Here is a 60,948-nt window from a genome sequence, read left to right on the forward strand (position 1 = left end):
CATTGAGCTTATAGCTTTCATAAGCCACAAGATGTCTTTGCATTAGTACACCTCCAATACCAAAGTCTGAAATGTCTGTGTGCACCTTGTATGGCTTGGTGTGGTCTAGTAGTGCTAGAACTGATTCTACGCACATAGCCTTTTTAAGTGTGTTGAATGCTTGTTGACTTCGTGTGCTCCACTTCCAAGTGATACCTTTTCTTAACATGTCGGTGAGTGGTGCGGTGATCGAAGAGTGTGTTCTCATGAATCTTTTATAATAGTTTGCAAGACTTAAGAATGAACATAGTTCTGTTACCTTTGTGGGTGAATCCCACTCAAGTATGGCCTTAATTTTATCCATATCCATTCGAATAGTACCACCTCAAAAAATGTGTCCCAAGAAAGGGATTTCTTTCATTCTAAAAGAACATTTTTCTTTCTTCACAAGCAGCTCATGTTCTCTTAGTGTTTCCATTACTAGCCTAATGTGTTCTACATGCTTCTCTAACATCTTTAGAGTAAATAACTATGTCGTCCAAGTAAACAACCACAAACTTATCTGTTGGTCCCAAATAAATGTGCTAGAGGGGGGGTGAATAGCACTTTTGTCTCTTATTAAACTTGATTTCGAATTAGGGGCAAATTGAAGGTCAATGATGAGAAATTTGAAGCAAGATGAAGGAACGACTTAAAAAAGAATGAAAATAAAAAATAAAACAGAGGAGAAAATACTCAAAGATTTATAGTTGTTCGGTCAAATACCTACATCCATTACCTTGATTGTTCAACCAAGGATTTTCCAAACCAGATCACTAAAAACAGTGGAATTCCCAAGCTTCCACCAAGCTTTTACAATGACATTTCATAGGCTCAGCCACAACCTTTAACAATGATTTTTCACAGGATCAACCAAAACCCAAAATGGCTTTTCAAAGGCTCAACTACAACCTTTAACAATAGTTTTTAACGGGATTAACCAAAACCCAAGACTAACTTTTCTAAGGCTAAGTTAGAACCTACCATAACAACCAAGCTTGATCAACCCCGTAAAGTGCCTTGCACACTCTAAGTAATCAAGAAATGAAGAAAAGAGGAAGTACAATTGATCACCTTGCTAATCTAAGATGTACAAAGCTAAGCTCAAACACTTTTTCAAAGGATAGGAGTGAAACACAAGTGAAAAGAGAAGGTTTTTGGTCTTCTAAGCTCAAAATCACTTTGGATAACTTCTCTATCTTGTTTTTGACTATTGAAGAGGCTTTAAATACTTACAAAATCAATTCTGGCCGTTGAAGACAGAAACTAGCCGTTATTTTGTCTTCTAGTGCTTAATTCAAATTTTCTGGCAAAATGATCTTAGTTGACTAACTGCACTTTTAGTTGACTAAGTCGTTTTTGTCTTCTGATCTCAATTTCTGGCAGTGAGCACTTAGTCGACTAACTTCCTTCTTAGTCGATTAAGTTGTTTCTGTCTTGAAGTCCAGATTTCTGACAGTAGGCTCTTAGTCGACTAACTTACTTCTTGGTCGACTAAGTTTTTTCTGTTTTTGAACTAGCCATCTTCATTTTTGAGTTATTAATTTATTATTGACATACATTTTATCCTGCACACTCAAGTAGTAGAGTTAGATATAAATGAATGGAAATGTTTTATTATCATCAAAAACTTATGGAGCCAACATTCTTTTTTTTTTTATGATGACAAAACATTCCTTAATTAATAGCACAGTGTCTATTAGCTCTTTTTGTTCTGCACAAGATGAAGAATTTCTCCCCCTGAGTGTGTGCTCTCCTTTAATGTATGCATGATCTTTTCAAGTTATTTTGTTATCCAACTTAGCAGGTCAGTTAATTTTTTATCTATTTCTTAATGAAAATAATAAGCATTGATTTAGACATTTGACAGAGCATATTCATGAATTGTCTTACGAGCTTGCAGAGCTGCCAGTTATAAGTAACAAGATATTATCAATATTATTACCATCTATACCATCATTAGTATATTATCAACAAACCATATCCATTCTAGAATCAAATGTCATTAACAAGCCAACAAAGATAACATAAAAGCATAACAAAAGTAAGTCATTAGCATCCAAATCCTAACCATCAGCAATTATCACAGTAGAATGTCAAATCCTAACCATCAACAATTATCACAGCAGAATGTCATAAGTAACTAAGCATCACGCACATAAATTAAACATGATGACCTATCAAACTCTATTTAACTTAGTCTTCCTTAATAAGTGCATCAAGATTTCCTTTAATCTTTAAATCAAACTTTAATGAATGAGAATCATAAGCACTCATAGACCTAAGTCATACAAGCTTATAGATATAATTCAATAACTTCAAGAGTCAAGCTTGTGTCTATGTAAGAACAAATGTATAGGAGTTAAATCATTTCAAGAAATTGTCAAGGATTACTCAAATAATGTTCAAGCTTTTTTGATCATTTTGTCATAATCAAAACTATAATAATTTTAAAGCTAACATTATCAAGCAATGGTTGAAGTACCTTGTTCATTAAGGTGCAGAATGTTGCTAGTGCGTTTGTTAGGCCGAATGACAAGATGAGGAATTTGTACAATCTATAATTGTCACACATGTTGTCTTTGTTGGGTGAAGGCTAATCATGTCTCATATACAAATAAAAACGTAGCGAAAATACAATTAACAAATTGAATTACAGCTCACCCTTTTAAGATCTCTTCCTTGCCAAATTGAGTACAAAATTAAATTAATAAATAATATATATGATCATATCACTTTACCTAAATAATAAAGGTTAATGAATCTTTTGTTAAACCACCAAAACAGCCTTTAAAAAGCTAAACCACCTTAGCCTGATTGTTGCAAACCAAAGTTGTCCAAGGAATCCTTGTGCAACCTCTAATGGTAATCCACACCAATGAATTATAAAATCCTTCTTTAAAAATTGAGAATGTTATGCCTTGACAATGTGCTAGAAAATATGACATTCATAAACTCAAAATCCACACAAAAATTTGGTACTGAACACACAAAATAAATCAAGTAAATGAAAAATTATTATTTCTTCACACAAGGGGAGGCAAGGCAAAATGAATTTCAAGTGTGTTGTTTTTCTAAATTTTCAGCCATTCACTTAATTTTTGTTTAGAGGCTATAGCAAGGTATTTATACATTGGATTAATTTTAAACCCTAATTACAGAGCTATAATGTAATTGTCAATTAATCCAATAATTTAATTAAATAATTTAATTAAGTCCTGAAGAAGCCCAGTTAACTTAATTGTTTATCTTAATCAATAAGGCCCAATAACTTAATTAAACAGTTTAATTAATTAAGTCCAATAACTTAATTAAACAGTTTAATTAATTAAGCCCAATAACTTAATTAAACAATTTTAATCAATTAGGCCCAATGACTTAATTAAAGAATTTAATAAATTAAGTCCAACAACTTATTAAACAATTTTAATCAACTATCTGAAAAACTCATACCTTTTAATTTGATTAAGTCCAACTTAATCACCTTTCCCATTTTATTTTTAACATTCATTTTATGTGTGTGACTCATTATGCTTCTAACATGTTGGAAATGAACGTAATATATAATTCTTAAGTTAAACTATGAATTAGATAAATTTAAACTACTTTAAATTTATCATTAATCAAGTCAACTATGTCACCACTCGGAACTCCCATCAAACCCGTGACAACCGCCGCGACGTCCCGATAGAATTCATTACCCAGAATGTCAATTGAAACCTCGCAAGGCTTAACATCAGTTTTTTTTGCTTCCCCTGTGAGTATTAGTCACTAAAATTATGTTTTGAGAGATTATAAACTATTTTCAAATCAAAATAATAGAAAAATAATTTTTTTTCTCACAGGGGCATTTTGGTCATGTTTTCCTCAAAAATCTCGAAATCCGCTAAAAATGTAATATGCGAGTACAAAACACATAATTCATAATCAAAAATAAGTTTAAACATCTAAAACCTTCATTTAAAATGAAATTATGATTATTTGGATATAATAAAAAAAATAAAAGAAATATTCAATAAAATATTCTATTTTCTTAAAAAATAATATTTTTAGAGTTATACGTAAATAATTTTTTTATAGCAGCGTAAAAGCAAAATAAATTCATACATACTGTAATACAGTAAGTTAGAGTATTTCATTTAATTTACAATAACTAATAGGCCCCCCAAATAACTAAAAGTAAAGAAGACTGTGAACCTACAGTTTGGAGGATACAAATCCAATGATAGCCTCGATAAAATCAGCTATCTATAGCTTATTCTGAGCCTAAAATGGGTGGAAAGGAGGGTGGTGAGATTATACAATCCCACTGAGTAAATAAATACCATATAAAATATCTAAAACCGAGTAAATGGAGACAGATAAAATAGTTTAACATACTGTAATTCATCACCTTTCACTTGTTTCAACCAAATAAAATCAATTCATATAAATCGAGTAATCAACATGGCTTATGAGTATCTTAAAACTTTGGCTCGTGCCAAAATCATTCTCATACCCAGTATATCAAGGATACCTTGATCGAGGGCTATCCCAACAGAGTCCACCAAAACTGTTAAAAAGTTATGTACGCATAAATCATGTTTTTATTTTAAAAACATAGCCGTTCCTTGGCGTTGGCTGAGTTCACCCTCACATGGTGGTTTGGCATGAAGTGAACTCTAAAAGTTATACCTCGGGAGTTACCCTACTCGCCCCTCCAACCGAGGTAAAATATAATGGGATTTCGTGCCCCTCTAATAGGCTGGTCCACAGAAAACCCGTCCACTGCAGCAAATTAAACCCACCATACAATAAAATTTGCAATAACATGACAGGGCAACTATTTTATTTTATTTTACAGTCTTTCAGGGTAAATCAACAATTTATACATTTCCAACACGTTTATCAAATCAACCATTCATGCTAATATTACCGTAAGCCAATCAATTAGAATCATGAATTTACAACACACAAAAACAGTCTCCAATTACTCTATTTTCAAACCATCATTCAATTTTAAAACAATTTTATGAAATCATTTCATTAAATCACATTTTGTTTATAAAACCAAAAAATTAATCATTTAATTCATTTCCATAAAATTCACAAAATCGAATAAAACATACTTTAGATAATTAAGACGATAATAAGGTTACTCACAATTTCAGAAGTCGAATTCCAAGTACTCCTATTCTTGATCCTCGAGTACTATCTCTTTACTTTTGCCAGAATGCTCACCACCTAGACATAATGCATAACAAGCCATTTACTACATTGTGCTAAATTGTTATAAAACCAATTCAGGCTTTATACTAATATATGAAATGGGATGCAAATTGTTTAGATTATTGTCTAAACATGGTGTTCTACACAAATTCAATTGTGTACCTAAATTAAACGGATTGGCCTAATTTGATCTATCATTCGATTAATTGGCCAATATATCCAATTCAACTCCAAATAATTTTATTTTTCTCCCAATACTCCAAATCATCAAACACAAATTAAATAACTTGAAATATGACAAAATCATCCTCACATTTTCTCTTGGAAAATTCGGCCATGGTGGGTGCATCAACACTATAATTTTTCCTACTTGATTCTCACACCATAAATCACTAATTCCTAACCAAATCACTTGAAATAAAATCAAAATCATCCTCAATATTCCACATAGAGAATTCGGCCAATGATGGGTGATGGGAGAAAATGAATTTTTCTTGTTGGCTTTTCATGCTACACATCACTAACTAACTAAAAACACTAAAATATCTTAAAATCTAACCAAATCAAGCATCAAAACCTCTCTTTAAGTGTTCAGCCAGCAAGATACCCATCATGAAATCATGTGATTCAACCATGGAAAATGCAAAAGAATGCATGGGAAAGGTAGATCACAAGTCAAAATCAAGAAATTTTACCTTTGATTGCTTGATTACTTGAAATCCACCAATTTTCTCTTGAATTTTCACCCTAGGGTTCTTGTTCTTCCTTTTTCTTCCTTTTTTCTTGCTTTGGCCGGCCATATGAAGAGAAATAGGCGGATTTTGTGCTAATTTATAAGGAAAATAATAAATGGATGAGATTTTGACACATGTCACCATTCCATTGGTCCATGTGTCATACTTAGCCATTAAGCAATCTCTCTCCACCACTTAAATTTCTTCAATTATCCATGATAATATTGGGTAAAATCCATGTGCTGGATAAGTGTTGGGTGGTGTAAAATTACAATTTTGCCCCCGAGGTGGCAAAATGATTATTTTACCCCTATGCTCGAAAAAATGTCGAAATTAAAATTTTTCACTTCTCAAACTCAAATTATGTTCTAAATAGTCAATCTTGATCAAAGACTTCTTCCAACATTCCAATTTTAACCTCGGGTGGCAAAATGACCATTTTGCCCCTAAGTCATGAAAATTTCAATTTGACTCCAAATCGGTTCTCGAATTTTGAATCACCATTTTAAGTCATTCTGGGGTTTTAAAATTCTCAATTTCATCTTAAAATCTCTATTTGGTCTAGTTCGAGGCTTAATTCAACTTAATTATACCATTTGGTACATTACTGTTCTTTAACGATTTTCGAGATACCCAAGTAAGTAAACATGTATTCTTATGTAAGAATGGCATAATAAACATATTGTAGAGCTGGGTTTGATGGCACTACCACCCTTAAAATAAAATTTTGACCTCAAAATTTCATTTATTGAACTCAGAGAAAAGTGAAGGTATTATTTTCTCATCTAATCCTCGACTTCTTATGTCCTCCCCTTTATAGGGAATTTCAATTTGTTCACCTCATTTACCTCAAATTCAACTCGAGTACTTTGCTTATGTCTATTATTATTCTTTAAAATCAGATCAATAGTAACCTTTACATTTATGATCTCTTATATCGAAACACCAAGTATGCTTTTATTATTGTCATTATACTTGAACCATAACTTTATCTCAATCATACCAATTTCGATCGCATTTTATACTTATTTAGGTATACCAATCACTATCTTATTACTTCATTCCATATCAAATTTCTTGACTTTCATTCATTCATTCCATCTTCATACAATATTGTGTAGTTTACAGTGTCATTAACATGCCATACTCGTTCCTGCACATATCCTCAGTGTTAGGGAAGATTAATGGCTTCAATTATTTCCACATACTTCATGTTTACCTTGCATTTAGGAAATTTCAATCTTCTTAATCCTATTAATCCATCTCATATGGCTTAATCGCAATATAGATTACATTCCTTTAACTATTTCCCAAAAATTCCTTAGGTCGCCATAAATCGACTTCTGATATGATTCTAGATCATTACATTATCTATACAACTCATCAAATATATTGAGTTCAGATCTTGAACCACTAAAACCATTTTTCATTTTAGTTGGGTACATCACTAACTCCACACATACGTATACATGCACATTCAAATGTCCATATTCCTCATTATGTATACGGGTCTCTGTTTTCAAATGCCTTCAGACTAATTTCTCTTTGTTCATTCCCATCCACAACCAAGATTCAATAGAATAATCTTCATAATTCATACAAATTCTTATCATGCATGTGCATAGTTCCACATAATTTACATACTTATACTCTCTTTTTATCATTTCCAATTATATGCTTAAGTTTCCTTATACTATATATCATTGCATCACAATGTCATCTCCATTGAATTATAATCTATTATGTGTGTATGCTTTATAATCCCATTGATACTTCAAAGATTTATCTTAACTTGATCATTGCATCTTATGCAATACCACAATTCCTAAGAGTCATCCTTTTTCCTCGATTATCCTTCATGCCTCTACATTACCTTGTATCCTTCTTGCATTCCGATATTGATTTGTCACTTAAAACTCACACTCATTTGAATCATGTATGCCTTAAGCATTTTCGAATTCTAATTTCCATAATATATTAGGAAAGTTTCATTATCTGACTTCATTATCAAGGTTAACTTCAATCATCCTTTGTTCCACTCTTTCATACGAATATAACATCATTCTCCCTTAACCAATTTACAAATTGTACTTGAAATTGCAAGACTTGAAACTAGATTCTCCTCAAGTACTTTTCAATGTCAATACTAATATCACTCTCAACTTACAGCTTCCTTTTTATAACCACATAACTTAGTGCTTGCTTTCAAGAGATCCAGGGAAGAACTTCTCTTGAGTATTTCCTTGGGGATATCTACCTTAAACTTATGTCTCACAACAGGTGATCACTTAACCCAAGACTTAGCCGTTTGGCTCCTTAACAAGATTCAAAGTCACGCATCTTATGCTCATCATGTATAACTTATAATTCTTTCTCAAAGGCGTTTAAACATTCTTGAAACACTTAATCACTTATTTTCTCTTTTATACACCAAGTATATCATTTCCATAAAGGCATGCCCAACTACTCATGCTTCAATTTATCTCCAAGGGTTTCTAGCATACCATGTAGTTTACTTGTGTTATCACTAATCCTTTCCTTTCAACAAAGTCAAGACAAGATTTGTAAATTCTCGTAACAATATTCTATATAAACTCATTTGCTATATCATTATTGAAATCTTCATTCACACTTTCATCACTTGGTATTGACATCTCTTATCAATATCTCATACATTCATTTAACTTTTCCCTCACTTCCTCTTTAACCGTTTACAAGGTTTACTTTATTTCTTAAGATTTGACTTTAGTCAACATATTATTCATCTTAACACTCCACATGTTAATTTATTTTTATGTAGCCATCTCAAAAACTCTCTAACTTTTCTTTCTCTTACATGCCAATATATAAGGCAATAAAGAAACTCTGCAATTTCACTCATCATCTTTATCTTAATACCTCCCCAATGCACTTAAGACTCCAAACAACAAAGCTTAGCATCAAAACCAATGACCATTTTCCAACTCGTGAGTCCAATCTTTATGCCGCTCACAGTTTACTCGTGCTTTCTAGCCATAAAGGGCTCTTAACCAATTACATTTATAAAGTAGATAATTCACTTAATTATTACATCTCGTCCTTGCAGTTATAAGATCAAGATGTCTCAAATTTAGGATGCAGAAGTTCCCTCCTAGAGCATATCCAAAAATCCACATATTTCAAGTCCCACCTTAGGTCATCTTTCCCATATGGTGTAATGAATTCGCAATATATACATCATCATACACATAATTACTTATTATTTATGGTATCCCTCTATTTTCATTATCCATTACTGATCATCTTCCTTGTCTTATAACTCTAATAGTTTATTAACTTCCAGTACAAAGACCACGAAAATAGTTTGTCTTTCACTACATTTATACTCACAATCCTTATTAATCAATAATTTATCTTTTTCAAGTTCCTTTATTTATCTCTAATGGACCATATTTTATATTGTATTAGATTATCTTCCTATAATGTTATGGCATCATTTTATACTTCCTTCACCCTCAAGCTTACAATCTTTGACTTTATCACATTAATCGCTCAAAATGTCATCTAGAGCCTCATTGATTTCTTCCATATCCTTTCGAATTGTAACTACAGTTAAGATTCCCATATACCTCCAGTCACTTAAACAACTACTTTATAATACATTCTAGTTACACACTTTAAATGCCAAACTATTAACTTCTTTGTACAGATAACTATTATCTCCTTTACTCTACATCTACCTAGAGTTAAAGTAGTACAAAATCCTACGAAAATATTACATGTTATTAGGATCATCATCTTAATCTGATCTTATCGAAAGATTCTACTCCCAGTCCTTCTTAAGATCCTCTTTCGGGTTCTCCTCCTCCTGAGATTTTCTCCTTTGTTCCTCAATCCAAGCTTGTTGTATTCTCCTACATTCCTCATAACTCACAGGTGCAGCATTTCTTCCACAACCGGGAGGAAAATGTCGTACAACGTTCACCTTCCTAAGGGGATAATTTGCAACAGTTACTTTCTCCTTATTCTTTTCCTGTTGTTCCTTTACATTCATCCCACAGCTTGGAGGATAATGTCGAACAATTGACACACCTTTCCTAGGATGAATACCTTCCCTTGCAATTGCCTTCCTCGTCCATTCTCTATGGTATTCTTTAGGTTGTTTCAAAAGGAAATCTTTTACAGTTTTCGGAGTATCGGAGCTGCTCTCACTTTCAAAATACTCGCTACTCTCAAAGCTTTCCTTATTACTATTAGCACTTTCTGAACTACTTGATTCGGGTTGCCATCGGCTCCTATCAGTAGAATCTAATGATCCCTCACTAGCACTATGAATGGTATCAAGACTACTGTCTCTTTTAGACATGGTGTGTGTCACCAGCGTACCTCAAAACCTATACGCAACCAAGTAGTAATTACTTAATCATTTACACATCACCAAGGCAGGTAGGTTTCTATATGCAATTACATGCATTCTATTCAACCTAACCTAACTTAACTTAACTTAACTTGACTTAACTTAACTTAACTTAACTTGGGCCACACTGACACTGTAAATTTTAAAACAACTTTAAACCCAAAAGCTCTAATTTTTAAAACCAAAAGCTTTGATACCAATAGAATAGTCACGACTCGGAACTCCCATCGATCCCGTGACAACAGTCGCGACGTCTCGATAGATATTCATTACCCGAAATGTCAATCGAAACCTCGCAAGGCTTAATATCAGTTTTTCTCACTTCCCCTGTAGTATTAGTCACTAAAATTATGTTTTGAGAGATTATAAACTATTTCCAAATCAAAATAATAGAAAAATAATTTTTTTCTCACAGGGGCATTTTGGTCTTTTTTCCCTCAAAAATCTCGAAATCTACTAAAAATGTAGTATGCGAGTACAAAACACATAATTCATAATCAAAAATAAGTTTAAACATCTAAAACCTTCATTTAAAATGAAATTATGATTATTTGGATATAATAAAAAAAATAAAAAAAATATTCAATAAAATATTCTATTTTCTTATAAAACAATATTTTTAGAGTTATACGTAAATAATTTTTTTGTAGCAGCGTAAAAGCAAAATAAATTCATACATACTGTAATACAGTAAGCCAGAGTATTTAATTTAATTTACAATAACTAGTGGGCCCCCGAATAACTAAAAGTAAGGAAGACTGTGAACCTACAGTTTGGAGGATGCAAATCCAATGGTAGTCTCGATGAAATCAGCTATCTACAGCCTATTTTGAGCTTGAAATGGGTGGAAAGGAGGGTGGTGAGATTATATAATCCCAGTGAGTAAACAAATACCATCTAAAATATCTAAAACCGAGTAAATGCAGACAGATAAAATAGTTTAACATACTGTAATTCATCACCTTTCAACTTGTTTCAACCATATAAAATCAATTCATATAAATCGAGTAATCAACATGGCTTATGAGTATCTTAAATCTTTGGCTCGTGCCAAAATCATTCTCATACCCAGTTATCAGGGATACCTTGATCGAGGGCTATCCCAACCGAGTCCGCCAAGGCTGTTAAAAAGTTATGTACACATAAATCATGTTTTTATTTTAAAAACATAGCCATTCCTTGACATTGGCTGAGTTCACCCTCACGTGGTGGTTTGGCGTGAAGTGAACTCTAAAAGTTATACCTCGGGAGTTACCCTACTCACCTCTCCAACCGAGGTAAAATATAACGAGATTCCGTGCGCCTCTAATAGGCTGGTCCATAGAAAACCTGCCCACTGCAGCAAGTTAAGCTCACCATACAATAAAATTTGCAATAGCATGACATGACAAATATTTTATTTTATTTTATTTTATTTTACAGCCTTTCAAGGCAAATCAACAATTTTTACATTTCCAATACATTTATCAAATCAACCATTCATGCTAATATTACCATAAGCCAATCAATTAGAATCAGGAATTTACAACACACAAAAACAGTCTCCAATTACTCTATTTTCAAACCATCATTCAATTTTAAAACAATTTTATGAACTCATTTCATTAAATCACATTTTGTTTATAAAACTGAAAAATTAATCATTTAATTCATTTTTCATAAAATTCACAAAATCGAATAAAACATACTTTAGATAATTAAGACGATAATAAGGTTACTCATTATTTCAGGAGTCGAATTCCAAGTACTCCGATTCTTGATCCTTGGGTACTATCTCTTTATTTTTGCCAGAATGCTCACCACCTAGACATAATGCACAATAAGCCATTTACTACATTGTGCTAAATTGTTATAAAATCAATTCAGGCTTTATACTAATGTATGAAATGGGATGCAAATTGTTTGGATTATTGTCTAAACATGGTGTTCTACACAAATTCAATTGTGTACCTAAATTAAACAGTATTGGCCTAATTCAATCTATCACTCGATTAATTGGCCAATACGTCCAATTCAACTCCAAATAATTTCATTTTTCTCCCAATACTCCAAATCATCAAACACAAAGTAAATAACTTGAAATAAGGCAAAATCATCCTCACATTTTCTCTTGGAAAATTCGGCCATGGTGGGTGCATCAACACTATAATTTTTCCTACTTGATTCTCACACCATAAATCACTAATTCCTAACCAAATCACTTGAAATAAAATCAAAATCATCATCAGTATTCCACATAGAGAATTCGGCCAATGATGGGTGATGGGAGAAAATGAATTTTTCTTGTTGGCTTTTCATGCCACACATCACTAACTAACTAAAAACACTAAAATATCTTAAAATCTAACCAAATCAAGCATCAAAACCTCTCTTTAAGTGTTCAGCCAGCAAGATACCCATCATGAAATCATGTGATTCAACCATGGAAAATGCAAAAGAATGCATGGGAAAGGTAAATCACAAGTCAAAATCAAGAAATTTTACCTTTGATTGCTTGATTACTTGAAATCCACTAATTTTCTCTCGAATTTTTACCCTAGGGTTCTTGTTCTTCCTTTTTCTTCCTTTGTTCTTGCTTTGGCCGGCCATATGAAGAGAAATAGGCTGATTTTGTGCTAATTTATAAGGACAATAATAAATGGATGAGATTTTGACACATGTCACCATTCCATTGGTCCATGTGTCATACTTAGCCATTAAGCAATCTCTCTCCACCACTTAAATTTTCTCAATTATCCATGATAATATTGGGTAAAATCCATGTGCTGACAAGTGTTGGGTGGTGTAAAATTTCAATTTTGCCCCTGGGGTGGCAAAATGACTATTTTACCCCTATGCTCGAAAAAATGTCAAAATTAAAATTTTTCACTTCTCAAACTCAAATTATGTTCTAAATAGTCAATCTTGATCAAAGACTTCTTCCAACATTCCAATTTTAACCTCGAGTGGCAAAATGACCATTTTGCCCTTAGGTCATGAAAATTTCAATTTGACTCCAAATCGTTCCTCAAACTCCGAATCACCATTTTAAGTCATTCTGGGGTTTTAAAATTCTCAATTTCATCTTAAAATCTCTATTTGGTCTAGTTCGAGGTTTAATTCAACTTAATTGAACCATTTGGTACATTGCTGTCCTTTAACGATTTTTGAGGTACCTAAGTAAGCAAACATGCATTCTTATGTAAGAATGTCATAATAAACATATTGTAGAGCTGGGCTTGACAAACTACATAGAGTTCGTAAACCAAGATTGAAATCTAGCAATCCATCATAGCCACCTAAATGTTAGGAAAGTCAAAATGGTTTGACTTAACCTTTCAGTAATCAACCTTCAGTGTAATTCATTCCTTCATCATATATCACTGAGATGATAAGAGTATGGTGTAGTGTATACTCTTATTGATTTCCATATTCCTTTTTGAAATTTGATCTTTAGCTTTATAGAGACTTATGAAACTCTTTTCATAATCTCGAAGTTGCCTTGGCCAAGGACTTTAATAAGCTAATATCAACCAAGAATTGTTAGGATAAGTCCCCTGAATCACTTGGGGTGATGATTCCTATCTTGACCACTCATTTGCCTTCACATGCTTTACGTTATACCCAAAAGCATCTTGTTTTGGCATCCTTGGTTAGGCATCCATAGGGATGAAATCAAAGCATAGCACTCCACATATTAGACAACTTGATGTCTCAAGTCTATAGAGTATTTATACAACTAACACATAAGAAATATTGCATAAACACTTGAGTGAAATACCAAATGCACTTTTCATGATAGGTCATGTTTAGTGAACTTGCTCTCTTAGGCAAGCACCTTCATTCTAGTTCTAAGTATCTCTATACTTCAACTTATGAAATCCGTTGCTTATTTCCCAAGTAAGGAACACAAAAGGTACCAGTCTCTAGGTATTATTGATGTCTAGTCTGAAAGATACATCGATCAGGAACATTTAGAGATTATGCTTTGATGCGTAGGGATCTCATAACTATAGACCATTACAGTTCATTTGCAACACATATTAATCACATAGACTTCAATTAAATTGGACTTATAACCCATTGTAATTAACATCTTATTAATGAAGGACAACCTCTAATCATTCAACATGAATGATATTATTGCATGATTGGAATCAAGCCTTAACCAATATGAATTCGCTGTAGGGCTCATCCCAACAGTCATGGGCACATCATTTTTTTGTTATGTGCACCTAGTAGTATCTAGAGCACAAATCTAGCTTGGTGAACCATCTGGCTCTACTTAATGAAACAAGTCCACTATGAGTGGTATAAGATACTTGTTCTTTATCATGAGCTTATTCAAAATTTGGTAGTCGATGCATAAATAAAAGAGTCCATCGTGCTTGCACTGGAAAAAGACTAGGGCACCATATGGTGACTTTGATGACTTAATGAACCCTACATCAAAGAGCTCACCTAGCTGCTTATTGAGTTCGACTAGCTCGGGTGGCAACATGTGATACAATGCGCGTGCTGGTGGTCATGTGTCAAGCACTAAGTCTATATGATGGTCGATTCCCTTTGTAATGGTAATTTATTTGGTAAACTAGCAAGCATCACATCCCCAAAGTTTCCAACACCTTTAATACCATTATTGGTGCCTTTGCGTGTGTAGTCACCTGGTTCTCTTCCTTGAGAATGGTGGTAAGGTTTCTACGTTGTGCTTTGCACTTTTTGCCAATTACATTGCAGAAAGTAGTTTCGACTCAGATCCTCGTTGATGTCGAAATGTTACTACAAATTGTGCCTTTGGGCTGAGTATGACAATACAATTCGTGTAAGGTATGAGTAGTTCATTGATCCGATTTAAGAATCGCATAGTATAACACATTCATAGTCATCCATAGGAATAACTTCAACAAGTTTCTTACCTTGCCATGTGCCTTGTTGTACCTCCACTTTCTTGTTTCCTAAAGTCAAAACTCTTTTCGAATTCACAATTTTGTTGTAACTTACTCTCAGGTTAGGTTGTACTCCATAACGTTTGGCAGCACTTTCTGACATGAATAAATTTGAGGCTCCCATATCGACTAATACCTCTATATTTTGTTTTTTAATCTTAATGTTGGTAAACATGAGACCTCATCTTCGATTGAATCTCTTTCGTTGGATTGCACCTAAGACTACTGATCCAAACTTTTTGGATTCATAATCATGCTCATTGTTGTCATGCGCAATGGCCATAAGTTTCGCATTTTGTGCACATTCGAGGACCTAGTGTGGTCCCTCACAAAGAAAACACGATCTTGGTAGATTTTTCTCACCCTTAGATGCAACCTTCATGGCAATTGGCTTTTTGTAATCACTACTCTTACCCTTAAAATGCTTGTCTTGATCTTTAGTGTTTTTCCCCTTCTTCTTGGCCTTCGGAGATAATGATTTATTGTCAAATTTTTGAAACTCCACTAAAGACTTGGCTGTGCTCATGGCTGCAATGATGTTTTTCACACCTTGCCTCTAAAGTTCGAGTTTCGCCCATGGTTTGAGTCCATCCATAAAATAAGAAAAGCACTTCTTTGTCACAAAAGTCGTTGATTTGCAATAAGAGTTTAGAGAATTGTTTGACATACTCCCTAAACTCCTCGTGTTGAGATAGTTTCCTAAGTTTTTAAGCGCTTCGTCATCTGCATACTCAAGATAAAATTGATTTCAAAATTCTTTCTAAAATTCCTCCCAAGTGTTGATGCTTGCTCTCTCGAGCTTTTCATCGCATCTTCACCTCCACCACCATAAAGCGATGTCAGTCAAATACAAAGTGGCCATATTGACCTTAAGGGCATTGTTTGTAATGCCCATGTTGGTCCCGTTGGAGTGCTAGAGAGAGGGTAAATAGCATAAAAAATTTACAACTTTCACCAAGCTTTTACAAGGTGAGCTTCTAACCCAAGATCTAATCCTCTACAATAAGCTTTAGAGTGCTTCTCACACTCTATTTTCCCAAGAAAGAGAAGAAAAAGAAGTACAACTATGACACTTTACAAATCTGAAAGGTTTACGATAAAACCCAAACACTTTTTCTGAATTTAGAATGAAGGACAAGTGTTTTTAGTGAAGGATATTTGGTTTTTTGCTTAAAATTGCTCTTTTTTCTTCTAAATCTCTTTTTTTCTTTACCATTGAAGCTTCTTTTTATACTTAGGGAGTCAGATTTTTTTGTTAGGAGTAGTTTCTAGCCATTGGAGACAACTCTAATGCCATTCTAGCCATTATTTTGTCTTCTAGCACTTAAATTCAAATGGGCTGACAGAGTTTGGCTAACTGGTTATAGATAGTTCGAACCGATTATAGTTTTTCTATCTTGCACTATCTTACTGTTGTGCCCTTTACTCTAATCGATTATAGGAGACTCTAACTGACTAAGAGATCTTTATCTTTAAGCTTCTCTACTTCAACAGACTTCCTTTAACTAGTTAACTTTTCCCTTAACTGATTAGAGCTTCACATTCTTTAGCCTTAACCGATTACCACAAGCTCTAATCAATTAAAAATTCTTCAAATTTGCACTTCTTCATTTTGGCTCTATTTAATGGTCAACTATCTTTTCAAACTTGATTTTGGCACTTGAGAGTACTCGGTCCTTATGCTCTAACCGATTAACCAAACTTCTTAACTGATTAGCATGACTTTGTTATCAGCTTCCAACACTTCCTTAATTAGTTAAGCATGGTGCTAACTGATTAAAGCTCTTATGTTTTGCTTTAGGTCAACGCTTAGTTATATCTTAACTAAATCTTACACACTTAAATAAGAAGGTTAGACATTAATGAATGAGAAATGTTTTGTTATCATCCCAAACATATGGAGTCAAAATTCTCCCATTTTTTTTATGATGACAAAACACTCCTAGATTAAGAGTGCAATGTTTATGTATAAAAAGAACTTATGTGCAGATTGGGGATTGCTCCTTCCGAATGTGCTCTTTAATACAATTATCCAATATTCAGGTATGGAAAATAAAATCATAACAACATTCTGTTGGCTCCATTAGTTTTTGATGATAATAAAACATTCCCATTCATTTGTGTCTAATATTTCTACTTGAGTGTGCATGACAAGAATTGTATGCTAATGATAAATAAATTATTCCAAGGGACATATCAAAAAGTATATGAATAAGAAGCCACAACTAATCAACAAAACAGAAACTCCTTAGTTGAATAATGAAGGGTTAGTTAACTAAAATTCAAATCAGAAGTTGGCGGACTCAAGAGTATTGAGAAAAAGAAAAGACTTAGTCGACCAAGAATTGGGTTAGTTGACTAAGAAGCTATTGCTCGAAATCTGGACTTCAAGACAGAACCAACTTAGTCGACTAAGAAGGAAGTTAGTCGACTAAGTGCTCACTGCCAAAAGCAGAGAACAGAAGACCGAAGAAACTTAGTCGACTAAGATATCAGTTAGTCGACTAAGAGCATTTTGTTAGAAAATTTGAATTGTGCACTAGAAGACAGATTAACGGCTAGAACTATTACCAAACTGTTTCCAACAGTCAAAAACTGTTTAACCCACATCAGAGCTGATTTTCCAAGTATAAAAAGGACTTCCAACGGCTAGAAAAGTAGATTGAAGGCTTCCAAGTCCAAAAGAGCTCAAAAACTAGAAAATACTCTCTGCTCGTTTACTGCACTCAACTCTTATCTTTGTAATTGTGATATGCACTTCACTTTGTACCACTTAGATCAACCTTGTGATCATAGGTACACTTTTATCACTTCTTTTCTTGTATTCTTAGAGTGAGCGGGTCGTTCTAAGGGATTGATTCAAGTTAATATTGCTTGATTGAGCATAGGTTCTAACTTAGCCTTGAAAAGTTAGGTGTTGGGTTTTAGTTGATCCCAATAAAAACTATTGTGAAAGGTTTTGGCTGAGCTTGGTAAAAGCCATTGTAAAAGCTTGGTGAAAGCTTGTGAATTTCATCGTTCATAGTAGATTTGTTTGGAAAATTCTTAATTGAAGAATCAAGGTAGTGGATATAGGTCTTGGACCGAACCACTCTAAATTCTGCTATGTTGTCTACTCTGTGTTTGTTCTTATTTTCATTCTTTCTTTTCACTTGCATTTGTTCCCACATAGGGCCAATTCTTGAAAGAACCAAATTGTGCTATTCACCCCCCTCTAGCACATTTACTTGGGACCAACACATTCAACCATGAAAACATAAACCACATAAGCATAAACATAATTCCATTATAGAAAAAACATTCAACCATTGTTCACAACACATCATAAAACATAGTTTCATAAAGCACATCAAAATAATGACAATTAAAGACTAAGTTTGTCTTCCGTACTAGCTTACAACTTACTTCCTACTCCTATTTTCCTACCTTCCTACTTTGTCCCTTTTTTTGTCATCATGCAAAAAAGGGTCCTAATTTGAGTCTGAGGAAGGTGAGAATTCATCAGTGCCAAAATGCACTTTAAGAAGTTTAAGAGAGGATATGGATGAAGAGTTAGATGATAAAGATGACGAGGAAAAGGTGGATGAGATAGTTTAGGGAACTGCAAGCTTAGAAGGGTGTTGAGTGGATTTTAAAGTCAGTTTGGCTTATTTTCTTCTTCTGAAGGTTGTGGTCTTAGTAGCCATAATTTTCCTGCCTTTACTCGTAGGTTTCTAGGAGGTAGTCTAGCAGTTGTTGTCTTCTTTTTGTCCTAGACTGGTTGATTGACAGTCTCTTTAGATTTTTCTGAGCCATTTAAACCTCTTGTTCCATTCTTGTCCTTTCTCTTTGCTTATCAGCTTTGGCCTCTTTCAGCTGGTGGCTGTTCTTCATTCAGTTTTACAGGTTCACCTGCTTGTCTTGCTTCAACTGCTTCCTTCAGTCCATTTTTTTCTGTGGTTGGCTTTTTTTTTTTTTTGCACAGCTTTTTCCGTTTCAGAATCCTCCTTATTTTGATTCATGTCTTCATTTTCAGGTATTTCTTTCCTAGTTTTTCCTTCATGATCAAAATCAAGGTTTTTAAACTGCTTTGTAGTAGTTCTTTTAATGGACAAACTTGCAACAGTAGTTAGAGCTTCAGAGGTAGAAGACTTTGTTTCCTTAGCTTGATGCAAAAGAGCTTCAAGCTACTAAAGTTTTTCCTTAATCTTTGTTATCTTCACAGCTTGTTCAGTTAACTTCCCATCAATCCTCATGATTAGATTTAAAACCATTTCTCTTTGAAGGGAAGGTGAGCTGACTTAGGTGAAAGGTGTGGAAGGACTTCCAATATTGAGGGGCAATGGTGTACTTCATGTGGTTTTGATGCATTCATTCCATTCTAGTTTGTAACCTATTTTCAACACACTCCCTAAAAAGATTCCCTGATCTTTATTTTTGGTTAAATCTGCTTGGAATCTTACACTCCAAATCTCCTTCTTTTTCACCAAAGCTATAATAATGTTGCCATATGGCAAGTTGGCCTTATATCCTAGCAGGTTTTCCTGGATTATCTTAACCATGTATCTCCCAACATTTAGTGGACTGTCATTAAATACTGCTTCCATTAGCCACAAGTCCTGTGCACTAACATAGCTAAAGCTGTTGCACTTACCATGGAGTGTGGTTGCAAGAAAATAATGCAGGATCCTGAGCTGAACATTCTTAATCTCGTTAGCATAGCTTTTGGAAGGAAACTTTTCTTTTCTCCAAGTCACAATCTCCCAAAGATGACTAGGACCATATTTTTCAAGCATTTTGAACTCTTCTACTTCAAACTCTGTTTTTAAAAATTCTCCTTAAGTCTTAGGCACTGATCTGAAATTCTCTACCACTTAGGAAAACATTTAAGCCATCTTTTTGTAAATTCTTCTTGATTATCCAACTTAGTTTTGTCTACAACAATGCTAGAATAGAATTCTATTACCAAAGAGGGGCCTTAACATCCTATCCCTAAGATACTCAAATTTCTTAGTTTCAAGGTTTCAAAATACCTTTCTAAATCTTGTTTTATTGTCGATACTTCATCAAAACTAACACAATCAAAGAACTTGCCACAAGAAATTCTTGCATTCTTAATTTTCTTAAACCTATTAGCATGCAGTTTGTTTCAAAATCGAGAAGTGGAACTTGTACCTTTTTCTGTGAGGATTATTGTATCAACTGTTCCTTTCCTTTTCTTTAGTATTTTCTTTTTACTTTCTTTCTTTTTATTGACTAAGGGTTCTTGGGTTTTTCCTTTCTTGTTCAAGGGAAAAAATGGAAGATCATCACTTTCTCTTTTTCTTTTGCCTTTCTCAGCAACCTTGTGAGGGAGAGAAGTTTTTACCATTGGATTTCTTCACTTAGGGTTTATCGGGTTTTAAAGGAAAAAAGAGAAAGGAAAATCTAGAGACTCTTTGGTAATGATTTTCTAAGAAACTGTTCTTTAAGTAGTTGAAGGATCTTTTAAGAGGAGTTGGTTACCCACGTATTGAATGGGTGGTTTCCCATACCACCTGCCCAGTTTTTTTTTTAATTTTAAAATTTTTTAGCACGACAATTCTTTCACTAGCAGGGGTCTTCTAATCGATTACTATATCTCTAACTTAAGGTTTTCTAAAGTATCTTACTTTCATTAACTGATTAGGAACACTTTAACTGATTATGAATTTACTAACTTAGCTTAGATAACCTAGGATAGAGATGTTCTAATTGATTAGAGGGGGTCTTAACTGATTACGATGACCCTTATTTCTCTCTTACCATTCCTTTAACTCATCAAAACATCCTCTAATCAATTATGCCAAGAAGTGAACATGATTATCATAAAGCATATCATCAAAAACATTATCATATTAGCATAATTTAGACTTCATTGACATCAATCATTCCTAAATCTCTCTTAATTCTACAAAATTGTTCTTCACTTAATGGTTTTGCGAAAATGTCAGCCTATTGATGCAAGGTGTCTAGAAAATCTATTTTAATATCTCCTTTAAGCAAATGATCTCTAATGAAATGATGCCTCATTTCTATGTGCTTTGTTCTAGAATGTTAAATAGAATTTTTTAGAGATATTTAAGGCTCTCATATTATTACAATAAATGGGAACTTTAAGCATAGCCATTCCTAAATCATATAGTTACTGCCCAATCCATAGAATTTGTGCATAACAACTACCTAGTGATATATACTCAGCTTCAACAGTTGATAAAGCAACAGAATTTTGTTTCTTGCAAAACCAAGACACAAGCATGTTTCCAAGTAATTGACAAGTAGCACTAGTGCTTTTCCAATAGTTTTGCTACCAGCAAAATCAACATTAGAATAGCCAAAAAGATTAAAAGATGAAGCTTTTGGATAATATAGGCCTAAGTTTTAAGTATCCAAGAGATATATAAAAATCCTTTTCACTACAGTCAAATGTGATTCCTTGGGATATGATTGGAATCTTGCACATAGGCATACATTAAATAAGATATCAGGTCTACTTGCAGTTAGATAAAAGAATGAAACAATCATACCTCTATAGAGCTTTTGATCCACATTTTTCCTTTTATCATCTTTGTCAAGCTTTGTGGAGGGGCTCATAAGAGTTCCGATTGATTTCATATTCATCACATCGAATTTCTTCAACATTTCTTCGGTATACTTTTCTTGGTTGATGAATATTCCAACTTCACATTGCTTGATTTGTAGACCAAGAAAGAACTTTAGCTCTCTCATCATGCTCATTTCAAATTCTCCCTACATTTCCTTAGCGAAATTCTCACACAACCTTTACTAATAGCACCAAATACTATATCATCAATATAAATTTGAACTACAATCAAATCCATTTCATTCTTCTTAATAAATAAAGTATTTTCAACACTCTCCCTTGAATATCCCTTTTCAATTAAAAACTTAGAAAGTTTTTCATACCAAACTCTAAGAGCTTGTTTTAATACATATAGAGCTTTATGTAATTTATATACATGATCAATTTTATCAAACACTTCAAAACCAGGGGGTTGTTCAACATATACATCTTCTTGTATAAAGCCATTAAGAAATGCACTTTTACCATCATTTGAAACAATTTAAAGTTCATAAAGCATGCATAGGCAAGTAAAAGTCTGATAGCCTTTAAACTAGCTACTAGGCCTAAGGTTTCATCATAACCAATACCTTTTTCTTGATTGTAGCCTTAAGCAACTAACCTTATCTTGTTTCTTATCACATTTCCCAACTCATCCATCTTGTTCTTAAATACCCATTTTGTACCAACAATTGGATGGTTGGTTGGCCTTGGAATTAGGGTCCAAACCTTGTTCCTTTCAATTGGCCCAACTCTTCTTGCATAGCTATCATCCAACTTTCTTCTTTTTCAGCTTTTTCAAAGTTCTTTGGTTCCATTTGTGATATGAATGCAAGATACTCTCAAGCTTCTCTTAATCCCCTTCTAGTTTTGACACATTCTGAGGGATCACCAATGATAAGTTCTAGAGGATGATTCCTTACAAATGTTCAGCTTCTAGGAAGATCATTGTGTTGTTCTTTAGCTCTTTTCAAGTCTTTTAATGTTGGTTCATCATCATCTTTCTCCTTCGAGCTTTCTCCATTATTCTCTTTGTTATCCAAGTGCATCTTCTCCATTTTCTTCTCAATGTCATCTACATCATCATCATCAAGCACTACCTTTCTTTGTGCAGCATTAGTCCCATCAAAAACAATGTGAATTTACTCTTCTATAACTAGAGTTCTCTTGTTAAACACTTTATATGCTTTAAAGTTCAATGCATAGTCTAAGAAAATTACCTCATCACTCTTAGCATCAAAGTTTCCCTAAGTGTGTTTTTCATTATTTAAAACAAAACATTTGCATCCAAAACTCCTTAGGTGAGAAATATTTGGTTTTCTTCCTTCGTAAAGCTCATAAGGGGTTTAAAAATTATGGCTTTAATGGAAACTTTGTTCAAAATGTAAGCTGCAGTATTAACAGCTTCAATCTAAAAATACTTTGGCAAGTTATTTTCACAAAGCATAGTTCTTGCCATTTATTTTAAAGTCCTATTCTTTCTTTGAACAATTGCATTTTGTTGTTGAGTTCTAGAAGTAGAAAAGTTGTGATTAAAACCATTTTCATTACAAAAAATTTCAAAATTGTCATTTTCAAATTCACCACCACGATCACTCTTAACACTAACACTAATGAGGCCTTTTTCATTTTGAACTCTTTTACAATGTTTAATAAAAACTAGTAATACATCATCTTTATGAGCAAGAAAATAAAACCATGTATATCTAGAGTAATCATCTACAAAAACAAAGCCATATGGCTTGTCTTCTAGACTAGCAATAGTAATTAGTCCAAACAAGTTAACATGTAACAGTTCAAGTGGCCTAGAAATTGATATGACTTTCTTAGATTTAAATGAACTTCTAACTTGTTTCCTAAATTGACATGCATCACAAATCTGGTCATTTTCAAATGATATCTTTGGTAGTCCAATGACTAAGTCTTTTCTCAAAAGTTTTGAAATTGTGTGCATACTAGCATGTCTTAGTTTTCTATCACACAACTAATTATCACATACATCATTGGCAATAAAGCATGATTCACTTGACTTAATTTTATCAAGAAAAGTAGCATACATATTCTTAATTCTTTTGCTAAGGAATGCTACTTTGTTAGTGTTAACATCAATCACTTGACATCCATGGGAATCAAAACATACTCTAAAACCTTTATCACAAATTTGACTAATGCTTAACAAATTATGTTTTAAACTTTTAACAAATAAAACATGCTTGATTTGAGTTTGAGATGTCTTACCAATGGTTCCAATTCCTTGGATAATATCCTTGGAGTCATCACCAAAGGAAACACTATCACCCTTATTTTTATTAAGCTTAGCAAACAAGTTCTAATTGCCGATCATGTGTCTTAACTAGCCACTGTCTAAGTACCAAGGCTGCCTTTCCTTTAGTTGAGCTTTAAAACATTGATCCTTTTGTCATTGCTCAACCTATAAAATAGATTTTCAGTTTTTCTTTAAAAGTACCCATACTTTGATAGGTCTTTTGGGGTTAGCAATCACATGGGATCCTTATGGAACCCAAATCAATTTGGTTTTAGGAAAGTTTCTATTAATATGATAGCATTCATAAGACATATGACCTTTTTTACCACACACATAGCAGTGATATGAGATAGCATTAGTTTTCCTTCTAAAGCTTGTTTTTCTTTTAAACTCTTCTTCATCTTTTGACTTGAGTTTTAATCTTTTTCTCTATCAACTTTAAGTTCAACATTTTCATTAGCAACTCTTTGTAATTCTAAGTTTTTGTTTTCCCAATCTAACTTCAAGAATTCAAAAATTAGTTTTGGACTATTCAAGTTCAATTTGAAGCATATTTCTTTGATGAAAAATAGAGTTATACTCATCCTTAATTTTTTCTAATTCTTCATTCAATGAAATAGCCTTTTTTCTCATAGTTTTATATTTCAAAGCAAGTTTTTCAAATTCAGCTTATAGCTAATCATATTCATCTTGTAAATCATCATAAGAAATATCACTATTGAACCATGTGATATTCCTTAATCTCTCCTTCTTTAGCCATCAAGCAAAAATTGGCTCTTCCTTCTAATTTTTCTTTTTCTTCTTCTAAGCTTGAGGAGTCATTATCAAACCATGTTGCTGCAACCATTACCTTCTTTTGTTTCTTCATCCTTTTTGATGATTCTTCTTTCAACATTAGACATTTAGATCTAAAATGTCCCGATTTCTTACATTCAAAACAAATCATCTCATCCTTCTTATTGAGATCACCCTTATGCTTATTTTTCCAAAAGATTTCTTGATCTTACTTGTAATTTTTCCTTTCAAACCTTCTGCCTTTTTGTTTCATCAACTTCCTAAACCTTTTGGCCATCATTGCTAACTCCTCATCATCATCACTTGATAATTCTTCAAGTTCTTCCTCAAGTGTACTAATCTTGAATGCAAGATTTTTGCTTTTCTCTTTTGGTTCTTTCTTTTCTTTCTCTTCTTCTTCTTCCATTTCAAATTCATGTGTGAGGAGGGAGCCACAAATTTCATCAAGTGTGACCACATTAAGATGCTTGGCCTCTCGGATAGCAGTGACCTTTGATTTCCATCTTTGTGGGAGGCATCTAAGTGGCTTGTTTACTAACTCATGTTCAAGGACGGTTTTTCCAAGTTGATTAAGATTTTTTGTAATATTGGTAAACCTATCAAACATGGTAGGTATATCTTCACCCGATTCCATTTTGAACATTTCATAATTATGGGTGAGTAAGGCAATTTTGGACTACTTTGCTTGTAAAGTTCCTTCATGAATGACTTTAAGTTTTTCTCAAATCTCTTTGGTTCTAGTAAAGCTAGAGATTTTGTTAAATTCTAAAAGAGTCAATGCACAGTGAAGGGTGTTGATGGCTTTAAAATTTGTTTGGACCTTTTTTACTTCAACTTTAATCCACTTAGCTCTTGGCTTAGGCATTTTCTCATCAATGACAAAACTAAGTGAGGTGGGAACATAGGGTCCTTCTGCATTTACATTTCACATTTCATAGTCAAGGCCTCTATTATATATAGACATCCTAATGCTCTAATAAGCATAATTTGATCCATCAAATAGAAGAAGCCTATTTGTGGATTGACCCTTAGCAATTATTGACTTTTGTAAAGCCATATAAATCTATTCCTAAGGGTATTAGACCTTAAATTGAGGGATTGACTCTAATACCACTTGTTGGTCCCGTTGGAGTGCTAGAGGTGAATAGCACACAAAATTTTACATTTAGCTCTATTGAGTTGTTGAACTTGTAACCAATTAAAGAAAGAAGGATGTAAAGCTTGTAATAGCTAAAAGACACCCAGTAAGGAAGGGTAGAGAGAAGTGGACAATGCAAGAGTATTTATAGTGGTTCAATCCACTTGATCTACATACACTACCTTGATTTCCCAATCAAGGATTTTCAACCCAACTTCACTATACTAGTGAATTTACAACTTCCACCAAGCTTTTACAAGTGTGAACTTCTAACCCAAGCTCTAATCCCTTATAACAAGCTTTAGAGTGCTTCCCACATTCTAATTTTTCAAGAAAGAAAAGAAAAATAAGTAGAATTATGACTCTTTACAAATTTGGAAGGTTTACAATCAAGCTCAAACACTTTTGCTGGATTTAGAATAAAGGACAAGTGTTTTTGATGAAAGATATTTGGCTTTTTGCTCAAAATGGTTCTTCTCTCTTCCAAATCTTATTTCTTTGACCGTTGGAGCTTTTTTTTATACTTGAGGGGTCAAATTTTTCTGTTAAGAGCTGTTTTTAGCCGTTGGAGACAACTTTGATGCCATTCTAGCCGTTATTTTACCTTCTAGCACTTAAATTCAAATGGGCTAATAGAGTTCGATTAACTAGTTAAAGGCAACTTTAACTGATTATAGCTTCTTTGTCTTGTTGTTATATCCTTTGCTCTAACTGATTAAAGTACATTCTAACTGATTAAGAGATCACTGTCTTTAAGCCTCTTTACTTTAACAGATTAGAGCTTCACATCCTTTAGCCTTAACCAATTACCACAAGCTATAATCAATTAAAAATTTTCCAAATTTTCACTTCTTCATTTTAGCTCTATTTAACGGTCAACTATCTTTTCAAACTTTATTTTAACACTTGAGAGTACTGGGTCCTTGTGCTTTAATCGATTAACCAAACTTCTTAACCAATTAGCATAACTTTGTTATCAACTTCCAACATTTCCTTAATTAGTTAAGCTTGATGCTAACTGATTAAGGCTCCTCTGTCTTGCTTTAAGTCAGTGCCTAGATTTACCTTAACTGATTAAGACTCTTTGTTAATCAGTTACTAAAGTTCTGTCTTTATTAATCACTTTGCTCTTTCTTTTTTTAATTGATTAACTCTTCTTTAAATTTAGCAAGCTTCTTGACTTGCCTTTAATTACCAATTTTGCTAAGGGAATTAAACAAAATCCTACACACTTAAATAACAAGGTTAAACATTAATGAATGAGGAATGTTTTGTTATCATCAAAAACATATGGAGGCAACAACCCATAGCCTTAAAGTGCTGCTTACTCCCCAAAGAAAATTATCAACTTCCTTAGCTTCCCATTTACCTCAAAATTCCTTTAGTTTTGGTGCCTTCAAAGTTGTATTTGTTTATACGCCAAGCTTGTCACCTTGTGTGACTGCCCTTAGAGACGTGATCTCACCCTTGAGTTCACTAATCTTTTGCTACATGACTGTGAAAGATCAACTCGTTCAACTTTACGTTGTAATGCATTAACTTGTCTACCACATCAAGTAGCCTTTCTCGAAAGTCAACATCATTGGCCTCCAACTACTCCCTATTGGACCTGATTTCCTGAAGTTTGTCTTGAATTTCTCCCATGACAACTTCCACCCTAGTGACTCGGCTTTCAAGTGTAGACAAAGCATCCCTCAACTTACCTTTCTTGGCTGCAGCTCGTGTTTCACTACCCTTTTAGCTTGACACAGTTTTGATATGCAACTAATGCCATCTTTTCTTATTTTTCAAATGTCGTACTAAAACACAATGGGGTTTTGATAAAGTTGGTTTTGATATCAATTAATGAAAATAATACACTTCTTATTTAGATTTTAGGTATTCCACTATAAAGAACTAATTGCTTGATGAAAATAAAAAACTACCTAAAATGGCTATTTTTAGTGAAATAGCCCATCTAAACTTACTTGAAGTACAAGTAAAATAAATAACAAATAAGCAAATATTCTAACCTTAGATTTCCTTAGAGTACAAGTAAAGTAAATGATAATAAGGATCACTTATGGAAATAATCTCCCCCTTAACTTGTTCAGCAAGTCTCAATCCATATTCAGTAGCTCAAGTGATGCGGACCCTATGCAGCCCATGCCTAGCTCCTCTATGTGGCCTCTGTGTTTGTAGCTAGCGGGTGTGAGAAGTTTGTGCTCACTCATAGCTGTGCAACGCCTAAGTGCGTAGTTTGCTGATGCATGCCTTGTGCCCATAAGGTGTGTGCACATGCTATGTGGTTTCCTTCTCGCGCGACACCTAACTTTTCGGTGCTAGGGAACACATGTATGCAACTTTAAAGCCCACAGCCTGCCTACGCACACGATAAGTGCAAGTGGCCTTTATGTGCATGGGCCTTATGCTCCAAGCGAGCTTGAGCACAACCTTGCTTGGTTCTTTACGTAGCACCTCAAGTGTGTGGCCCAATACGACTACAAGTTGGCACGAGAAATCCTTGTCTGCGTGTTAGCCCGATGGTCGGCTAGGTTGGACTCGTGTTATGTCACTGAAGGTGTCAAAATGGGCTGGCCCGACCTAGCCTAACCTAAACACAATGGGCAAAGAAAATATGGGCCAGGTCAGCCCATTTTTTACATGGGCTGTCAAAACCTCAGCCCAGCCTACCCTTTGTCAACCCATAGGATGGGTAAGGCCAGCTCACTTTTTTTTTTCAAAAAAAATCATTTCCACAATTCTACCTAACAAACTCTCTATCAATAAAATTGTTCCATGATTTAATCCATAAATTAAATAATAAAATATTAAATGATAAAATAGTAAATACTTGAAAACACATTTCCCAACTATTAAATACTTAATTTGGTCTAGAGCAAACGTGTCTTTTCATGAGTTATATTATTGAAATATGAAAACCAAAAGAGAGAGCTTAGGTGATTAAGTATAGTGGGTAACAAGTTATAAGTTCTGGTTTGCTCTGTTTAGTCATTCAAGCTCCATACAAATCCAACAAAATTAATTTTTATCATGATCAACTGATAATTGTTGTCAGCATCAAAGGAAGAAAAAGGCATGTGGGAGGAGATAGGGGGAATGGAATGAATATATTCCTCATCACGACTTTGTAGGGTCATCCAATGCTTTTCTCATAGACTATATTTTACCTTAACATTTTTGCTTTGTATTTGTTTTATAAGAGCAACAACAAAAACACTTTCCTTAAAGAAGCAATAAGTCAATGAGAAAACAAAGGATTCACTAACTTTTTTTTTTCATTTTAGATTAGTAGGAAGAAAAAAAAAAGAGTCTATCAACTTGAAAGCAAAAATGTTGTGTGCATGAAATCGGACTTTCACCTAAAAGAAGGTTGACCCCTCATGTCACCTCTAATTTTCTCGTTTAAGTTTTCATCAACAGAAATCATCAATTCTTTAAAGAATCAAAAATTGTTTGACATCACAATGCGAGGCCTAAAATTTCTAGTAGTAAAAGTAAAAAATCTTAGGGTTTTTTAGTTTGGACTTTCATTATTGGGTTGAATATATTTCATTATTGGGCTGAATATAAATAGGTTGTAGTATATGGAAGCTTTAGTTTATTTTTTCTTTTGGCCCGCAGGGCTGGCTTGCACCAACTCGGGCTAATCCACTGATCAAATGGGCTAGTCCATTTAAGCCATTTTTTATACCCTAGCCCACCCCACTTCTAGTCAAAAATGGGTCGACCCAATGGGCCAAGCCTATTTTGACAGGTTTATGTGTCACAAGTACTCAATTTCCCGAATTTGTATCTGTATCCGTATAAGACAATAATTATATTTCACAATTCACATTCATACAATTCATTAATAATTAAACTTTATAAAAACAAACATAAAATTTAAATTTAAACAACAAGTTATTTTAAAAATATCTTAAACAACTTAAATAAATAAAAATGGACAGAACATCCTAAAGAAATAAAATTGTTTGTTTTCTCTTACATGACTTTTGAAATATCTCATTCCTCCTTAGTAATTATTAAGAAATGTAAGTATAGATCTACCATGAGTTCAGATCCTTGAGTATGCTCTACACTTGCCATCATTGATGGACCTTTTGCATCAAAAAGAGATTTGATCTAGAGACGTCTATGTATCAATATTGATAAGGTTAAGCAGGGAAGATGAATCATTTTAATCTTTGAAGATATTCTCCCAACTAAAAGGCTCGTGCCACCCTAGAAGGCTAAAAGTGTCATTTTTTATGGCCAGAGCATACTTGTTGTTCGGATTTTCTTCTTTGATCCAATATATTCTCTTATCTTGCTCCATCTCTCTTTTTATTGGTATCATAGCCATACTCCTAGATTTATGCTTACATTATCTTGATATGACCTAAGAAGGAAGGATCCCTTCAATCATGACCTTTTCTACTAATAAACCAACTGTTTTAATAGCATTTCTATTTCTTTAGATTCATGCCCCTCTAAAAGATCTACATATAAATTGGACTTTTTATATGAAGTAGATTATATTCCAGAAGAAGAAAAAACTCAACTTTCTCAACTACCCTTTGCCAATCCCTATTCCACTTATATAAAGCCATCTTTTTCTCTTGTCAAGTCCATAAAAGCCATCATAAAACATTCCACAAAAGCACCTAAAGAATACATCTAGTCCATTGAAACTCGTTTCACTAAAAAGGCAGACGAAACAGTAAAGATCAAGTTCGATCACTCCCATTTAAAAAACCCTCTGCACCACCAGTTTTTCTCACAATGTTCATGCTCAAACTAGCAGAAGATGAACCAAGTCCAGAACAAGAACTGATTTGAAGTTTTGACAATGAAGGAAGGCTTATCTTTCACTTCATAAATCCATCCATCAAACATTGTCTGTGGGACATTAACTGTAATTGTGAAGGATGTTCGAAAGAGAGTTTGGAAGCAAATTACAAACTTAACCATGACTATAAGTCAACTAAGAAGTCAAGAAAGAAATGCTCTAACAAAGAGATGTACAAAGATATCAGGACAAAGATCCTTCAATAGGACCTCTAGGAGAAGATGGAGGAAGATACTAGTATCTAGTAAAATATTCTCCTTTAGAATGAGCAAGACCAAAGCCAAAGATACCAAAGCCCTCACCTTAGAAGCAACTACCTCAAAATCCCTTAAAGCCCAGTTTACCTTGCTGCAAAAGAATTCAAAAGTGGGTTTAGAAACAAAAATGCTCTTAAATTTATCAACAAATCCAAAGACCCCCACTAATTCTCCAGGTTTATATTAAGAATTTTGAGAATGTGGTGCCTTGGAAAGCAAGTATATTCTCATGCTTAATTTAAATTTGTAAAGAAAATACATTTTGATAATAAGACGAAGAGTTTGTTTTAAGTAAGCATTCATTATCTAATTATTAAGGTACCATGATTCTATTGAGATATTAAAATACATTTGTATGAAGAGTCATACATAAGAGACATGTATTTTAATTGAATATAAAAAATGTTCACAGCCATATAATAAAGCTGATCACTTTATTATGTTAAGGCTATAATGTCCAAATTACTTCCAATGAAATGAATGTGATTCACTTCAAGGGAATGATGTGTCACGACCCAAATTTCGAGCCATGACCGACGCATGGGCCCAATGGACATAGCCCACTATGCCCAAGCAAGCCTATCGATTTATCCTACTCATCATTCCATCAAATATTGCTACGTCACAAATTATAACTTTAAACCAAAATAGTGATAGATATTTCCAACTCGTATTGGCATTACTCATTTAAAATATACATACATTGTCTGCAGCATGTATCTTAATAATTTACATCAAGTTTGTCTATACATCTCAAAAAGAAGACTCGATTTCTAGCGGAGGGACTCGGATGAACGTACAGCTATTGAATGCCGAGACACCTACCAAAATATGGATATAAGTCTACAAGGAAACCTCGTCCTAGTTACCTGCTGCCTCATGATCTGAAAACATGAAGTTGAAAACGGTGAGTATAAACCCAGTAAGTGAACAAGAAAGGGAACAAGCATACCATAAGGAATCTTTAATGAAATCATGATGCATTCTTTTTCAAAACAATGCAATTTGTTTCTATTCTTACTAAAAACCCCTCATCAAACCCTTAATTGATTGATCATTTGAAAATCATGAATCTATACACAACGAACCATTTGAAGAATGAAAGCTTCAATGATACGTAAGCGAGAATGCCTTTCCGTTGCAGCGACATTGGGATTTGGTTATTAGTCGATCGAGGGTTTCTCAACTGGCCGAGGATTTCTCACTAAACCTCCTCCCTTTAAACTTAACTCATTTAATCCTTAATGTAGGAAGTCCATGCTCCGATATGGTAGTAAAAAAGTGAAAGATAAGGCAACAATTGGACAAGATAGGAGACCAAAACAGAAGGTTTTTCGCTACAGCGAAATTGTAACCCAGAAACAGAAGGTTTCTCGTTGCAGCGAGATTTTTTCTCATTGTAGCGAAATTTCGCTGATGAAACAAAGAGTTTTTTGCTGCAGCGAGATTCCTTTTTGCTGCAACGAGAAGCTACAATGACTATTTCGCTGCAGTGAAATACATTCTCGCTACAGCGAGAACCAGTTCTGGTGAAGGTTCTCAAACCCGAGAGTTTCTCGCTGCAGCAAGAATGAATTTCGCTACAGCGAAAACAGAGCAACAAGAGAAAAGTTTCCCCTCACTCAACAAAAAGACCATCCTACTAAACCAACAAAATAAACATACAGCACATGAAAATTCCCAAAGTGCAATGTATCAAATTTCTCATATATGTCAATCATATATCACATTCATAAGTTTTCATTTCATAAGTCTAGATGTGCATAATTACATAGATAAACATCAACATCATCATAATCACACCCAACTCATGTACATCCCCCCACATCATGCACATAGCCGGCACCTTCGTGTGCATCCCCCCACATCGTGCACTATCAGTGTCATCGTGTACATCCTCCCACATCGTGCACACAGGCACTATCATCATCCATCTCTCACGCCACCATCATCACCGGCATGTGCATCCCCCCACATCATGCACACACACGGTTACAATCATTATACACAATATCTTTCATCATGCACAACACACACATTTATATATCATCATACTACAATAGTGCATGAGTCCATAGCAATCACATATCACAATATAAAACCATTTTGCAAAAGCTTGTTCCCAAGGCACTTGTCTTTATGAAAAACTTGATAATTCATTCAAATGGGTGGCAAATACATTATATTTCCCAAAACAAATTTTGAAGGCAGTCCACTCACCAATTGATTATAGAGCCTTTAGATGACTCCAATTCCCCTAATTGTCCAAATGAGATGATGGCGCTTCCTTAGAACCTAGGATCACATTAGCATAAGCAATAGGTCAATTACACACTATGAACCCTAAAAGCTATCTCTTAGTTAGCTTTCAATTACCGCATTAAATGGCTATCTATGTTCACTATCTTAATCATAAAAAAATTAATGAACATAGTCAACAACAAAACAGCTCATAAATCCCAATTACTAGCCATTTTCTACAGCTAAAAACCAAGCTTAATTCATCACTTACCCTAGGGCTCATTTGTACTCAAATTCTCTTCCAATTGTTTCCAAATCAATGGGGTAATTCTCTCTTTCTCTCTCTAAAACGTCCAGTTAGTGAGAGAAAGTGCAGAATTGAGATTTATCAAGGTTTTTAAAGTGAGAGGATGAAATAGCACAAGGGTTTATGGAAGGATGCACCAAAAGCATGAAAATTGAAGCTAATGAGAGAAAGTTATGGAAGCTTGAAGAAAACTCCCATGGAGGAATTGAAAAAACGTGAGAGGGAAGAAGGGAAGAAGAAGACCAGCTGCTGGAAATTCAAGAAGGTGCTGGAAATTTCAAGATATTTATAGGCCAACTTATCTATTCCCTTAAAATTACGAAAATGCCCTTTCACCAATTAACTTACTCTCCTTCAATCTTTTATGCAATCTTCTTGTTTTTTTGACCCTAGGACAAGGTCCATAATGGTCTAAACATACTCAGGTTCATAAAAACTTAAAATTTTAACCCGATGTGAAAAATGACCATTTTACCCCTACCGTGAAAATCGTCAAAATTTTAGTTTCCTTTCCATTTTACCCCTAATTTCACCATTCATTTATGCCTTAGGCCTACTTAGACCATAATATTGTTTAAAAACCTTACTTTTATGGGTTTACTAAGAAAATGATGAAATTACCCATGATCAGGGATATCGCGTATATTTTCCTTTACGAGTCTATAAAGGTCAAGGTCTCACATGATGAGTCTCAAATCATCGAAATGATTGACTTTGAGTAATGACACTATAACATGAACTGGAATCATCTGGGAATTAAATTTAAGTTTAACCGTTACTTAAATCTTGATCTCACACTTATACATTTGCTTATAGTAGAATCGAAATCCTAATGGATAGTGGACTCGTGTTTAATCTCCTTATAATCTTTGATTTACTATAAGCATGATTATCATAAAGCATTGATCTAGACTCCGTATTTTGGGATTATAATCGAAATGAACATCTGGGAACATATATCCAAATAATAAAATTCATAGCATTAACATCACTTCTAGTGATTTCAGGAAGATTGATGATTAATCTGTGCCCAATGGATTGATGAATTAGTTACTCATCACATCTAGATACTCAAAAGATTAGATCTAAAGCGTTGAATTACTAATTGAATGAAATTTGAGACTAAGGGACAAATTAACATAAAGGGTAAAATAGTAATTTCATCTTTTATCATTGGATGGTTATGAGGGTTTACAATATAAGGTTTGCAATTGGACAACTAATATTAATATCAAGTATTGAATTGTTTCTTGTAATTATAGTTAATCTAATAGTGCAACCATTAATCTATAGTGGAGTGATTTCATGGTTAATAAGCTTAAATTATTTTTTAATGAGATTAAGAATAATTCTAAGTTTATTGGAGCTTGAAATATTCATGTCCAAAGAGATTTTCCCCTTAGCTTAATAGAATTCAACTTGTTCAAGTTGGGATGCATGTACAAAAATGGCAGCTTTAACATGTTTCTCTTAATTTAGACAATAAAATATGTTTGTCTTAATTTAAGACAAGAAAAATATTTTTTGTCTTAATCTAGATAAGAAAGCATATTTGTCTCAATTTAGACAAGATAAAATATTTTGTCTTAATTAAATGCAAGCGTTGTCTTAAATTAATATAATGTTAGGAAGATTCTTGCAAAATGAATCTAGATAAAGAGACTTCATATTTGACTATCACTCATTTATTTATTATTAATTATTTTTAAATAAAGATGAAAAATAATAAAATAAGAGTTATTATTCAATAAGAAGTTTTATTTTATCAAAAACTCTAAATGATAATTAAAAAAATTAAATTTTTTATTCTTTAATTTTAATTTTGATAATTATGGAGCATGTTTAATGCTTCCATAACTCCAAATGGTTGGTCAAGATCGATTCAAAGGTGTTTGATTTTGATTAAACCTTTGAGGCAAGAGTTTTAATTAAAAAAAGAGATTAGAAGAAAAAAAATGTACGTACTTTCTCTTGAAAAAGTTCCAGCCATCATTTCTCTTCTTCTCCTCCAAACTTTGTCATTTCTTTCTTCCTTTATTCCATTCTTAGCTGAATTTTTTGAAAGAAAAGTAGCCATTAATTTTAGAAAGAAAAGAAAGACAAAATTGGTTGTCATCTTATAGTCTTGCATTCCACACTTTGTCCACTCAAGGTTCAAGTTGAAAGGATTATTAAAGAACGAAATAGTAAACTTGTTTGGTCGAGAAATCATTCATTGGTGTGCTGCTGTCCAAAAATAAAAATCTCAAAACAAAAGGTATGTTTTTTTTTTCTTACTTAATAGATTTTTATTTTTTTTAGGACGTGATTATGTTACTTGTAATAAGAATGATGTGTGTTTCTACTTGTGTAATTGGATTGCTTGCTTTCTTTATAACAGAAATTTTTTAAAATCCATGTTTTACACAATCACATCAATTTACTAAGATCCTACTCCAGCAGTTTGCATGTTCTAGCCTTCAGATCCTTCTTACGATCATGAATTCCCTCTACTAGAGGAATTCATTGAAAGGAATTCAAACACACACCCAAAATTCCAACTCAGATTCAAGCAGACGCTATGGGAATGCCAACCAAAATTAACATAGCAGAAGCTAAGCTAAATTGGCAAACAACAATTACCTTGCCCGAAATTCCTTATTAAAAGGAATTAATCAAAAGGTCAGCATTATCCAAGACAAGATCAAAACTATAGAAGATAAAGTCCACAAAAATACCACGGTCGCTAATGATATGATTAAACTTCTCCAAAACAGACTTAAACATGTCTCCAGAGATTCCAGAGCAAGGCATTCCGTTCTAGCAGTATATGGAACAAAAAGAAGCAGAGACTCAGAAGCTTAAGGTTGAAATTAAACTCCTCCAAGAAACCAAACGGACTCCATCCCCAAATAAGAACAATCCATTCCAATTGATTACTCGAACCTCGTCAATCCCAGTAGAACCACCTGGATCACGCATTGAACTTCTATCCCTATCCAAAGGAGTCACTCTCTTCGACCTCTACAAAACTCTCAAAGCTTAAAAAGACAAAGAGAAGCAGAAGAAGAGAAAGGAAACAGAAGAATTCTCTGAAAAATTATCCTTCCTTAATCAAGCATCCATATTGAAATAAGTACTAAAGTTGCAACTCAAACCCATCCTACACTCGAATATAATCAAGTCGGATACTCACAAGTACCCAATTAAGAGGTATTCAATTAATTTGTGTAATAACCACTGTTTTATGCAATTTATAAATTTCCTTTTATCATTTGAGTTTAAAATTTTATAAAAACTGTATAAAAGTATACTTTACAATTACAAACATCATGTCAACTGTTTTACTTTAACCTTTCAAGTACAGCATTGATTACCTTCTTCTCTCCACTTGCAACTTCATCTCATGCCTTTCCCATTTTATACGCATACACACGAAATAAAAGCTGTTAATACAAAGAAATCTTGATTGAGATACTTATAAAACACTTTCTGTAATTTCTATTTTAAGTCTAATAAGTTGTTGAAACGTGTAACCTTAATAGAGACAATTAAATTGTTGATGTTAAATTCCATTGTAAAATGACATAAAATTGAAACATATTCTTCAAATATAATCAAGCATGTTTTGCCACACCACCAGCCGCCCAAGTCCCTCCTAGTAATTGTCAATTCAAATCAAACAAATGTACAAACTTGTCAGTCATTTTGGACCATAAGCCCCACATGCAAAACTTGAATCTTTATGCACTGTATCCGTCTGAGAGCATGCATGGGGTTAACAATTTTACAAACTCCTAGCGTTCAGTTGCATTGGTGTATGATTACTTAACCTGAAACTACTACCTACCAAAAGAAATAAGTGGGGGACAAAATGGAATAAAATACTACTTCAAAGTGATGTTACCAATGCCACAGAATTCCAGGAGGCAAGCAAATTGGTCGATATCTGTGAGATGAAACAGCTTCTGGGCTACAATGCTGGCAATTTTTGTGTTCAATTAGTGGGCCTGTGCTTCAAGAAGAATGTTTGTGGCAGCATTGACGTCATTTCTGGCATGCACAAGTGCCTGCCTGGCTGAGTTCCGATCAAACCCCATTGACACCAGGGTAGCAATGCAGTCCTCTGGCGGCTCTATGGCTGAAGGTGCAGCAGTAGACGGATAGGTTCTCTGAAGCCAGAAGAATTAATGTGTTAATTAACAGAAAGTAAAATATCCAGGCAGAACTCAAACTGCATCAAAGAATTGATGTAATCCACAGCAAACCTTCACATGTATCAGTTTCGAGAGAAGGAAAATTCTTAATATCCAGTGTTCAATCAGGCTAACTGTTTACCAGAAATGTAAATTTAAAAATATTTTCAGCTAAATCCAGGAAAAGGCCCGCTGCGCCCCAAAAGTCAATAACATTGACTACACCTAAAAACTGTTTCCTGTTTCCTTTTTCCAATAATTGAATTTGAGGGTGGTTAACTGGCTAGTAGGTTTTTATGAAGCAAGCTACTAGTAACCCTACTATAAATTGCCATTTTAGACTCATTAGGCAGCTGTATTGTATTGAATTATTCTGTTTGAGGCTTTAGAACCCTAAACCCTAGGCATTTTGTTCCTACTTCGATTTTACATCAATTTTAGCCTTTTTTCTAGTTTTCTCTTCATTGACTTCTTATTATCTTGCTGGGTTGAATCGTTTTGCTAGAGATGAGATGGAAGTGATTAGTTTAAAGATGCTCAACAATATGCTTTAATAGCAGAAAAGAAAATGACACGCTACGATGCAAGGAGGCAGTTGTATGGTCAAAGTGGTATTATTTTGCAGGTTAATAGTAGCACTTTTCAAGGATTTCGGAACCATTAAACCTCTCAGGAAGGCAAGTTGGGGGTGTAACAAAAAGGAATAATGCAGCAACTAATGGAAAGCATAATAGTTCGTGTTTTGGTACTTCTAAGGCAGATAACAAGTCCCAAATTCAATGTTTTAGGTGTGAAAGAGGAGATACCTCCTATCCTTGTCCAAAAAGAAGGGTGAATCTTGCAGAATGTGAAGAAGGCTTAGAAGAAGTCGACTTTGCACCCTTTAAAGGAGGAAGCTAAACAAAAGCTGGTTGTTCTTTGGGCAGTAAGGTAAATGCATTTTTATCCTTATAGGAGTTTGAAGCTCAAAGTAGAGAAAGTGGAAATGACCAGAAGGGTGAATTACCAAAGCAGCCCTTTGAAGTGCAGCATTTGTTAGACGGGTTTAAGGAGTTGGTCAGTGAGGAATTGCCATCAGTTTTACCACCAATTAGGCGTGTTCAACTTGCTATTGGTTCAGTTCCTGCAGCTTCATTACCAAATGTACCAGCTTATAGAATGCCTCTGTTGCAATGAGCTAAGACTCAAAAACACGTTGAGGGAGATGCTTGCTAAGGGTTTTGTTCAGCAAAGCAAAAGTCCTTGTGCTTGTCCAACCTTACTTGCTCCTAAGAAGGATGGTTCATGGAGGATGTGTGTGGACATCCATGCCATCAACAAAATTACAGTCAAGTATCAGTTTCCTATTCCTTGGTCAGAAGATATGCTTCATCAGTTGGCCATTCTCTATTTAAAAGTGGCTATCACCAAATTAAACTAAGGAGTGGTGATGAGTGTAAATCAGCCTTCAAGATGCCCAATGGACTCTATAATGGTTACTGATGCCACTGGGTCTTTCTAATGCTCCAAGCGTAATCATGCCAGTTATGACGGAGGTACTCAAGCCTTTCTTGAACTTATTTGGGGTGGTTTATGCTGTTGACATCTTAATTAATTGTAAATCTAAGAAAGAACACTCGACTTCCCTAAGGCAAGTTTTAGAAACTCTTCTTAGAGAGAAACTCTATATAAATTTGAAGTGCGCTTTCTTGTGCCATGAGGTTGTGTTTTTGAGTTTTATTGTCGACCAAATCTGAAGAAAGTGCTAGTCACATAGAATTTTGTAATATGGATGTGTTTCAATTTTATGACGATAGTAAAAATTATGGTCATAAAATGAAACACTCCATTCTAGGTGCTTTTCTTATTTACATTTTTTGTTTTAAATTTTATTTTAGTTTATTGACTCAATAAAATAGTAGAGAATATCTGTTTTACTGTAGCATCAAAAGTTATGCACGTAAAATGGTTCTCTTTACTCTAGGTGCTTATCTGAAACTTTATCAAAATCATGTAACTTGGAGGTACGGTTTAGGTCCCCCTCCTTTGTACTTTTTATTTCGTAATTAATAAAATTTAACAGGCTAGCTGGGCCCTGCGTGAATTTCCAGCATAAAAAAAAAAAAATTCTGAAGAAAGTGTGTGCCATTAGGGAATGGCCAACACCTAAATCAGTCAAGGAGATTCAAAGGTTTCATGGGTTAATCGCATTTTACAGGAGATTCACAAGGAGTTTCAGTTCCATTATAAGTCCTGTAACTGAAAGCTTCAAAAATGACACCCTTTAGTGGTCAAATTCTACACAAAGTGCATTTGAACAGATTAAGGTTTTGATGACAGAGGCACCGTTTCTGGCACTACCAGATTTTGAGAAGTTGTTTGTTGTGGAGTGTGATGCTTCACATGTTGGAATTGGAGCAGTTCTCAATCAAAGATGGAAGGCCAGTGGAGATTTTTACTGAGAATTGTCAAATAAAGATGACAAAATTTGATCAAGTCCGAAAACCCTCCTGAGCTGACGCGAGACCATTTGATCCAAATTGACTAAAAACAGTCAAACACCCAAAACCAATAGAATTCAAACCCAAGGCGACCCAAACCCAAAACATCCTGAACCCGAAGTGACCTGAACCCACAACCACCAGGAATCCAAGACCAATCTGATCCAAAACATGTAAAAACCTGAATTTGTAATCCGAAAAGGCCCCAATTGTGATTAAATGATTTTTTTTAAATGAGTAAATGAATAAATGAGACAGTTTTTTTTCTTAAATATAATTTTAAATTTTAAAAAATATATTATTTATAATTATTATACAATTTTATTCTCCATTTAATGGAAAAAATGCAAAAATGGCTAGATGTTAAGATTTATATCAATTAGTTTTAAATATCAAATTTTGGGTTTCTTATAATTTCTAAGTATTAATATTACCTATTGAATTATATATTTTTATTAAGTTAGTATTCTTTATGAGATATTATTTGTACTTTTTTTAATAATATCCATTATTCACTCCCATGGGACATTTGTCTAGATGATTCTATCTAGGGTTAGTATTTATAATTTATGTCCAAATCAAAAACAATACTTAGATATAAGAAGAAATTTTTGAAAAGTTGAAATATATTCAAAAGTTATAATGACTAAAAAGATAAAAATAAAAGCGAACAAAATATTGATAGTGAGTGTATAGTATAGATAAAACAAAAGTACAATTTATATTTATACAAATATTTATCAATTTTTTTAAATTTCAAATTTTCTTTTAACACTTTTATCTTAAATTTGTTAAATTAATCAATGATATTGACTTGACATCTATTACAGAAAAATTAATTATTTATAACATTCGAATTTACAAAAATGTCTATAACTCATATGAATCCCAAACTGTACCAAAACCTGCTCAAGCTCAAGGCAATCCAAAACCGATATGGTTTGAACGCGTTATGGCCTGAACCCGATACAACTCGAATTCAAAACAATATTAACCCAAGATGGACTGAACCTGGATTGAACACAAACCCAAAAACAACCTAAGTTGAACCCGTCCAATTGCCACCTTTTTGGTCAAACACCAGATGGCGCTATTCCACCTACAACTCAGTGTTTTATGCAGTGGTGAAGGCTATACATCATGGGCAACATTATTTAGCCTATAAGGAGTTTGTGCTTTATTATTCCAATCATCAAGCTCTATGGTATTTGAATTTTAAGAAGAAACTCAGCAATCGTCATGCTAGATAGAGTGCTTTTCTTGATAAAAGCATTGAGCACTCAAGTTACTGGTTTTGAAGAATTGGAAAAACTAGTATCAAAGTGATCCATATTTCAGTTGTGTTGTAGAGGAATTGAACAGGCCAGCTGGACTAGAAAAGCTGCCATACAGGTTGCATGAAGGTTTTTATTCAAAGGCAATCAATTATGCATTCCAAAGGGGTCCTTATGAGAGTAGATCATAAGAGACCCTCATGGGAGTTGATTAGGATATTTGGCAATGTTGGTTGATTGCTATTATTGGCCAAAGATGCTTAAAGACGTGGATAAATAGGAGAAGAGATGTTCAGCTTGTCAGTTTGGGAAGGGTTTTGTATACAAGTTTGTACACTCCTTTACCAGGGCTCTATAAGTTCATTTGGGTATGGATTTTGTCCTGGGGCTGCCAAAGACTACAAAAGGATATGACTCCATTGTTGTTGTAGTTTCACACCATGTTTTAAAACCTCAAATGCTACACATGTTGCTCACTTGTCTTTTAGAGAAATAGTGAGGCTTAAAGGTGTTCCTACATCTATAGTTTTGGACAGAGATGTCAAATTCATGGGGCACTCGTAAAGGACTTTGTGGAGGAAGTTCAAACTGAATTAAAGTACTCTAGCACTTGCCATCCACAAACAGATGGTCAAACTAAAGCAACCAAAAGGAGTTTTGGTAACTTGTTAGGAAATCTTGTGGGAAAGCATCTGAAGACTTGGAACTTCACTATACCACAAGCTGAATTTGCCTACAATAATTCAGTTAACAGAACTCTAAAGATGGCACCAAGCTGCTTATGGGGTTAAACCACAACATGTACTTGATTTAGAGCCATTGCAACAAGAAGCCTGCAATAATGATGATGGAGAGGCTTTGACTGAACATATTAGAAAAGTGAATGAGGTTAAGGATGCGTTAAAGGACAACAATGAAGCTTATCCCACTATTGCCAATCAACATCAACAGGAGAAAGAGCTTGAAGAAGGTAACTTTGTGCTTGTGCATTTAAGGCAAGAGCATGAAGAAAGTAAGCTCAAATGCCTATTTGATTGAGCTGCCCTCTGAGTTACAGATCAGTCCTATACTCAATGTGTCTAATTTATATTCATTTGAGGGATTTGATGGGGAAGTGGCTACCAATTTCTGAACAAGTTCATCAATTTCCTACCTCCCAACAAGATGTTATTGAAGATGTGTTAGATGCTAAGGAAGTAAAGTCTCAAAGAGGGAATCAGTATAGGCAATTTTTAGAGCAATGGTTGGGTACACCAGCTAGTGAAGTTACTTGGATTACTTTAAATGAATTAAAAAGGACTGATCCAGAAATCTATGCTGAAGCTGCCAAAATATTCAGTAATAAGGAGGGTCTTTTATCAACCTGAGGAGATCAATGCAGAAGCCTTCCTAAATTTATCTCAATTGGTTATCTTATTATGTTTTACTTTCTATTTGCTGTTTTACTTTAGTTAATGGTGAGTGCATATAATGATGCAGCAAATGGAAGTCATACCAGTTTCACCAATATTAAAATTCAAAAGGGCTGAAAACCTACTGCATGGGCATTGTTGCTCTGAATAAATTGAAGATTTAAACTTTGACCAACAAATGAAGTAAATGACTTAAAAATAGTTATTTCATACATTAAGTACAATTCCAATGAATTAATATGAAAACAAATGCTATCAATACGCAATATAAGCAGTGGATGCCAGTTTATGGCTTCCCAACATAAGATATTGTCATATTCTCAACCTTAGAAGAATGCATGACTTTATGGATGAACCTAAAATATATCGAATGTTACTGAATATTACCCCAAACCAAACATTAAGCATGAGGCTTCAGGCAATATTATAACATCAAAATGTACAACATTCGAAACATGCTATAATATGGAGCAGTTGAACACCGTAAAGATTGGCATGCACCACAAATTGCAAGATTCATCAATCAAATGCTTTAAAAAATATATATGAGTTATACACAAAATCTCAGTTCCTACTCCAGTTCCAGCTTAGAATTCCAATCACATGCATCTTGTATACAAAGTCAACAAATATACATGCTTATGTCAGCCTGTGTGAATTGCAAATAATTCTGGTTCATGGCAAATATATGTTATAAGAAATTGCAAAAATGAAAGCATTCAACTAAAATACTTGCCTCCGCTTGGCGGGTTGTGTAGGAAGGTACATTTCCTGCAAGATTCCTTGCTGAAGCTGTAGGTGGGTTCCCCGTAGAAGGCCAAGAAAGCCGTGAGAAGAAGGACGTAACAAACTCAGGGAACTGTAATAAAACAATGAATTACTTCAACAAGACTTAAATTAATCACCATATTGCAGCATATGAACTGAAAATGATGCTACAAAATGGATTGAACAACTACATATTGGAAAAAGTTAAATATTACCATTCTAGCTCAATTCCACAGCAATGCTTTTACTTGGAAAAAATAAATTCAGAATTACAAAGCTTCAAGAGCATTCACATCTAGTCACAATAATTTCAATTTGTTCACTTTCAATGTCAGATCTTTAGAATTGCAATAAATTTAACACTTCTGTCCAAAATTGTTAACAATCAGACAGAAAACAATGTCTTCTCCTACATCATTCTATTTTAATTATCGTTCTGATTCAACAATTACTTCCTGCCTATTTAAAAGAAAAAAAAAAAAGATGCATTTTTAGTTCACCCCTTATTAAACCATTCAGGAGGATTTGATTATATCCGTTATGATAAAACAAGGTTCAAATTAAGTAAATTGAAATTGTTGAACTTATATAAAAATAAGGTAAACTTTTTTAATTGGTCCATGTGCTCAAGGCAAATGTTAATTATAGTCTCTATACAAGAATTTCAGCATATTGAGTCCCTCTAAAGAAATGTTGATCTAACGACAATCGCTAACACCATGAAAAGGAGAGCTGATGCATCATTTTGGACAATGGCATGTCAAGCCAAATGATCATACTTTGGCCACCATGGACTCTAAAAAAAATCAACAATTAAATTTAACCTATAAAGATTATATAAAAATAAGGTAAAATTTTTCAATTGGTCCCTGTACTCAAGGCATATGTTGATTTTAGTCTCTATACAAGAATTTCAGCAAATTGAGTCCTTGATCTAAGGACAATCACTGACACCATGAAAACAAGAGCTGAAGTGTCATTTTGGACAATGACATGTCAAGCCAAATGATCATACTTTGGCCACCATGGACTCTTACAGCCCAAAAAAATCAATAATTAAATTTAACCTAAAAAGATTATATTTTCTCCATTTTCTTTATTCTTTCTTTTTTTCTGTCTCATCTCCATATGCCTTTCCCTTTTCTACTTAAGCCACATATCCAGTAAACAACCACAGCATAAACTCTCAAACAACTTCTAACTCCATTACCAAATCAAAGAAAATTAGAGCAACAGAGGCAATAAATGAAACATAATAGAAACCAATTTTAGATTCTACTTAGAATAGAATACATCAATACACGAACCATGTACTTGTGGCACCACCTTTGACACTTTTAGGCATGTATGAGTGCAACAAAAGCATAACAGAAACAAAACATAAAACAAAATCTGCCAATGATAATTCATTTTGCCAAAAAAATCAAAGCTGGGTATACACACACACACACACACACACAAAGCCAGATTGCAGATGAAGAAATTTAAAAAAACTGATATAAAATCTAATATAAATCTCAAAACAAATGAAACCAGAAAAATATCCTCATAAATTACTCAAACTAAAATTATGGCATATGATCTTCAAAAAAAATATGGAATATTAGTTTATATGATAGAGAGAAAAAATAAACAAGTAATCAAGAACCTGATTGATCTAAGAGGAAGAAAAAGCTGTCAAAGCCTGTGGCGAGTTTATGCAAATAAAGACCGTTAATTGCATTACTTTTGGCTTATCCAGCAACAACTTGCAATTGGATTAGAGAGAGATAATGATAGATGAAGAGACAAAAGGACTGGTAGATCTGAAGCTGCAAATTTTGGTGAGAGATTAGATTAAGAGAGTAGCAGCTGCTGGGTGCCGGATTTAGTGCTGGGTGGCCAGATCAGTGACCCAGCTGCCCTAACCAGTGTCAAGCATATCAATCTAGCGTGGGATGCTAAAGCTATGATTTTTGGTGACAGATCAGAGCAGATGTGAGAAGAGACAGGAAAGGAGTGCAGAGGCAGGAGAAAGAGAGAGGAAGGAGATGAGACAGAGAGTAGAAGGAAGGATGAAGAGAGTAGCAGCTGTGGCTCCCGTTTTGTAGCTGGATGGCCAGATTGGTGACCCGGCCACCCTAACTGGCATCTTGCATAACAGTGTCGTCAAAGAAGAAAAGAAGAATTTGACCTAAAAATAACTGTTTTAAGTTCAAGGTTCCACATACTCTTTTCCCCTGCTTTTTATATCTCTCAAACTCAAAGGACCCTCATTTTGATACCATACAATTATACCAATCCAGATAAAACACTGTGCAAAGCAAGCACACATGCATGCAAATGCCTTCACAAACACGTAACTTCACAACTCCTTGAAAAGTATAAAGTTTATGTGCATAGCTAAGAAAATCTTATGCCAATGGGTTTTATTATTGCTGATCCCTTGCATGGGACCATTTGTCAATAGGTTTACTACTGAAAATGTAGCCACCATTACTGCAGTCAAAATCATATTGAAATGTATGGCTCAGATGAAAGTTCTACAAGAATGCACGTTGTCCCCATGTCTCCAAAAAAGGAAAGTAAAAGAAGCAAAATTTTCTAACTCAAGTATCAGATGGTAAACAACCTTAGCCCTGCGGATGTGAAAGACATTTAGACGATATAATGAACCAGCCAGGATGCCACATATCCCTGGCAAGAGAGATCTTTTCCAAGACGATAGAAGAAGCTGCAAGAAAAAAACTGAAGTTAATCGTTAGGCCTCAAGGTAGAAGGTAAACAATAAGCAGTAAAACTAATTGCTCGCTGTATACCTGAAGACCAGCTAGATATATGAAAGACTTATCGGAGAAGCGAACACCAAATATACGAAACCATGTTGAAACTGGGATGTCAAAATAAAATGGTACAAATGAGGCAAATATGAGGCCATAAGGTCCAGAAGTGAGCAGGTTAGCTGTGGGATCTGCAAATATTAAATATCAAGTCAATTTCCCATCAACATCACCAATTCAGCACAGAGAACTAGAATAGTTAACCATGCATACAAATGATAATGAAAACCTTACATGCTGATGTTTAAAATCTGTCTTTAATAAAAATTTAGAAAAAAAAAACAAAAAATTATTTTCTTTGAAGCCAAGATATAAAAGCTAGATCATGAGTTATCGACCGAGAGTTTAACACTACTCAACAGGTAGATTATTATGGCTACTTTATATAGTAGCCAATATGGCAATGACAAAGAAGTAAGTGGTTTGATCCCAAAGACCAAATTCTATTCATTGCTTAACGACCCCTATCCTACCAAACGATACTTAGAAGAACCTGTAAGCAGGAGATTTCCTTAGAATTCCCCTAACTACATATATGGAGTTTTTTTTCTCTTTTTTTTTTTCTTTTGTTTTTTAAGGTTCGTTGTCTAGTAGCATGTTTCTAATTATCCATTTGTAAAAGAAGTTTGAATCCTGACTGGAAAACTTATTACCAAAAGAAAAAAAAAAGTAGAGAAACTGAGACAGAAAACATAAGCAGCCTGAAATATTAATGTAACATAAACTTATATTAGAAAGAACATGGCATGGAATGATATGACAGTGCATACCTTTAAGAATAGCTAGAGCCATAACCTCAAAGAAGAATGAGACCATTACTGAGAACAAGATAAAGACCTGCATAATCAGGGCAGACAAAAAATTACATAGAGGAAAGAAAAAAGAGCACATACTTTAGTTTCTGCATGAGTATTAGTTGCCAGTTTAAAATCATAGGAGGATCTAAACATAATTCAAACTGATAATCTCTTCAATTGATAATATTCACTCTCATCTATAGAATATCTGAGTGCTATCATCGAGATCTATAGATGCAGCTCGCTCTATCAATTTCATACAAAAGTCAATGATCTTATAGAATAACTCCTCTGGATGGGTTGCCATAGGTTAAGTGGCTGACTAAGTTTTACAACAGTGGACAATTCATGTTGTCTTTGGCAACCTAAATTTGGGTTTGGATTTCAAATTTCTGAATTTAGAAATCCTTTGTATATAAATAAATCAAGAATATGAAATCCTACATTATCATCAAAGTCCAATTCACTGTTCGGATAACTTTAGACTTTGATTTGAATTCAAATTAATATTTTTATTCCATTATACAAAGAATTAATTGACGAGGTAATACAATCAAACTATGCCAATAAGATCTCTATCTCTCATTCCCCTATTGCTTCCATCTCTTTTTCTTTTGATTTATCACCACTTTATGGAACTGAAACTCTCTCTCTCCAACAGTCCAGTTTCTCACTTTAGAACACACAAAGTTCCACAGAAAGAGAGAGAGAGAGAGAGAGAGAGAGAGAGTTAATTCACTTTAGACAAAAGGAGTTAAGGAGAGCAAGGGGAGAGAGATGAGATCAAGAAGATAATGATTAATTGAAACATAGAAAGATCAAAGACAGTGGGATGGATTTGTTTAAATACTAGTCCCAGAATAAATTGTAAATCCTAAAATTTGGGCTTTTAAAATCCTTAGCAGATTTGGTTCAAATACAAATCATTGTTGTTTAGAGGGCAAACAAAGAATTTGGAATTTAAAATTCATATCGCATTTCAAACAGTAAATAAACCACATAGCATGGGATTAAAGAAGATGATGACAGGAAGAAGAAATAATTTTTGAGGACTCTTCACAAATTCCATAAGCAATTTCAGTTTCCTCGTACATCACAAATTTATGAATCAAATAAATTAATCTTTCATATGGTAATTTCTCCATCAAAAGATATTTGTATAAACCCCAGTTATTGATTCATCTTTTAAAAACAAAAATCATTTGATTCATAAATTTCAGATATATGTATACCCAGTTTCCTTTTACACCCCAAATTTGTCATAAAACTTGTAGGTTTTCACTTAAAGAATAGAAGAATCATATTGTTAATTACTTCCCTCTTTAACAGTGGAGAACAGTACTCCCATCTCATGGAATATTTTAGCAGTTAAAACCAAAAACAGATTAATATCATGACCAACACAGGAAAATGAATAATCTTTTCATAAAGATCAACCAATTAACAGTCCTTCAGTGCAATCTGAATAGATGAAATCAAGGCAAAGTTTTCAAGAAATAAATCTCCATCTAAAGAAGAGAATAACTAATAGAAGAACATGGACAATAAGTGCATAGGAGAAATTACTGTAGCTGATATCACTACTTGCTGCAACAATAGTTAATGAGGGAGAGCTGCCAGTGGTAGCAGCAGGTGATTGAAGGTGGTTGTCTCTACGTAACACCGAAAATGTTGGTCATAACTTTTCTTCCCTCTTGGGAAATTTTATCCTATTTTCATGAAGAATAAAGAAACTGAGCCTTAACAGTTTCCAATTTCTCTGCACAGGTGGTGTACAAACCAATTTTCACCAAAACCAATACATGGCTCTCTCTAGTTCCCTTCTGCTCCAATACAGCACTGTGCCATGATGCAGCAGCTGTACTTGCCCAGCTTGGACATTTCCACCTAAAAATCCTATTCCAACCAATATGCAAACTTGCCTACTTTTCCAGATTTTGGAAGAGATGGAAATAAAAAAAATAAAAAAAAAAACACCAAGCAAAAATCAAGTCAGTAGCAAATAAGGAGTTGTTGCAACCTCCTGCAGTTTTTTTAGCTTCTTTCCATGGCTATTACTGGGAAATCAGAAGATGTGATGGTGGGGTAGGTTGGCATGTGAGAGTGGGTATGTCGATGTGAGCAAGAGAGACAAAAAGTATGATACAGACTAGGAGACGGTGAATGTTAGTAAAAGAAATGACATCAGAAGAAGATCCCTCATGTGGATATTTTACTTATACCCAGGCTGCTATTGAGTTTAATGTCATGTCAAAATAAACTTGAACAAAGTAAACCTAAATTTCAATTGCACAATGCAAGCCCAAAGATTTGTAGCCAATTTGATTCAACAAAAGAAGCCCCCATGATTTTAAAGAACTAAATTACGGTAAAAGTATTAAAAATGACTAAATTTCTGTAAATTATGCTACAAATAGCACTATCTCAAAACGGTGAATCAAAATGCGATGGTATGTAGGAAATACCATTCCCAGAAGAAACAAAAATGTTAGTTTGTATGATACTGACAACCTTGGTCAAATCATCAAGCAAGTAGGATTTCAAAACTTGAAGAAATTTATGTTTCACTTCCAATCATGCCACATTTTGCTAAAGAGTTATGTTTACAAATTTTCTTTTCATTTCATTGTTAATTCTTATTGTTTTTAGTATCCTATTACATTTCAATTTCACCATTTTCTTAACACAACAACGAACGGCATTCTTTCAGGTGTTTCTATTCTTTTTGCATGGCAGAGCCTCTATTAATAAGGCCTTAAGAATATCAGTAAAGTTTGGTTACCTCAATGTACTTCATCAGAAACATACATTCTGTAATAATAGTTTAACTCTCTGCATATTGGGTGTAACATTTAAGACAACACAACAGAATGGACTAGCATAAACAACATGATCACTCACTGAATACTTGTTGGAACCAATCTGTCTCTCAAACACCCTGAAGTAGTATAGTAGATAAAGTCCAAACATCAGTTCTGGAGTGGATGAAAAGGCAAAAACTGATACAATTAACTTCCATATGCTAAGTTTTCTGAAAATATCCTGTCATAAAATTGAAATGATTCAATAAGAGTTATACACAATAAATTGAAAAGCACATGGCATCTTTGAATAAATAAATGCAAGATCATTAAACTGATTAGCCATTTACAACCTAGAAATACAAACAATATTTTATTATCACTTAATTTTTGTATCTTTTGCCGTTTGACAGTAGAGTTCAGGCCAAATCTCCTCACAATTCCTCCCCTCCCCCTCGCTGCCTTATTCCCATTTCTGAGAAAATGACCATTGCTTTACCATCTGACTTTATTCTCTCACAACAATCCATAAAATTACTTTCCACGAGACAAACTAAGGTTTTGACAACGGGAAGCATACTTCCTGAATTTGTTTTATTCAGCATATAAACACTTAAACTGTGAAGAGGGACATAAAAGAAGGAATAACCCCTTTGGTTTCACTTATCTAAAATACAATGTGCCAATGTCTGTACGCTCAACAAATAACAAATTGACAGCATTCACAATACTTGTTTAAATGTCTCAAAACAACAAAAGTTGCATCAACAACTTTGACATCAATTCTTATTCCTAAAGAGGGACACAAAGATGATTTACAGTAGCAAAATTACTTGATTTTGAGCCAACTTATGATGGCAACGTAGGAAGAGGAACAACTCATTCATAATTCAATATAATCCATACCCTTGTTTTCTTGTAAGGTGAATTTCATGTATCTTGGAATTTTGCATTACAACAATATCTCAACAACCTAATATCTTTACCGTAAGATTACTAGAAACTAATTATAAATCTATGAAACATCTAATAATGTGCAGCAACCAATCAATTTAGAAATCATTATGTTAACCACGTCTCAGCAATGCCATCCCTCAAGCAAGGGATGATAAAAACAAAATGAAACAAAAAAAGGCAGGATCCGAGATTAATCAGTATGACTATTATAAAAAAAAAAAAAATGAAACAGATTTGTAATTCAATATTTAGAAAAGCAATGGCCAGTCCTTGTAAATTAAAAGAAACAGAAACATAAGAGCTTATACTGAAATTTAAATGGTAAATAAAAAATACAAGATAGAAAACCCTACAATATCAATTCAGAAAATAAAACAATAATAAAAATGCTACAACATGAATTCACATTGAAAAGTAAACTTAAAGACGTAATACAAGTCATACCATCTGGGGATCCTATATAAAACATTTGAATTAAGAAACGAAGGAAAACCTAGAAACAAACAATCGACCCAGATTCAAAGCTACAACTCTTAAACGTAAAAGGCAAAACAAGAATTACCTGATAGGACAAACCAAGCTTGAAAGAACGGCCTTGGATCCCAAAGAATACGGTGAAGAGAGCACAAGCAATTAAAAAGATTCTAGTCACTGGAGCATTATCTGCAACCACAAACCAAAAAAGAAATAATAATCATGATCATCATAGTTTCAAGGAAAATGAGAAGGTCATGGTAAAAGCCTAAGAAAATAAGAAGAAGAAGGACTTGTACGCACTGAAACCGGAGGGGCCGCCGTTCATCTTTCAAAAGTTGGTAGGAAGGAGGAAGCAACGACCTCTGCTTTCGAATTTCACCTCCTTTATATAAAAATTTCAATAAGCTTATATAATTTGGAATTTTTTCCCCTTTTGTCTTTGGCTTGGGACGGAATTACAGAGAGTAGAGTCAAGTCGTCTCCCCCCCTCGCTCTCACCAAAAACGAAAAAACAGTCCCCTCTCCGTCTATTCCTTTTCTAGCTTCCCCTTTCTCTCCTTTTAATTTTTAGGACGGCAATGATCATTTTTTCACTCAATATTTATTAAAAAATTTTAATTTAAGATTCAACATTTTATTTATATCAAATTAAAATGTAAGTTTCCTTTTTCATTGAAACAAAATTAATTAAAAATAATAATGATTATCCTTATTGAAACTTATTTATTAAGAGTTATCCTTGACCTACAATTTTAAAACTATTAATATAGTTACTAATTGTTTTTTCATCGATTTTCTGTATTGAGAAAATTACAGAAATAAAAGATCGGCTTTTAAAATTAAAAATTTGATTAATTTTAGATCCCAATATATGTCTTCCTTTATTCTTCGTGGTTCTCTTTGTTGATTAATTTTGCAACATTTCTTCCTTGTCTTGTTTCTCATTCGAACTTTTAATTAAGGGAGTCCAATTAAATTTTTTAAAGAAAATTATTTATATTTTGCTTTGGTAAAAGTCTTTTATTCATTAAACTAAAAAAAAAATCTCACCACAAGAGTTACTTTTTATTTTTATTTTATGCTAAACACTTACATAAGTCTTTGAATTATATAAAAAAAAAATTAATTAAACCTCTATCTTTTTATTACATTTAATTAAGTCTCTAAATTTTTATTTTACATCAAATAAGTCCCTTTTCACTACGTTGATTTTTATTAATTAACGATACACATGACACTTTTATGTCACATAGTAGGTTAACAGATCTTTTTTATAATATCACTACCTTGTGGCATGTTGACTTGTTATTTTAATAATGTCACTGTCACGTGATAGGTTAACGTAAACATTAAATGTTGTTGATTAAGCTTTGTGTGCTTACTTTTTTGTCTAACACATATCAAAAAATGATTGACTTAAAGATTTAAAACAAAAAATAGAAAAAAAAAAACTTAATTACTTTTTTCCATAATGTAATAGAAGATAGACATTTTATGCTTAACAAAATGAATCATTTTAAAGCAAAACTTACTAAATCATGTTAAACCAAAAAAGAAAAAATCTTTGCTTGATTGTGTATTTTTATTGGCCTAAATATGAGTAAAAAGTTAGATTTTTGAGTGAAATTAGTGAGATTTCTATGATGGATAGCTTTCAATTTAATTAATTCAAGGGTTAAAGAGAATTTTTTATGTTTTTAAACTGAGCTAATTAATAATTGATGGCTTCAGTTCTGCTATATTCATTTTGAGAGCTGAATATAGTAAATAGGAATGGTTGTGGAAATTTTGCAATTCCTTATATTGGAAGTACTGTAAACGAGTTCAAAGTATGCGAGCTTGAAATGCTAGAACAAACAAAGACCCTTAGGCTGATGTTCATGGATACAAGTAAATGATAATTCGTTACTGACTAACTCTCATATCTCATAATGAATGGCATTATATACCTATGTTTGCTGGAAACGCCTAGGATAAAAATAAAAATATGTATCATGTGTAGCTCTTTGATTCCAACCTGCAAGATTCTTTGTATTTGCTTCTCATATGTTGTCTTAAATATTGATTGGGTTAGTGGTTTAAAGTTATTTTTATTGTGGAAAAAAAGGTGTACCACACGTAAATAGTGCAATGATCAAATCTAGAATGTTATGCACTATGCAATTTGTAACAAGAAAGGGTGTCTTATGGACTTTCAATGTCTTTCTCTATTCAATATGCCGTTCTCTTGTTCCCTTGTTGCAATATTGTTGTAATAAAATCGATTGTGAATATACTAAATATAAAATTTGAGTAAAACAAGGTCGACTAAAAACCAAACTACTTTTTATTATTTTTTGGTTTGCAGGTTAAAGTACAAGCAATTTTATCAATTCTCCTTGCAACATTTTCTATTTTTGGTGTTGCGACGAGTGGGAGGTCTATCATTGTCAAGATCCTGTGACAATGATAAAATCAATGTTGACTTTGATTTATGGATGATTTACTTCCTATTTTTACTTTATTGTGTTTCTGAGGGGTGTACTTAGCTATTTTAGTCTCTTAATTACTTATTCAAAGAATCACTAGCCCAAATTGTCTCTTTTGGATTTTGTGTTTTGAGTTACTTGTAGAACCCTGAGGTATAATATGTATTTTAGTTTGGACACTAAAGTTTTATTTCATGAATTCTTGAAGTGAAACCTAAATTGCATTGCCAACTCTATTTATGTGAACAAACTTTGCCTCCAATACCATCTCATTCACCATTTTGCATTTAGACATCATTTCTGTAGCTCCTGAAATGCTATGCTCTTTGCAGAAGATGGACACATTCACTCATTTTATAAAATTTTGCATTCCAATCTTTTTCTTCTATTTTTCTTGAAATTTTGTAGCTATCTGGACAACACTTCTTAAAAGAAAGACTAAAGGAAAGAAAATATCCCTCTTTAATAGTTTATGAGTATATAGATTGATTTATAAAAGGAAGATTGAATGCTTTTTATTATTATTCAATTTTTCTCTCAGCACACGTTAAGGCAATCTCACTAACATACACCAAATCTCCAAAAACCTAGTTCAGCCTCTTGACCACCTTTGCATGGAGGCAGACGTAGTTGGTGACCCTTCACCAAATTCTGGGGGAGGTTTTCCCTTATCTGTTAATCGTGTGGGTTCTAAAGGATCCGATTTGGATTGAAAACTGAAGATCCTAGAAGTCAACCTGTGGATACCCTGCCTCAAAACCAGAATGTACTACCTGGTGCTTTTCCTCGTTTGTCTTATCGTCATACTCTATTTAATGAAAATCATGAACATGATACGAATGGGGAAGCCCTTGATGATGATGAAGTGGAGGTTGAAGTGCCTGAGTCTGATGAGGAAGATACTGATCGGAATATCGGTGGCCCATATATTCGATTAACAAAGGAAGAGAAGCTACGCATTTGGAAACCTTGGAAAAATACCCTAATAGTTAAACTATTGGGTAGGAACAGTAGTTACACCTATCTTTGTACTAAGGTAAAATAGATGTGGGCTTTACTTGGTGATTTCCAAGCGGTTGATCTTGATAACGGATTTTATTGTTTTCGTTTTGACAATAAATCTGATTATCTTCATGTGCTAACGGATGGACCTTGGATCATAGCAGATCACTATCTCATTATTCGAAGATGGTGTCTAAGATTTAGATCAGATGAGGCCTTAGTTGAATCGGTAGCAACAAGGGTTTGTTTGCTTGGGATGCCACGTGAGTACTATGATAAGGAGATATTGGCTAGGATAAGCAATAAGATTGGAAAAACAATCAAGATTGACCGAACTACCTCTTCCCAATTGAGAGGGAAATTTGCTAGACTATGTATGGAAATTGATCTCAGGAAACCATTTATACCAAAAATCTTCATTGGAGGTAGGTGGCAAAAAATTGAATATGAAGGACTGAAAATGTTATGCTTTCATTGTGGGAAATTTGGGTGTAGTGAAGAGGGATGTGTCATGAAACAAAAAGAAAAAGAGGGATTATCTGAAAAGCAAGTGTTGAAACTATCAGAGTCTCATAAAGTTGTTCAAAAGGATTATGAAACAACCATGTTTGGTCCCTAAATGGTTGTGCAGAAGAATAACAAAAGACCTATAATGCAAAAGGCCAAAGTAGCCATACAAGTGGAAAAATTGCAACCTATTTCCAACTTGGGTTCTCGGTTTGTTGTGTTGGACAATGAAGATATGGAGTAGGATGAAGATGCAATGATACCTGAGTCTATAGAGAATGCTACTACAATGCCAGAAATGGGTAGAACAAAGAATAGCATGACTGCAACTTATACAAAAGAGCAACTCAAGGAAAACTTGTAATCTTCCGCAAGTGTGTCGAATAGAGATCTTACGTCTTCATCAAAGGTTAAAGGCAAAAAGCAAGTCCCTAAAGAGCCTAAAATAGCTTTCTCTAGTGGCGCTATTAAGTCTACTCGACAATCAAATCCCGAAATAGTTGAAAGTGTGGTGTAAGGACCCCCATCATCACCACCATTACAAATTCAACACTAAAAAATAGCCATGTCCTTGGAAAGTGGTGGACATAAAAATGAACAAGGTGTTGGAGTTAATGGTGCAGCTCGTGAAAAGTTAATAGAACCAATGGAAAATGATAACCCTTTTATGTAAGGAATAGATGATATCTCTAGCTCAATGGAGCTTGAAAGTAATGAAGCCATTGTTATGCAGGTCTCCTTGACCTAATTCTTTATTTGATCTTTATTTGTTATTCTCTTATACATGTTAAATATTCTGAGCTGGAATGTTAGAGGTGCAGCCTCTCGCAGGTGCTGTAGAAATATTAAGAGCCTAGTTAAATTGCATAAAATTCATATATTTATTCTCTTCGAGCCTCAAATATCAGGGATGGGAGTTGATAAAATGTGTTGCAAATATGGCTTCCAAAATTATTTCAAAGTAAAAGCAAATGGCTACTCAGGAGGCATTTGGGTGTTTTGGAATGCTGAGGTGATTGAAGTTGAGGTCCTAGCTTACTCATCTCAATTAACCCACTTGCTTTTAAACCCATCTAAAGAGCAATGGTTACTCACAGAAATCTATGGCAGTCCATTAGTGAAGGAGCGAAAACATTTGTGGGATTCTCTAAAACTGGCAAGCAATGATCAGGATATTCCTTGGATGGTTATAGGAGATTTTAATCAAATAATCTCTCCAGACGAAAAACATGGAAGAAATAGCGTAAATTTAACTCAGTGCAACCAATTACTCAATTGCATGAGTTACTGTAATTTATATGATTTTGAAGCTTCTGGGTTCAAGTTCACATGGTGGAATAAAAAAGAAGGTTTAGATTATACCCAGGTCCGTTTAGATAGAGTCTTTGTCAATGATAGATGGCATGTTATGTTTCCTAATGTTGTTGCTATTAATCTACCCCGGACACATTCCGACCACCACCCAGTTCTAGTACGGTGCTCTTCTCCATCAATGCTACCTGATTTGAATAAATTTAGATTTAAGGAGGCGCGAACGTCTCATCCAAGCTTTGGTATTTTTTGGGGTCGCATTGGACATTTGAAAATAATGATATAAGTACCTCATTGGAATGATTGGCTTATAACTTAAAAACATGGAGCAAAACCCATTTTGGAGACATTCTTAGAACAACGAGGAGGCTTATAGCAAGGCTTACAAGAATTCAAAAGTAGTTAGATAAGGGACCAAATGATTACCTCCAAAATCTTGAATTCTCTCTTATTGAAGAATACAATCCAGTTCTCTATCTAGAACAAGTAATATAGCAACAACGAGGAAAGATAGACTGGATTAAATATAGTGATGGAAATACCAAGTTTTATCATGTCATGGTGAAGAGTAAACAGAAGAGGAAACATATCTCTACCCTTAAAAGGGAAGATAATACCTGGTGCACGAAACCATCAAAAATTGAAAATCTAGTAGTTAGCTTTTTCATGAATTTATACACAGATGATGGGATTCATGGAACTTTTTTGACAGATCCAAAATGGAGATTGGATATTTCCAAATCATCATCACTAGCCATGCCTCTTACGAGTGAAGAAATTAAACAAGCTTTTTTTGTAATGAATCTAAAAAAAAGTTCGGGATATGATGGGTTTCCTGCAAGCTTCTTTCAAAAAACTTAAAAGACTATTGGTAATGACCTTATTAAATTTGCACAAGATGCTTACCTGAGAGGTTCCTTCCCACCATCATTGAACCACACACTTATTACTCTTATCCCTAAAGTGGAAAGACTAGAGAATGTGAGCCAATTTTGCCCTATAAGCCTATGTTCAGTTCGAATGAAATTGCTCAGCAAAATTCTTGTAGATCGCTTACGACCAATACTGACGGAGCTAAGGAGAAATACCCAAAGCAGCTTTATACCGAGGCTGCAAGCATCTGATAATATCATTGTAGTGCAAAAGGCCATTCATACAATGTGGATTATGAAAAGAAAGAAAGGAGCTTTGGTGATCAAAATCGACCTAGAAAAAGCTTATGATAGAGTCAAGTGGTCATTTCTTCAAGAGGTTCTTATAGAGATAGGCCTTCCCTTGAACTGGATATCGTTAATTATGAATATTGTCCAGAACCCCACATTTTTTGTTTTATGGAATGGTAAGCAATCAGAAAGATTTGTGCCATTGAGAGGCATCAAACAGGGTGATCCACTATCTCCCTATCTTTTTGTACTATGTTTGGAGAAATTATCATAGTTAATTAATGAAGAAGTTACGCTAGGGAATTGACAGCCTCTCTTACTGACAAAAAGTGGACCGGCTCTCTCTCATGTATGTTTTGCAAGTGACATTATGTTGTTTGAAACAACTACTCAGACCCAAGTACAAGTTATGATGCGGGTTATTCAAAAGTTTTGTTCAGAATTAGGACAAAAAGTAAGTCTTGAGAAATCCAGAATGCTTGTCTCCTCAAATGTTCACTCATTAAAAGCTAAAACATTAAGTCGTGTGGCTTGCATTAGCCTCACAAAAGATTTCAACAAATAGTTAGGAACCCCGATGCTTCATGGTGGGGTTACAAAAGCCACTTACTTTGATATATGCAGCAAAGTGGGGAGGAAGCTTGAACAGTGGAGTAATAAATTCCTTTCAATGGCGGGGAGAGTCTCCTTAGCGCAAGCAGTTACTAGTACAATGGCTTCGTACATTATGCAAACCACATTACTCCCAAACAACGTGGCCATGGAAATCAATAAGTTAAACATGAATTTCATTTGGGGTCAAGTAAGTGGAAAGAGGAAGATCCATGCGATAAACTGGCACACGCTTTGTTTACCCAAAGAACTTAGAGGTTTACAGATTAAAGAGACCAAAAAATTTAATTTGGCTTTACTTGCCAAGCTTGGTTGGTAATTGTGGCAAGGAAAGAACTCTTTATGGGTTGAAATCTTACAGAAGAAATATCTAAGGCATCACAACTTTTTTTCAGTCCAAGCTAAATCATCTGATTCCCACACTTCGCGTAGTATATTAAAAGCAGGGAAGTTCTTGCAAGGGGTTTGGGAAAGGTAGTAAATAATGGTCTCCATACAAAATTCTGGTTGGACTCCTGGTTGCCTTATGGCCCGTTAATTAACTTTGTTGTCAGAGACTTGTCCTTAGCTAAAATAGAATTACCAATAGCATGTTTCTGTGATGAATATGGAAACTGAGACTTAGATTCTCTTACAAATATTTTACCAATGCAGGTTCTTCAGAAGCTTGCTTCATATTCCATTGATCCCAATAATACCGAAAATGACAAATGTTTTTGGATTTTGACAAGTAGTGGAGAATTCTCGGTTAAATTTGCATATGAAAGTCAATCTGCAACAAATTTTCCTGAGAAGAATAAATGGAGACAAGTGTGGCATTTAATGAGTTGTAAGAAGGTCAAAATGTTTATATGGCGTGTTTTGCATGAACCTCTTCCAACAGCAACATGGTTGATGTCAAGGAACCTATGCACTTCGAGTGTTTGCAGTAGATGCAATAATGATATAGAAAATCTCATACATACCCTACGAGATTGTCCCACATCTAGAGACACATGGTTAGCAATTAAACCAAATTTAACTTTAGGGGTTTTTTTTGTGTTAGACTTGCAGACATGGATCCAATTCAATATGACTAACAATGTCTTCCATGATGCTCTGCCTTGGAGTGGTATCTTTATTCATACACTTTGGATGTTCTGGCACTAGAGAAACTTAAGTATATTTGAAACAAACTTTCAGTGGTCGACTAATGCATCACAAAATGTCTGGCTGAAAGCCAAGGAAGCTTGGGATATCCTGCATTGCTATGAGCTAAACATGAGTTACGGAATCCTTGCAATCTGGGTTAAACCAAATCTTTCTTATGTGAAGCTGAATGTGGATGGTAGTGCGAAAGGGCAACCAGGGAATGTTGTTGCTAGAGGTTTAGTCAAGTATAAAAAGGGAAACTGGCTATTGGGTTTTTCTTTCAATATAGGTACTTCCTTCTCCCTTGGAGTAGAACTTTGGGCAATTTTAAAAGGCCTTGAACTATGTTGGAACAAAGGCTTTAGGAAGGTCTTGGCATAAACAGATTCTAAACTTGCTATTAAGAGGATAAACCAATTAGGCTCTCATCTGGACCCATATTCAAACATTGTGGAGACAATATAGGATTTTCTCCAGCGTGATTGGTCTTGTTCACTCACTCACGTATTCCGTGAAGCCAATAGTTGCACAGACTAGATGGCAACCAACCATAATAATCTTCCATTAGGACTATATATATTTGAGACTCCTCATTCTGATATGTCTTCTCTTTTGTTAGCTGATAAATTAAGTCTTGAGAATGGATGGCCTAGACTCTTGTAATTTTTTTTTTATATAAATTAGATTTCTCCTTTTAAAAAAATGTTTTTTATTGAAGAATATACCTCTTTGAAGCCGCAGTATGACCTCATGAAATAGGTCCAGCCGAAACTAGTTATTAAGGATATAAGTGAAGTCTTAGTAATGCAAGTTGTTTTCTTCTATTGAGCCAGACCATACTCTGTATTTCACTGAAATAGATTAAAGCAAAATCTAGCAACAACATACATTGCTTGATGAAAATGATTGGTCTCACTAACATATATATTCACTCTTGAAGGGGTTTGCTAATGTTTGACTGAACCTTGATTTACTTATATTTTCTTCAAATTTATTAATGGTTCTAAAATGCTCAAATCTTTAATAGGACATAATGTCATCTTGTGAAAATTCTATTTCTTGTCCTAAATATTAGGTATTCTCATCGAGATCATCCTC

At 34.0% G+C, this 60,948-nt stretch overlaps 1 protein-coding gene across 3 annotated transcripts; it reads right to left on the minus strand.

Annotated features, from left to right (window-relative positions):
- Positions 1–36,900: 36,900 nt before the first annotated feature.
- Positions 36,901–52,190, minus strand: LOC18598663 (rhomboid-like protein 20). 3 transcript variants are annotated; one of them, XR_001928253.2, is made up of 9 exons: positions 51,957–52,190; positions 51,742–51,842; positions 50,323–50,463; positions 47,395–47,461; positions 46,604–46,755; positions 46,417–46,518; positions 43,774–43,896; positions 37,583–37,847; positions 36,901–37,121 (listed from the first exon to the last, which is right to left on the minus strand). XR_001928253.2 is itself a non-coding variant. In XM_007028267.3 (8 exons), exons 1-8 carry the CDS (start codon positions 51,979–51,981, stop codon positions 37,677–37,679), a joined length of 882 nt encoding a protein of 293 aa, XP_007028329.3. In that variant the 5' UTR covers positions 51,982–52,190; the 3' UTR covers positions 37,232–37,676. The 3 variants fall into 3 exon arrangements, 1 of the variants encoding a protein (XP_007028329.3); XR_001928252.2 differs by lacking the exon at positions 36,901–37,121 and adding an exon at positions 37,232–37,333; XM_007028267.3 differs by lacking the exon at positions 36,901–37,121 and having other exon boundaries at positions 37,232–37,847.
- Positions 52,191–60,948: the final 8,758 nt, after the last annotated feature.

Source organism: Theobroma cacao, chromosome 5 (assembly GCF_053813885.1).
Source record: "Theobroma cacao isolate CCN51 chromosome 5, ASM5381388v1, whole genome shotgun sequence".
In the NCBI taxonomy this organism is placed as follows: Eukaryota; Viridiplantae; Streptophyta; class Magnoliopsida; order Malvales; family Malvaceae; genus Theobroma; species Theobroma cacao.

What these genes read in the sequence shown, in the direction of transcription:
- LOC18598663 (XM_007028267.3), bottom strand. Translation starts at nt 51,981, where the DNA reads ATGAACGGCGGCCCCTCCGGTTTCA. An exon ending in AGCTTGGTTTGTCCTATCAG is followed by an intron (nt 50,464 to 51,741) that starts GTAATTCTTGTT and finishes ATTTTATGACAG; the next exon opens with GATATTTTCAGAAAACTTAG. An exon ending in GGCTCTAGCTATTCTTAAAG is followed by an intron (nt 46,756 to 47,394) that starts GTATGCACTGTC and finishes TAATATTTGCAG; the next exon opens with ATCCCACAGCTAACCTGCTC.